Source organism: Mus caroli, unplaced genomic scaffold (assembly GCF_978045245.1).
Source record: "Mus caroli unplaced genomic scaffold, Mus_caroli_1 scaffold_14, whole genome shotgun sequence".
Classification (NCBI taxonomy): Eukaryota; Metazoa; Chordata; class Mammalia; order Rodentia; family Muridae; genus Mus; species Mus caroli.
The window spans coordinates 52,819,927-52,888,060 of record NW_028227269.1 but is presented as its reverse complement, the minus strand read 5'-3'; the positions used below and the strand labels follow the sequence as shown (position 1 = coordinate 52,888,060).

The window sequence follows — 68,134 nt, the reverse complement described above, 5'->3', positions numbered from 1 at the left end:
TGATTGGCCATAGCAATTCCTGCGGTAACCGCTGATGCTGCAGACACTACAATGGCAGTGACAATGGCAGCTGTGATTCCAAAATCTCTCTTCTGTCTAATTAGATTCATTATTGGGAACTTCTCTGGATCTGCCTCAACAGGTACAGGGACCAAGATTGGTAGCTGTACCACTAAGGCTAAGGATTTGGTTCCATTCCAGCATTGCGTCAAAAAACAAGTGATATTTGTACAATCTAACCATTCTGTATCATTTTGAAATTCAGCCAATATAAAGAAAAATGGAGGACTAACACAAACTTCTACTGGAGAGGAAGTCATATTTCTGATAACTCTATTAGTTGTCACATTATCTAAATGAGCAGAGGTATTGGAAAGTGTGGCAGAAACATTCAGTATCTCATGAAAGGTGCCAGTCAGCAGTGCAAAGGCTGACAGACTGGTACTAGCACCTGCCTCATTACTTAAAATCCATTGGTAATATGGCCAAATATTTTCTTTTCCTGTAGCATCTTCCTTATCATTCATTACAGAAAAATCTAAAGGAGGTGACAAAGCAAAACCCTTTGCTATTTCTTTTCGAGGAAAAATTTTTGATTGACAAGGTGAAAAAACTATAGGAAATGTGAGGTCCGGATGACACCAGGGCACGCTGCGTTTGGCAGTAGCATTGCCAACAGGCCATCGTGATCTTTTGGGAATAGTCACCTTTCCCTTTATCATAATAGTGGTGATGTTTATAGGTGAAGTTATATTATTTCCAACATCACCTGAGCCTAATTGCTCTCCTTGGACGACTTGCGTTAAAGCATTAAGTAACACTTCAGAGCTCACTTTATTTTGGATAATGGGGTCTGCCCAATTAGAGATAACCTTTTTCTTTAAAAATATACAGGGTGTAAAAGGTCTATCCACATCATGCACAAAGCATAGTGTATAATTTAAATGAAAACTCGTACTATTATACACCCGTGGCTCTTGAGGAGTTTGTCGTGCACAAGGCGCATCCAGAAAACATTCTGTTGCATAAAACAAAGGCAAGGTGGAAGAATTGGAATGTACCGGTAAAGGTACTGGCCATGATCTTACTATGGCCCACAAAGGTATACTTATCCCGGTCTCAATCATCAGGAGCAGGAATAGCAGGATCATCTTGGGATTCATCTTGCTCTTTTACGGTCCTTGTCAGTCGCGTCGGGACCCAAAGTGGATTTTCTTCACCCTGTGGAAAAACACAAATAGCTCCCCGGGATCTGATTAAGATAGGATCCGGGCCATACCATTTATTATCAAGGACATTTTTCCATTTGACCATTTCATTGGGCGATTGAGGCCATTGTCCGTGCCTTTCGGCTGGTGATCTTCCAGCATCATCCAATTTTAAAAAATTAAGAGTAAATATTGTAAGGGATAGAGCCATCTTTGGCGTCATAGCCTCTATTCCCCCTTTCTGTTTTTGCAAATATTGTTTCAAAGTACGATGAGCTCTCTCAATGATGCCTTGGCCCTGTGGATTATAGGGCAGTCCAGTAATATGTTTCACTTGCATTTGTTTGCAAAATTGGTTAAATTTAGAAGAAGTATATGCAGGACCATTATCTGTCTTTAGCACTAGGGGCTTACCCCATGCAGCCCAAGCCTCTAAGCAGTGAGATATGACATGAACTGCTTTTTCCCCTGACAAGGGAGAGGCATGTAGGACACCAGAACTGGTATCGATGGACACATGTACATATTGTAATTTCCCAAAAACTGGGATATGCGTGACGTCCATTTGCCAAACATCTAGGGGTCGCACTCCGCGAGGATTAACGCCCACGGAAGGTGCATTAATGAATTCTACACACCTACCACACTGGAGGACAATATCTCGAGCTTCTGTTCGTGTGAGCTTAAACTTTTGTCGTAATGTAGAAGCAGGGACATGATAAAGTTGATGAAAATTTTTTGCACTTTCTATAGAATTGTGTGATAGGAAAACCGTATCTCTGGTGGCTGAATCAGCAATTGCATTACCCTTAACCATAGGTCCAGGTAATGATGTATGTGCTCTAATATGTTGAATATAAAAGGGATGCTCACGCATCAAAATACAATTTTGTATTTTCCTCAAAGTTTCAGTTACTGGACTAGCCTGCTTAAAATTTCCAACAGTCTCTAACATTAGTACAGCATTAACCACATAAACAGAATCAGAGATAATATTTATGGGCATAAGAAATCTTTTAAAGACTTCTAAAACTACCAAACATTCTACCAATTGAGGGGCTCCTGGTGTAAATTGCAACCTTACAGCCTTTTCATTAATCACATAACTTCCAATTCCTGTTTTGGATCCATCTGTATAAATATCAATGGCTCCCTTTATAGGAGTGTTAGCCGTTACCTTTGGAAATATAACTGGATGTAATAACAGAAAATGTAATAAAGGATGTTTAGGATAATGATTATCAATTAAACCAGAATAACTGCATCTAAGAATAGCCCATTCATCTATAGTCGCACACAACGTCTGCATTTGTGCAGCAGTATAGGGGACAATTATGCTATCTGGCATTTTTCCAAAGTGAGTAATTGAACTTTTTATACCTTTATGGGCCATATTTGCCACCATGGTGGGATAATGCTCTATAGTCTTATTAGGGGATATGTGTGGATGTATCCATACTAGAGGACCATCTTGCCATAATACAGCAGTTGGCAAGTTTATGGTTCGTAATATGCATAGGCAAAAAGGTTTTTGCTCATTTATACGATTTAGCTGTGCTGTTTGGATTGCTTCTTCTACCTTCCTAAGAACATCAGAAGCCTCAGGTGTTAATTGTCTCAATGAGGTAATATGTGATTCACCTTCTAAAATTTGAAATAGAGGTTTTAATTCCGAAGTAGGGATCCTTAAATAAGGTCGAATCCAATTTATATCTCCTAATAATTTTTGAAAATCATTTAATGTCTTTAGATGATCTTTTCTTATACTAATCTTTTGTGGGGTAACACACTGTAAAGTAATAGTGGCTCCTAAAAATTGACTAACATTAGACTGCTGCACCTTTTCTGTTGCAATAATCAAGCCATTATTTTTTTAAAGTTTCATTAAGAAAGCCATAAGCTCGCTGTATACTTTCTTCTTCAGGTCCACAAATCACAATGTCGTCCATATAATGACAAATTTTTAAGGAGGGGAAACCATCTCTAACTGGTTGTAAAGCTTTTCCTACATATATTTGACATATGGTAGGGCTATTTGCCATTCCTTGGGGTAACACTCGCCATTGATACCTTTTATCAGGCTCCATATGATTAACAGAAGGTAGGGTAAATGCAAATCTAGGTTTATCTTTCTCGTTTAACGGAATGGAAAAGAAACAATCCTTAATATCTACTACTATAATTTTCCAATCCTTAGGTAGAGCTGAAAGTAGGGGGAGTCCTCTTTGTACGGGACCCATAACTTGCATTTGTGCATTAATGGCTCTGAGGTCATGTAACAATCTCCATTTACCTGACTTTTTCTTTACAACAAAAATAGGGGTGTTCCAGGGTGATTGTGTGAGTTCTACATGTCCCAGGTCTAATTGTTCTTGTACTAATTCTTTAGCTGCTTTTAATTTCTCAGAGGATAAAGACCACTGAAGCACCCACACCGTGTCCTCTGTACACCACGGAATGGGCAAAGGCTCCTCAGCGGCCCCTAGAAAAAACCCAGCCCTTTCTTATCTGCTTTTACTGTGGCTTTAACTGGTGAAATTCTACCTTGTAAACTTTTTCCTAGACCTAGTCCAGGTATATATCCCATTCCTTTCATCATTTCCTTGCTTTTCTGAGAATAATCATTTGTCAGTATAAAGTTCATGGCTGACATCACATCTCTTCCCCATAAGTTTACAGGTAAAGGGAGTACATAAGGTTGAAAAAGCCCTGTCCTTCCTTCTTTATCTTTCCATTGTAAGGATTTTGCACTTATAGTTGGGGTAGCCTCATATCCTAATCCTTGTAAGCTATGTGATGATTGATTAACAGGCCAAGAAGCAGGCCACCAATTACTAGATATAATGCTTTTATCTGCTCCTGTATCCATTATACCTTGAAAGGTTTTTCCTTCTATTTGTAAAGATGTGTACTCTCTTTTCAAACCTACTCTTTCCACCCTTTGTACACTACTTTTGCATATCACCTGTTTTCTTATGTTGTTTAGAATAACTCTAAACTTGAATTTCCAATTTTAAGCTAACTTTCTGTTACAAGCAAAAGGCTGCCTGCCCCTTTAAAAGCTCCATTTGCAATCGGCCCTCAACAGGGCTTTTTCAGCTGTACTTGACTCCCAGCCACCATGCAGCTAACTTGTCAATTTTTGCTGTGCAGACTGAGACTGCTTTTTATTATTTTTCAACATGAAACACAGAACAATCATTCAATCATCCAAACATGAATTGACAAACATATAGACAATTTGGTGCACCAAAAACAGACAATAGACACCTCAAAGGGACACAGATATCCTAACCAGAGCTAAGAATCTCTCCATAGGAGTCAGAGAGGAAGCAGGACGTCTCCCGTTTTCCTTCTGTCCCTAGGAGGGCTCTGAAATAGCTTATTTTCATTTTTTCTCTTTCTTCTGGGAATTCTGCACAGTGGCTGCTTCTAATAGTTACTCCTCTTTCCCTGAGAGCTATCATTAAGCCTTTGATGAAGGCTGCCTCTTTAGTCAAAGTCCTCGAGAGGAGGGTAAATTGACTTAATTTTTTGTTCTTCATTTTTTATATTATCCTTTATATCTTTATATTATCCTTTGTATCTTTATATTATCCTTTGTATCTTTATATTTTATATTATCCTTTGTATCTTTATTTTTAGCTTCCTTTCTTTTTCTCTTTTTTTTTTTTTTTCTTAAGTTACTTATTTTTCTACGCGCGTCTTCTTTTTCCTTTCTCTCTGTTTCTGATATGCCTTCCTGGTACTCCTACACCTACTGCGTAAGAAAGCATACCTCTCAGAGACTTACCTTAATTTCTTTATACTTACCGGTACCACTGTTCCTCAGCTGAAGAGTTCTGAATCCTTGCGGTCGAATCCTTCTCAGCAGCCTGTTTTGCAGGAACACTTTATTAACACCGCTCCCCAACTGAAGAGTTCTGAACCCACGCCGGATCCTTCTCAGCAGCCTGTTTTACGGGAACCTTTATTAACTGCTCCTTCCCCGCGATGCAGTTCTGAATCCTCCCTGTAGCAGGGGGTCTTCGCTCGTGCCTGAAGATGTTTCGTCCCGGGTTCTCGGCACCACTTCTTGCGCGCGTCCGACTCGACCAGCAAGAACGACGCTGCAACAGGATCCTTCTGCACGCGTTTATTGGGAGAGCTTGATTGCAGAGGCGAAAGGACCTTTTGCCCAGCCCTGGTGCTGCTTTATATAGGCCTAGGAGAGGCGTGTCTCACACCCGGATTGTGTTGTGTTTGGTTGATACTTACAACCTCATTTGCATTCTTACATCTGATTGGTTACTTTCTCTCTTATCTGATTGGTTACTTTCTCTCTCTTCTGATTGGTTACTTTCTCTCTTATCTGATTGGTTACTTTCTCTCTCTTCTGATTGGTCAATTTCTCTCTCTTCTGATTGGTCAATTTTGGTCAATTCTCAAAACCTCATCTTGGCAAAAGACTTTCCTGCCTATGTATGCGTGGTGGCCAGCAGAAGCCTGTGCCACTTTGCAACGGCACATGTGGCTTCCCACACCTAACAGTCAGGCCATTATTGTACCAGTGAACTTGTCTTGCCTGGCAGCTTAGTATTGTAGCTCACAAGGTACATAACTGGGTGGGACCACTGAAAAACTGTCTCCCTCAGCAGTTTATATCTTTCGGCACAATGAAAGATAGTCAGCAGGCAGGGAAGGGTGGTGCACACCTTTCATTCTGGCACTCTGTGAGTCTGAGGTTAGCCTGGTTGAGATGGATTAACCTGGTGTCCAGAGCAAGTTCTAGGACAACCAAGGCCACACAAAGAAAGCCTGTCTGGAAGGGGGCCGTGGGGAGGAGATAACTAGCAGGAAGGAAACTTCCAGCTCAGATCCAGCTTGGTTTCTGAGCTTACTTCTTACCATCACGTGTCTGAAAGATGAGTCCAGGCTTGGTGTGGTTGGTGCATACCTGTAATCGTAGCACGAAGGAGTCTGAGAGAGGTGAATTACTTTGAGATTGAGGCCAGCCGACACTACATAGTGAGGTCCTGTATATTGGTTAGGTTATTTTTGTTTTTGTTTTCCATTTCCACAAAAACTAGAATCACTTGGGAAGAGGGAACCTTAGCTGAGGAACTGTAACATGAGATTGGTCTATGGTGGACGTGTCCTCCCTACTGTGGGCAGTGCCATTGCTAGGCAAGTGGGGTCTGGGCTGTTTAAGAAAGCAAGTTGAGTAAGCCAGAAAGAGCATGCTCCTAGGCAGTATTCCTCTGTGGTTTCTGCTTCAATCTCCCACCTTGAGTTCCTGGCTTGGCTTCCCTCCGTGATGTTCTGTAACCTACAAGATGAAATAAAATAAAATAAAATGACTAGGCACCTTGTGAAAGCAGATCGCAAGTCTATTGTTGTTTGTAAGGTCTTTGCTCGTAAGGAGCGTAATTTAAGTAATACCTGTCAACCTGGAAAGTTTTAAAACTTAAAGCAGCAGGTTTGAAACTTTTAGACATGTGAGTTGCAGGCTATTTAACTATGTCATTTCACAAGCACACAGTGCATGGGCTTTAGAGGAGTGGAATTCAGCTGGTATTGCTGCAGGTCATAGGAGTGCATCTTTAGGAGACAGATCACATGCTGACCTTAAGCTGTCTTTAGAACCCACTAGATCAAGTGCACTTCTCTTGATTGTGACCTACAATGGTTGTTTCGTAAGTGTAGTCATAGAAATATTGGCAACTGTCTGTGGCCAATTCTTTTGTCTTTACGTTAGGGAGGAAATACTAGTGCGGGTGTGTGTGTGTGTGTGTGTACTCGCGCGCGCGTCCTAGATAGGTGCGTTTTCACGCGTGTGCTCGGAGTAAGGGAAGAGCTGATGAACATATTACTTCTACAGTTTTCAACATCTTCTTGGCTGGGTGTCATTTGGCATCCACATTCTCTTTGACCCCCGCATTCCCTCTTGCACAGGGCACTGTTTATTTGCATGCCCGACTCTTTAGTAGCATTCTCACCCAGCCCTATCATCTCCTGGCCCAGAAGGGATTCATGAGGCAGGAGAGAGATTACATACACTGGTTTCTAGAGGAATCCTTCTGGGCTGGTCTGAAGGATCCGGCCTCTTAAGGGTACGTTCTCGCATGGACACCAGTGGGGACTGAAGCCGGTCTTGCAACCGCCATGCGTGCGCGTGGAGATGCAGAACTAGCACTTCAACCTAGACCGTTTCCCAGGGCTGGGGAGCTCGCTCCGGGCGAGGCGCGGGGCGGGACAGGAGCACGCGAAGTGGCCGCCTGGCCAATAAGCGCAAGCCAGGAGGAGCCGGCGGTGGCCGCTCGGGTGCGCGCGGGGTTGGGCGTACACGGTGACGCGCAGGCTCGCCAGGACCAATGGGCGCAGGGTGGTGGCGGGCGGGCCCCAAGGCCTGGGGCTTTAGGAGGTGAGCGGGCCGCGGGCCCGCCTGACGCTGCTACACCGCGGGAGGCGCATGGCGGGCATGGCGCTGGCGCGAGCATGGAAGCAGATGTCCTGGTTCTACTACCAGTACCTGCTGGTCACTGCGCTCTACATGCTGGAGCCCTGGGAGCGAACCGTGTTCAGTATCCTGTGTGTCCTGGCCTGGCCGGGGCGTGGAGGGGTGCGCGCGCCGGGTTGGAAGGGGGTGGGGGGTGTCTTGGGGCCAAGGAAGGTGGAACCGCGGAGATCAGGGTCTTGTACGCAATTCCCCTGCCCAAGGTGGAGGCATCCTGATTTCTGCCAGCAGTCGGGAGGGCGACGTCTCCCCTGGTGCTTCCTTGCCCCGCTTCGGCCGCGCCTGCTTTGATCCTTCAGTCTTCTTTGAGGCAGGGTTGCTGCAAATCGCTCCGGGCTTGGGCGTCTTTAACCCTTAGCTATTCCTGATTTGGAGCGATAGAACTCTAACCAGTTCACCAGGTTGTGAGTACGTGGTCTTGACACTCCCACACAGTTTTGGAAAACAGTTTGTAAGTTACTGAAAGGCCTTTTGGGCTTCAAAATGGCAGTTTAAAAAGTGTGTTTTATTTATGACTTCTTTGCATCATAGGTACAAGCTGTGCCCAGAAAAGACTTTGCTGGGGTTTCAAACTGTGCTTTATCACCGGTTAAGAATTGTTGAGTGATGACTTTGCTGAGCACTTTGTATGTTATCTTGCCTAATTTTAACAGCTCCAGCGAATAGCTCAAGGTTGTGAAGCCTGATGTTTGTTTTCGCCCAATGTCTATGCCGCTATCCTCTGATTTCCGTGTCGACAAAATACTAGCAATTCATTCTTCTAACGCTCCACTTCTCCTTTCCTTCATATAAAAAGAATATATCACATCACATGTTTATTTCATCCGCTCAGCTTCTTGTGGTTTAGCTTTGTTAGGAACAACTTCACAAACGTGTTCTTAGGACTGAGATAGAGCTTCTTTGCAAGCTTTTTCAAGGGTGCTGGTGTGGAAATAGCATGAGGTTATTTGGAGCTGACTCTTGAAAAATTTTAGCGTCTTGCAAGACTATTTATTACTGTGAGCAATTATTTCCTAACCTAAAGTTTAATAACCAGAATGTGTATTTGGGGCTTCGGATTAAGAAAGCCTGATTTCCCGAATCGTTTATTTGTAGCTTCAGTTTGCTCTTTGGATTTTGTAGGTCAGATAAAATCTATATTTAAATTTATGCCTAATTGGAACTTCTCAATAGTAGCAGGTAATCTTTTGATTAATTCATTGATTAATTCAAAACATGGTGTACCCTGGATGTCCTGGAACTCATTCTGTAGACCAGGCTGGGTAGCAGTTAATCTTGACTGATAATTATCTTACTACAATTAATGTTGACAAAGCCCCATTAAATAGTAATAATGAAAGCCAGGTGTGATGGTTCATGACTGATTACCATGCTCAGAGAGCTGATTCAAGAGGGATGCTGGGAGTTCAAGGCTACCTGAGGTACATAATACATAGCAAGTACCAGGCAAGCCAAGGTTCCATGGCAAAACTCAAAGGAAAAGGCAGGCAGGCAGGCAAAGAAACAGTGTTGGGGTGAAGCGAAACTCTTTAGGTTAGGGTAATGGTAGAACTCAGTGTAGACCTGTAAGCTTTGAAACATTTGTTGGCATGTGGATAAATGCTACAGTGGCAACAGTGTTAAGATTTCTCTGGCTATATTGTAATAGAAATACTGACCGGGGCCAGATGGCAGTGGCTCACATCTCTAAACCCAGCACTCTGGCAGCAGAAGCAGACGGATCTCTGAGTTTGAGGACAGCTTGGTCTACAGAATGAGTTCCAGGACAACCAAGGCTACACAGAGAAACCCTGTTTCCAAAGGGGGCGGGGACCACTTAAGTTTTATTCGGAAAAAGTGCCTTTTTTTCTTCTTCTGTTCAAATAGTTGTGCGCATGGCTAAGTGTGGTGGTGCATGCTTGCCTGTAATTCTAGTACTTGGGGAGGTAGCTTCAGGAGCATCAGCAGTTAAGGGCTAGCTTCAGCTACATGTAGGTTTGAGGGCAGCATTGGCTTCATGAAACCCTGTCCCTCAGAAAACACAGAACCAAACCAAACCACCACCACCAAAGGTGCTGATAGAACTAACTACTCCTGTTTCCTTTTGGAGACAGGGCTTGGTGCTGTGCCAGATGTCTGTTATCTGAATGAAAACATTATCCAGGTTAGTTATTATGCCTTTGTTTGCTGTGTTAGAGGTTCTTTGTGTCCCCGGGAAATGTACAGTTATGAGATTGAGGAAGAGGAGTGTGAGGCGGGGAATGGCAAGACCTAGTAGCCCAGGGAAAGATCTCTGGTTGTCTTAACTCTCTTAGCTTCCTGGGAGATTGTCTCCTCAGCTCCCAGTTCCTAAGCTTTGGTTTGTTTTGCACTATCTTTGTATTGAGAATGTTAGAATACGGGGCTGCTAAGATGGCTCAGGGGTTAAGAGCACTGACTGTTCTCTCCCAGGGGTCCTGAGTTCAATTCCCAGCAACCACATGGTGGCTCACAACCATCTGTAATGGGATCTGGTGCCCTCTTCTGGTGTGTCTGAAGACAACTACAGTGCACTCAGATGTATAAAATAAATAACTAAAAACAAAGAAAGAGAGAGAATGTTAGAATACCTACTAGCTGTACTCCTGTGTAAGATAGGGAAGACGATGCTTAAGGTCCGGGGAAGTCTTAGGTGGAACTGGCCTCTGGTCTGTGTCCCACAGTGCTTCAGCCTGTGATACCAGCCATTTGTTAGTAGCAATGACTGAGGGCCTTGTTAAGCCTTGAGTGCTGTGATATTTATGGCTTGTCTGAGAGAAACTAAGATTCTTCTTCTTTTTTTTTTTTTTCCCTCTTTTTTTGGAGACAGGATTTCAACCACATAGCCCTGCCTGACCCGGGTCTCATAGCATAGCTTCAAAGTCAGAGATCCACCCACCTCTGTTTCCTGAGTGCTGGGATTAAAGAAAGATATGTTACCACACCTGGGCCAAATTTTTTTTTTTTCTGGTTTTTCAATACAGAGTTTCTCTTTATATCTCTGGCTGTCCTAGAACTTTCTCTGTAGACCAAGCTAGCCTTGAACTTGGAAGATTTGACTGCCTCTGCTGGGATTAAAGTAGTGTGCACCACTACTACCTCCTGGATTTTTTTTTTTTTTTTAAGAATAGAGGTGTTCATCTTTAATCATTAAAAGCTGAGTTTCCAAGCTACCAGACAGAGTATTTGTTGGAATGATGTGTTTGAAAGAAAATTTATGATCAATAATTATAAATGGAAGTTTCACTCATAAATTCTAGTCTGAGTATACTATGTGTGTTCTGAACAATTCCCAAATAATAAGGGATTTTTGTGAGAAAACAGTATTTTGGCAGGCCACTGTAAACCTGTACAAACTTATCAAGCAAGCCCTAACAGAAACAATCATTGTCATCTTGGGGGACAACTTGATTAGCATAGCAGCTCAGCATGGCTCGACCCTGCCTCGGGATCATTAGACATGTATGGGTGGTGATCAGTGGAGATACTGGTTGTGGCAGGGATCTAAGGCTGCCCCAGATCCTTCCTAGGATCCAGTGCCCTCAGCATCAGCTGGGAGCTGGACCAGCCTGGAGACGTGTCGCTGGGAGCTGTTCTGCTGTAGATGCTAATTTCTAATTTTCTTAAAATAGAATCCAAGGGACTTCTGCCTTTGCAGCAGCTGAGCTGAGAGATGCTTCCTGCTGAAGGTTGTCGGTCTTTGCCCTCTAGTCTAGCTTCCCTAACAGAGGCGGGGCTGGAGAGATGGTGTGAGAGTTCAGAGCATCTGCTACTCTCACAAGGACAAAGGTTCAGTTTTTAGCACCCATAAGATGGCTCACACCTGTCTGTAACCCAGTTCCAAGGGATCTGAACTGCTTTCCCGGAAAAAAGAGAAAGGAAGGAAGGAAGGAAAGAAGGAAAAAGGGAGGAGAGAGAGAGAGAGAGAGAGAGGTCTCACATGAAAAGACAAACTACAAACAACACAATGTCACAATGTGTATAAGCTGCTGGGTAGGCGGGTGAAGTGCTTGCTGCTAAGTGCTCAGTGGGTAAAAGAGCATCCTGCCAAACCCGATGCCCTGAATCCGATCCCTGAAACCAACATGGTAGAAGGGAGAACGTCCCTTCCTGATAGAAGTTACCCTCTGCACATGCACTAGTGCACACACACAAACTTGGTCTACAGAGGAAGTTCCAGGACAGCCAGGGATTGGATAGGTTTCAAACGCTTTCTGATGTGGTCAGTGTGATCAGAGACGTGAAGTGTGCCATGCAGTATTAAAGCAGAGGGAGCTTTCCCCCTGGAACAGAGATCCCCAGCGTCCCTAGAGAGAGTCTGCTTTCCAATTTTCCAAGTCTTGTGAATGGCGAGGGTGGTGGTGCGGTTTGGGGCAGGCAGTGTTAGTTGTTGGTTTAGCATTCTGATGAATGGCGCTTGTCTTTAAAGCATTTCCTGCCTTTGTTTTAGGATTTTCTTTTTCTTTTTTTTAAGTTGCTGGGGTTAGCTTGTTTACTTATTTATTTCTTCTCTAGATGAATACTTATCAGTTCATGATCAGTTGGGCTCTCTCTTAAAGAAACAGCTAAATACCTAGATTTTACACACCTCTAGATTTTTTTTTTTTTTTTTTTTTTTTTTAAGACAGAGTCTCACTGTCTTGGCTGTCCTGGAACTTGCTGTGTAGACCAGGCTGGCCTTTAACTCACAGAGATCCACCAGTTGCTGTCTCCTGAGTGCTGGGATTAAAGGTGTATTGCCCACATGCCTGGTTGTATTTTGTTTATTCATGAGTATAATACCATGTTACAATTCATGTAACGTCTTGGCTATAAGGAACCTGTTTTTCTTTCTTTTTTTTTTTTTAATATTTTTTTTATTACGTATTTTCCTCAATTACATTTCCAATGCTATCCCAAAAGTCCCCCATACCCTCCCACCTACTCCCCTACCCACCCACTCCCACTTTTTGGCCCTGGCGTTCCCCTGTACTGGGGCATATAAAGTTTGCATGTCCAATGGGCCTCTCTTTCCAGTGATGGCCGACTAGGACATCTTTTGATACATCTACAGCTAGAGTCAAGAGCTCCGGGGTACTGGTTAGTTCATAATGTTGTTGCACCTACAGGGTTTCAGATCTCTTTAGCTCCTTGGATACTTTCTTTAGCTCCTCCATTGGGGGCCCTGTGATCCATCCAATAGCTGACTGTGAGCATCCACTTATGTGTTTGCTAGCTGTTTTTCATTCAGCTTCTGTATAAACATTTATCTTCAGGGCCTGAATACTGCTTGTTGGTCCTGGAGTGATTTATGGGGCAGCTCTATTGTGGTTTCCTACAGCCTGGAGTGGAGGCTCAGCAAGGCCTGGTCCTGCTCACAACTCGCTGGCAGAGCTCAGCTTTGCATTTTTTTTTTTTTTTTTTTTTTTTTTTTTAGTTTTTTGGGTTGTAGCCTAGTCAGAGGAGGCTCTTCTATAAATCTGACTTCTGTATAGCTACAAGAACTTAAATAAGCAACTATACAGGTGTGGTAAGTAGAAAGATTATTTCTATATTACTAGTCTTATTTGTGTGTCAGATATAATCAGATAGATTTACATTATTTTTTTTCCTTTGATTATGTCTCTAGTAGATGACTGGAAGGATAATTCAGGTGTGGTAACTAAACGTCCTCTCCAAATAAATGGGGTCCTAAAATGTTAATGAAGAAAGAGGAATCTTTTTTTTTTTTTTTTGGTAGAATCCCAGAAGGCCAGTGGCACCCCAGGGTTATGGCATAAATCATAGCACTTAGGTAGCAGGGTAGCCGTGGGAAGTGCCAAACAGGTCTGAGCTGGGGTGACAAATGTTCACCCTTTGAACAGATTTAGTGGTGCTGTAAAGCAGACTGGATTTCTCATTCTCCTGTCAGCTCTCAGGTCGGTGATGATGTGCCTACATTTTATAGTAGAGTACAGGTAAGGATGGAAGGGCTATGCAGGGACATCCTGTTTCTGGGACTCACTATTTGTACTTTACAGTGTCAAGGATGCTTTATTGTCCTTTCAAAACTAGATGTGTGTTCATGTGTGCAAGATGCCCCCATGCCGTGGCACTCTTGTGGAGGTCAGAACACCTCATATGTTACGCCCCTGCCTTCTACTTTGTTTGACACAGGCTCTCTTGTTTGCCTCCATGTAAGATAGGCTTACTGGCCTGCAGGCCTCCTGGGAGTCTCCTGTCTGTGTCTCCTGTCTTGATGGAGGAGCTCTGAGATTACAGGCCTGTGCCACTGTGCCTAGCTTTCTGTGAGTCCCGGGGATGTGAAGTTGGAGCTTCATGATTGGTGGGTATTGATCTACCTGCTGCATTGTCTCCCGAGCCTATAAAGCATTTATACTTAGAGAGATTTGGGACAGACTGAGAGATCCATTTAAGTACCAGGTAGGCAATTATAGCCAACTCACTCTAAATGGTACATATTTACCTCTGTTTGTAAGGACCCATTAAGGAGATGAAGTCATCTTTCCCAGCCTCACAACTGTCTCAATAAAACCGGTGTCTGAGAGTGTTGGTAGAAGCTCACACTTTCAGTCATGTGTGCTGATATACTCATAGTGCTAGCACGTGGGAGGCTGAGGCAGAGGGATGGCGAGTTTGAGGTCACTGACTCAAAACAAACGGACAAACAAACAAACAAACCAAAAAAACCAGATCAAACTGAGACCAAACCAACAACCCAAACTAGCACCAAAGGATCTGCCAGTTTAAATGGTGTTAATAGTGGTCCCCGTCCTCAGGGAATGCTTAACTCAGTGCAGCACACTGGAGCCATTGGAACTTGGTGGCTAAAGTTGCTTAGATCTGTCAAGTCACCTATCAAAAGTAGCCCGGTGTAGTTCTTGGTAATCCCAGCATTTGGGAGGTAGAGACAATTGAACTAGGAGTTCAAGGTCATCCTAACCTAAGACTAGCCTGGGTTAAATGATTAGACCCATGCCAGTCTGGGCTAAATAAGACCCTATTTCTAGGTGTTTTTTTGCTTGTTTGTTTGTTTTTTTTTTTTTACTTAATATGTGTGTAATATTGATCCATCTTGGTGATCCCCAAGAAACTACAGATCAAAAGTGCCAACATTTTGCTGGGCACAGTGAAGCAGGCCTTTAATCCCAGCATAAAAACAAACAAAAAGTGATTGATTATTCAGTCTAGCAGAAGCTCTATACTATTATATTTTTACTTAGTGTGTCAATATATACCTAAATCTATTTTAAGTATTCTTTTCAAAGTATTTTCTTTTGATTGAAGACTTAGGGAGGTTTTGAAGTAATTTTGAAATTTAGTTTAGGAACATCTTTTGTAATGCTATTTATTATTCTGGAGATTAGAAGAAATGAGGTCAGGATATACATAAACTTTTTTTTTGTGGAATATAAAGATTAAATTCTATGGAGGTTTAATTTTGTTTATTTTTTTTAATTTTTATTTTATTTTATTTTTTTGGTTTTTGGAGACAGGGTTTCTCTGTGTAGCCCTGGCTGTCCTGGAACTCACTTTGTAGACCAGGCTGGCCTCGAACTCAGAAATCCGCCTGCCTCTACCTCCCGAGTGCTGAGACTAAAGGCGTGCGCCACCATGCCCGGCTTTGTTTAAAATTTTAAAGCAGTTTATGACTATGTAGTTCAATTCAGATGACAGGTCAGCGAGATGGCTCAGGGGGTCAAAAGCACTTTCCATGTTGGTCTGGCAGTCTGAGCTCCATCCCTGGAACCCACAGTAGAAGGGGAAAGCCCTATGCCTGACTGACACGCTCAATCGCTCTTTCTTCCCCCACTTTCCTCTCCCTTGTCCCTGTGTCTGTCTGTCTCTTTCTCTCACAAACACACACACACACACATACAGAGAGAGAGAAAGAGAGAGAGAGAGAGAGAGAGAGAGAGAGAGAGAGAGAGAGAGAGAGAGAGGGGAGAGAGAGAGGAATAACAAAATTTACAAAGAGGCTGAAGAGAAGGCTCAGTGGTTAGGAAAACATGCCCTAGTTTGAATCTCAGCACTCACATTGGGCAGCTCACAACTGGTGCCAAGAGAGCCAGTGTCCTCTTTTGACCATACATAAATACTGATTTTGTCTCACTGTATAGTCTTGGCTGCTCTGGAGTTCCCTATAGACCAGGCTGGCCTTGAACTCACAGAGTTTTGGCCAGCCTCTGTTTCTAGCTACAAAACAAATCTTTGTTATTGTTGTTTTTCAAGTCAGGGTTTCTCTGTGTAGCCCTGGTTGTCCTGGAGCTCACTCTGTGGACCTGAGTGACCTTGAGCTCAGAGTTGCATCATCTTCCTCTGCCTCCCGAGTGCTGGGACTATAGGCACTTGCTACCAGTTCTCAACATTGGTTTTTGGTGACAGGGTCTCTCTGTGAGGTTCGGGAGTCTTAGAACTATGTAGACCAGGCTGGCCTCACACTCAGAGATCCGGCTGCCTCTACCTCCTACATGTTGGAATTAAAGGCATCACACCCAGCAGGTCACAAAAGAAGTCTTTTTTTTTTTTTTTTTTAAAGAACTTATCCTATAAAGGGCAAGTTCGGATGACTTTCAATAGTTCTGCTTACCTTTGCCAGAACTGATGGTTGTTTTTTTCTATTTCTGAGCACTATGACCTGTAGTAGATCCAAATATTCAAGACAAGTAAGGACTAAAATTGCCTGCATCATTTATCTTTGACAAGGAAAGGAGGGGTGAGAGGTGGGACATATTTGTAGGCATTGGAGAAGAACTGGGAAGGTTTAGTTAATTTGAATGCGGGATTCGTTGGATGAGTAGGCAGATGGGTGTACTGCAGAAATTAATGGGCTGAGGATGGAGCTCATTGCAAGTGAACTAGCATGCCCAAGGCCCTGGTTCAATTTCTAGCACTGCAAGTAAAACCAAAAAACCAAACTTAACAAATCAAACCCCAAATTGATATTTGGAAGAGAAGCAGAATCCGCTCTTAGTCATCCTACACAGCAGCGATGGACAGGGGAAAACCCAGGAGATGGTGGTGGAGATGAGAGCCCCAGAGAGACACCTCAGCTCAGACCTGTTGGACGGTTAGTGTAGCGAGGACCACGCCAGCGCCCTGATGAGCTGCTGTGTTTGCTAGGAGGCCACTGGGAGGATCGTAGGGATGTCTGTAGTTAGAGTGATGGGTGGAAGTGAGTTACTAATGACAGGGAGTCAGTAAGTGGGCATTTTGTTTGCTCATTTTAAAGAAATGAGGTAATGAAGAGAAAGGTAGACGTTTAAAGATGAATAAGATCAGATGCCACTGTGGTAGTGCACTGGGAGGCAGAGGCTGACAGATCTCTGTGAGTTCAAGGCCATCCTGGTCTATATGAGTTCCAGGACAGCCAGGGCTACCAGAGAGATGCCCTCCCAAAACAAAACAAAACAAACAAACACACCCTCCCTCCCCAAGATTAAGGAGAGAGTACAATGTACAGTTAGAAGATGGTAAGAGAGTTTTCGATTACATTTGCTCCATGATGTGAATGCATAGGTTTCGAGTCTTGGTTTGACCTCTGGGTTCTAATGACAGCCTTCAGTTTGGCTCTGGGTAAGTCATTATTTTCTCAGCCTCATGAGTAATAACTGCAGCAAACGTCCCATAGAAAAGCTCTTGATTAAGAGATTTGCCAGCTGAACTGTTATACAAATATTAGTTTGTAGTGGGCACATTGTTTATTTACATCCTACCTTCTCATAAAACAAAACAAAGCAAAACAAAACAAAACCCAAGCTATAAGGAATGGCTCAGTGAATAAATGCTTGCTGTACAATCGTGAGGACTTGAGTTTGGATCCCTCGTATCCCTCATAAAAAGCCACGTATGTCGGTGCATGGCGATCTGTGATCCAGTGCTGGCGAGCCAGAGTCAGTGCCTTCTGCCACTCGGAAGTTTAAACTTAAAAACTTTAGATCATACATCCCTTCTTGCTGTTACTTAAATTCGTAGATCTTCTGAAGTTATGAAGTATAATTATATTCTGTGCATGCTCCCCCCTCCCCTCGGTTTTTCTTTTTCCCCTTTATGTGTAGTGGGCATTTTTGTCTTCATGTATGTGTATAGACCATAGAGTCCAGAAGAGGGCATTGGATCCCCTGGGACTGAAGCTATAGACTGTTGTGAGCTTCCATGTGGGCACTGAGAATTGAACCTAGGTCCTCTGGAAAAGCAGCCAGTGCTCTTAACAGCTGAGCCATTTTCCAGCCCCAATGTGCTCTTGTCTCTTAGGTTGAACACTATAGATACTTAATTTTAAGCCATCTGGTGTTTTCACCTCTATCTAATTGTGAGAGCACCAGTGCTGACTTTGCATGGTAGAGGGTAAATGAGTTAACGACCACGTAGGGTGTTGTCATGGTGAGTACCCCATTTCTGCATTATTAGATCTTTATATGTACTTGATAAATACAAAAACACGCTATGCAAATGAATACTTGACCAGACATTGATGGTTGTTGAAAAAAAAAAAACACCTGGAATTTAGTTTTCAAATAGACTAGGAAAAATCAGTTTCCTTAACCATCACGCAGATTCGATGCTGGTTTCCGTGGTGGGGATGGCCCTGTACACTGGCTACGTCTTCATGCCCCAGCACATCATGGCTATTCTGCATTACTTTGAAATTGTACAGTGACGAAGATGTGACCAGGATCCAGAGGTTCCTGGGGAAGATCTACCTTGTGAAGTTGGAATGAGACCTCATCAGATGTAAGATGTGCTACGGATGTCCACATGACCAACCTTATAAATACAAAGACTTTTAAAAAAACTTCATGAGTAGAACAGGAAAAATCATCCTGGCTCATGTGTTGTGTTCTTTCTTTTTGATTTTAACAGAGGCTCTTATATAGTAGCTTTTATCTATTTTAACATTGTAGTCATTTGTACTTTGATATCAGTATTTTCTTAACCTTTGTGACTGTTTCAATATTATCCAGTGAAAGCTTTTCTTAATGTAACTTTGAGTACATCTCAATTGCCTTCTATTTTTAAAACCTAAGGTCATTAGTTGGGCTTTACTGTTCTTGCTATCATATGGCATATACATCTGCCTGGATATATTTCTACTCTTGACCAAAGTTTTGTAAGAAACAATACAGAATTTGGGGACGGGAGGGAGGATACTTTGAGAACTACTTACAAAAGATTTATCTGCAAGCTTGAACTCAGGAGTACGGTTTTAGCTCCCTAGACTCTTAACAGCTTTTGCTCTAAAATTATTAAAGTGTTTCTTAGTAATGAAAAAGTAAAGATCTTGCTAACATTAATACAAGGAACATTTCACCTTTTAGATATTAAATTCTTATGTGGACTTATTTCCAACCAACTTTGACGATTCCTGTGAGTTTGGGTGATTGGTGGCCGGCTTGTTTGATGCTGAGATACACTGTGGAGCTTTTCATAGACGGCTTAGCAGATTCCTCTGAGGCAGTATTGACCCTGTATGCGCTTAAGAGTTAATTTGATGTGGTAACAGGTGTTGTGAAATGCATTTGCACGTTGTGATAAAGACACAATGAGATGAATTGTTCAAACCATAACCAAAAGAAATGTAAACTTGCTTAAAAAATCCTTTCACTCTTTGTATTTTTTTAAAATGGTTTTTATTCCTTAGATGTAAAATGACTACTTATTTTTTTTTGATGTAAACTCATTAAATTCAAAGAAAAAATGTCTCTTTTATGGTTAAATATTGATCAAGTAGTTATTTTGTGGTTGGTTCCTGGGGCTTGGATATGCAGTAATCATTTTAGCATGTTTCTGAACATAAAAGTTATAGTAATTAGAAAAGGTACTGTAGATTTTAAGATGTCTTCTAGCATAAGTTCTTTTTTTGTTGTTTTTTATTTTTTGTTTTTGTTTTTGTTTTAATTTTATTGTATGTATAAGAGCTCTGCTGCACATACATCTGTGGGTCAGAAGAGGGCGCCAGATCCCCTTACAGATGGTTGTGAGCCACCATGTGGTTGCTGGGAATTGAACTCCGGACCTCTGGAAGAGCAGCCAGTACTCTTAACCTCTGAGCCAGCTCTCCAGCTCCTTCTGGCATAAGTTTTGCTTTTTTTTTTTTTTTTTTCTGGTTTTTGAGACAGGGTTTCTTTGTGTTAACAGTCCTGGCTGTCCTGGAACTCTCTTTGTAGACTAGGCTGGCCTTGAACTCAGAGAGACCCACCTGCCTCTCAAGTGCTAAGATTAAAGGCACATGCCACACCATGCTTGGCAAGTTTTGCTAATTTTTAAAAAAATTTATTTATTTATTTATTTATTTAATGTGCATTGATGTTTTTGCTTGAATGTATGTGTGTGAAAGTGTCAAATCTTGGAGTTACAGATAGTTGTGAGCTACCATGTGGTGCTGGGAATTGAACCTGGGTCCTCTAGAAGAGCAGTCAGTGCTCTTAACCTCTGAGCCATTTCTCCAGCCTTCAGTTAACTACTTTGGTTTAAAATAGTTAAAAGTTGGGTGTGTTCAGACACATGAATGCAAACATTTAGCTTAGGATTTGTTCAGTTAATGCTCGTCTTTGCCCATTAAGAACTGCTGACAAGAGGGTGTCTCACGTCCCCCAGCAAGTTAAAGATAGAAGGTGAGAATCATTCCTTTTTAGTCTGGTACCAGTTTGCCTAGCTGACCATCCAATCAGAAATCTTCAATTATCCTCATTCTTTGCTGTTAAATTGTCATTGTGTAGCTGCTGGTTGGCTAAACGCTGGCCTCACACAAGATACAGTTACCCTCACAGGAAATTGAGATGGGTTATAAGGAGTGCAGGCACTGAGAAGCGTTCAGAGAGATACATTTTCACCAACTGGTGCAAGTGTCTGTCTGTCCCTAAATAACAAATGGGGAGGTCTCACTTTCTTTACTTCAGGGTTCATTAGACAGCTCTCCATGCCTGCTTGTCCTTCTATGTAGCTCACAGGGAGAGGAACTGATCGCCTTTAGACTAACATTTTTAGAGATAAATAGGGAAGAGGGAGAAACAGCCAGTGTTTCCCATCAGAGCAAAGGGCAGGTTTGCTCCGAGCTTAGGAGGATAAAAGTTAATCTCCTTTAGAGCCCAGGTCTTCGTGAAAGACAGGAGAGGAGCCCTGAGCTGCACGCAACTCGTTGTAAAGATATAATCTGGTTATTTGTATGGCCCTGTGGGAACTGGGTTGTGGGAACTAGAACAGGAACATCTTAATACTTTGGTAACTGCTATGACAAAGTCTTTTGTCTGCGATACTGGGAGCTCCTGCTTTCTGCCAGCATCAAGCTGATGTCTTAGCTTGCAAATAGGATAAAAATCTGACCTGCTTCTCAGCCCTCCTGATAAGAATGGGATGTTGACAGATGGTCACCTTAAGGAGGAAAGGCAGTGGTGCCACAAGGCAGATTAGGAGATGAGATAACTTTCTAAGATCTAGAAGTAAATGCTGTCCATTTATCGGGGTTAGGGAAATACAGATCCCCCCACTATCCTGCTGGTTGATTAATGATTAGGGACTGTGTGTGTGTTAGTGAAAAGAAGGAAGGAAACAGGATGTCTAAATGATACATTGTAGCTCACGAAACAGGGCACGTGAGAGACGGATTGTAGGACAGGGTGATAGCCGACTTCACAGAAGAATCCTCAAGACAGCAATAGTGTTAGTGGCAAGGAACGGTGTTCAGTGTAGACCTTTGGAAGTTCTGCAGACCCTGGGAGCTCACTCAGATGACCACAAATAGGTGGCCATTTGAAGCTGAAAGAAGGCAAAGCCTGAATTCCCTTCAAGAGCTGTTCTTTCCCTCCAAGCCTTTGTCCTCCCTTCCCAGTTGCTTTGATCTGAGCTTTATTGAGAAAAATGATTAAGAATGAGACCTAAGGTCAGGGTTTTGCAGAAGGAGATTTAAAAATTATTATTATTATTAATTATTATTTTGTTATTGTAGTCACTCTAGACACTAGCTTTCTTTTGGAGGTAGGCACCTGGATTCATCTGATGGCATTCAAGTGGCATTTACTGTGAAGAAGGGAAATCAATATGCTGTTGTTGCCTGGGGATCTTTGGGCCTGTTTTGTGTAGGATTGTAGTTTCCATGTGTCATAGGGTTTTATTGCTGTGAAAATAAAACCATGATTAGAGACTCCAATCAAAGAGAACACTTAACTGAAACTAGCTAACAGTTTTAGAGGTTAAGTCCATTATCACCAAGGCAGGAAGTAGAGTGGCACACCGTAGGCATGGTGCTGGAGAAGGAGCCCAGGGTTCTACATCGTGATCCAAAGGCAGCTAGGATGAGACTGGAATTCCACTCTGGGCAGAGCTTGAACATAGGAGACTTCAAAGCCCACCCCCACAGTGACACACCTCCAAGGCCACACACCCACTCCAACAAGGCCACACCTCCCAACAGTGCTACTCCTAGTGGATCAAGCGTTCAAACACAGGAGTCCACAGGGGCCAAACCTTACATGCATGTGTGATTGGTATGGATGTGTCTAGACTCTGAATGTTTGTAAATGTAGGGGTGATGGAAGGATCTAATGACTGGAAGGATAGATGTAGAGGAGGAAGTGTTAGTGCTTTTGGGTCCCAACCATCTAATGACTCTTTGTTATAATTGGGATTTTTATTGCTTCATCAAAACACCATGACTAAAAGCAAGTTGGGGAGGAAAGGGTTTATTTGGCTTACACTTCCAGATCATAGAGTATCATTGGAAGAAGTCAGGACAGGAACTCAAGCAGAGCTGGAACCTAGAAGCAGGAGGCGATGCAGAGGCCATGGAGGTGTACGGCTTACTGGTTTGCTTCTCATGGCTTGCTCAGCCTGCTTTCTTACAGAATCCAGGACCACTAGCCCAGGGATGGCACCACCCACAATGGGCTGGACCCTTCCCCATTGATCACTAATTGAGAAATGCCTTACAGCTGGATCTCGTGGAGGCATTTCCTCAACGGAGGCTCCTGTAGAGATAGTTACTTTGAACTAGCTGTGTAGAACTCAGGGCGGTTGCTATAGCCCTGGCCGATAGCTCCTTTGCTAAAGCCTGTTAGGTGTTTACTCATCTCTGGGTTAGATCCAGTGGCCTAAAAGTTTAGTTTTTATTTGAGAAAAACTACAGACCGGTAGGTTAATGATACTTTAAAAAAAAAGATTTTTATTTTATTATTATATATATATAAGGACACTGTAGCTGTCTTCAGACACACCAGAAGAGGGCATCAGATCTCATTACAGATGGTTGTGAGCCACCATGTGGTTGCTGGGATTTAAACTCAGGAACTTCGGAAGGGCAGTCAGGGCTCTTAACCACTGAGCCATCTCTCCAGCCCCAATGACACTTCTTTTTGAGATTACAAAATGTAATAGCATAGTCTGTTGAACTATCTGGGTCACTCATGTAGGGTATGCCTTCTGTTGTCACATTGCCAGTCAAGATGCCACTCAAGACTGCTATCAGCATTGCTCAGGTACATCACTCTGGGGCACCTGGCAACAGCCACCACATAGATGTGTCATCGAGCGCCATGTTTATGATGCAATGGTGATTACAAGGCAGACCTGTGAAAATGCCATCGAAGAGGTTACATACCATGAGCTGTCACTCCTGCCCCTCCCATCTTTCTCCTGGCGGAGCGATCACACCAGACTATGCCCTCCTCTCATAGCTCTCCCCAGAGCCTCCCTGGTGTTGAAACCTTTTCAGGTCCCAGACTGACTAGTAGGTTCCAACCATACTCTTGAAGCCCTTGCAACAAGTCTGTGTCATAGTTTTGGCTTTCTGGGTCATTTGCAGCTTGATAATTATATAGTTTTTGGTTTTTTTACCACAAAGGGCCCTCATCAAAGCGCTCACCCCAGTAGGAAGCGCAGAAGTCTGATATTCGTGAACTTTGGAATGAACTCTTTAAAACTTGAGTTTAAGTTTAGGTTGTAGCACACGCCTGTAACTCCAGCACTTGGAAGATGAAGACAGAAGAATCAGAACTCAAGGTCATCCCCAGCCACGTAATTTGAGGCTACTTGAGATATGGGCCTCTTTCAAAAACCAAAAGAATGGCTGGAAAGATGGCTGGGTGCAACACTTGCCAGCAAGTTTTGCAACTTGAGTTCAATTCCTGGAACCCACATGGTGTTAAGGAGAGAACCTACTCCTCACAGGTTGTCCTTTGACCTCCACATGGGCACTATGACATCTCCCCTCCCTCAAAGAATGTGTAAAGGAAAAATCCAGAACAGAACCATAAGAAGCCAAAAGTCAAATGGATTTCTGACTGTAGATCCCTCACCTCTGCCTGGTTCCTCTTATTTTTAATTTTTGCTGAGACAGGGTTTCTCTGTGTAACCCTGGCTGTCCTGGAACTCACTCTGTGGACCAGGCTGGCCTCAAACTCAGAAATCTGCTTGCTTCTGCCTCCCAAAGGCTGGGATCAAGGGCGTGCGCCACCACTGACCGGCCTCTTCCTGGTTCCTATCAGACAGTTTGGTTGCTAACTCAGAGAGAGAGAGAGAGAGAGAGAGAGAGAGAGAGAGAGAGAGAGAGAGAGAGAGAGAGAGAGAGAGAGAGAGAATCATCTCAGCTACTTCCCACCACTGCCCGGCCTCTTCCTTCTTCCTGGTTCCTATCCCTTTGGTTGCTAACTCAGAGAGAGATCATCGTCCTGCTTACTCATCAAGACAGCTGATTGCTATTCTAAAGCTGGGGCTTCCCTTTGGCATTTCCTGGGCACCAAGCTTCTCTGTATACTGATGGTAGTCTGGGCTGGCATGGCATAGGAATTTCACACAAATTCTGGCTCTCTTGCCTGCATCCTTGCTGAATTTGTGCCACCCGAAGATGGACGACCACTTGGTTGAGTCCAATGCTGTGAGAATTAACCATGCAGGCCAAAGTGGGTGGCATAGAATGTCTCTGTAAGTTAAAAAAAAATGTGTTAAGCCAGTCTTAGAAAAACAGATAACATGTTTTCTTTCCTTTTTTTTTTTTTTTTTTAAGATTTTATTATATATAAGGAGTACACTGTAGCTGTCTTCAGACAGAAGAGGGCATTGAATCCCATTACAGATGGTTGTGAGCCACCATGTGGTTGCTGGGAATTGAACTCAGGACCTCTGAAAGACCAGTCAGTGCTCTTAACTACTGAGCCATCTCTCTAGCCCAACATCTTTTCTTTAACTTTCGTGTTTTCAAGCTTACATAGTTATTTGAGAGGACACAAGCAGAAATAAAATTGCCCAGGGGGATAAAGAGGACTTGTTAATGGAAGCAGGATATGAGGGGGAGTATGGTCAATATTATATATGCATGTTTGAAATGTAAAAAAAAAAATCCTTCCTGAATCTGATTTTTATTTAGAAAATTCATTTTATTGTTGCATTTTAAAGGCTGGAGCAGGAGATTTAATTATCTTTAGCCATAGCCTTCTTTCCCAACCTCACCATTTCTTTCCTGCTTTTTCTTTATATTTTTAACTGTTAGAACGATTTTTAAGTATATTTTGATAATATTCTTCCCCATCTCCAAGTCCTTCCAAATCCTATCTCCATCCCCTCTCAACTTGTTTTCAAATAACAAGCAAGAACCCAATACAACAAAACTACCCAAACCAGGAAAACAAAATAAAACACCCAACAGAAAGCAAAACAAGCCCCACCAACTGTAACCAAATAAAAGCACACGCACAAAACGTAGTCCATCATATGCTGGCCAACCACTCCTGAGCAGGAGGCCTGGCGTGGAGTGGATGATAGATCCAGTTGTCACTTCAGTAGAGAAAAATGATTTTGTCTCATCCCCCAAAAAGATGTTCATCTAGCCATCTACCCTATGGCTAGGTTTTCATTCATTCATTCATTCATACACACACACACACACACATGTATATGTATAAAATATAACCAGATAAAAATCATCACATGGAAGTTGGACAGAACAAACCAATAGAAGGGAAAAGCCCGAGAGAGAAGGCACAAGAATCAGAGACCTTGTTCACACACTCAGGAGTCCCATAAAAACACTAAATCGGAAGCCCTAGTATTTATACAGAGGACCTGGTGCAGACCTGTGCAGGTCCTGTGTGTGCTGCTTCAGTCTCTGACTTCATATGAGCTTGGATCATGTTGGTTTAGGGGGCTGCTTTCTTGGTGTCCTCCAACCCCTCTGGCTTCTCTTCAGTGGGATTCCCTGAGCTCTGAGGGAAAGGGTTTGATGGAGACTTCCCATTTAGGGCTGAGGGTTCCCAGGCCTGTCACTTTGCATGTCTGACTGTGGGTCTCTATGTTTGTTTCCATCTGCCACAGAAGGAAGCCTCTTTAATGATGGCTGAACAAGGCACAATCTCTATGTGTATAGCAGAATGTCATTAGGAGTCATTTTTGCTACGTTTCATTGATTAACTATTTCTTCTTCTTCTTCTTCTTCTTCTTCTTCTTCTTCTTCTTCTTCTTCTTCTTCTTCTTCTTCTTCTTCTTCTTCTTCTTCTTTTTCTTCTTCTTCTTCTTCTTCCTACTCCTCCCCCTCCTCTCCCCTCCCTCCTCCCCCTCCCTCCTCCTCCTCCTCTTCCCTTCCCTCCTTCCCCTCCTCTTCCCTCCCTCCTCCCCTCCTCTTCCCTCTCTCCTTCCCCTCCCCTCCTCTTCCCTCTCTCCTTCCCCTCCCCTCCTCCTCCTCTTCTCCCCTCCCTCCTCCCCTCCCTCCTCCTCCTCTTCCCCTCCCTCCTTCCCCTCCTCTTCCCTCCCTCCTCCCCTCCTCTTCCCTCTCTCCTCCCCCTCCCCTCCTCCTCCTCCTCTCCCCCTCCCTCCTCCCCCTCCTCTCCCCTCCCTCCTCCCCTTCCCCTCCTCCTCTTCTTCTTCCCCTCCCTCCTCCCCCCTCCTCTCCCTGGTGCCCTCCCCTCCCCTCCTCCTCTCCTCCTCTTCCTCCTCCTTCTTCTTCAGATTAGTGCTATTTGGTTTGACCTTAGGTTCTTGGGATATCTACTGCCTGCTTCTTGGTCACCCAGGCTGTGTCAGGTATGGTTTCATCTCATGGAGTAGGCCTTGAATCAGTTATTGATTGATTACTCCCACGAGCTTGTGCCATCGTTGCCCTAGCGTTTCTTATAGGCAGGACATCATTGTAGATCAAAGGGTTTGTAGCTGGGTTGGTGTTTACATTTCTCTTTTTGGTAGCCTGCACCTGATTCTTGATTGAGATCCCTGCTTCTGAGTTGAGATGAGAAAGGGTAATTTGAACTGGTGTGATGGAGGAAACTGATTTTGTGGTGATGAATAGAAGAACATCTGAAGTGCTGGGTTCGTAAGGCACTGTAACAACCTTGTGTCATTTAGAGCACACCTGGGTCCTTCTTCAGGAAGGACAGTGAGGACCCAGGTGCATTTCTTCTTGAAGGTCACAAAGCCATCAGTAGTAAAACTACTGAGTATGGCCTCTTTCCATATGGCTATGACCGTGATTTTGGTATTCATTTCCTTTACCTTCGCAGGATTCTACTGGGTAAAGCAGATGATAGCCCAGCTTCTGTCTTTGCCACAGAAAGCACTTGTTTTAATACCGCTTACTGGATTCTACACACAGAAACTGGCTTTGTTGCTGTTGCTCAGTCATTCTATGGGGTGAATGAGTTTGTCTAGTGGCAAAGACACTTAGATCAATTTGGGACAGTCTTCTCAAAAACAGGGATTAGACTCTGTATCCAAACCAAGCAGGAGGTTCTGAGGCTTATCAGTTTGCTAAGTGTCCCTGTTGGAGAGAGAGACTGTCAACCTCTGCCCTAAGCTTTTCTTTCCTGAATAGAAGTCAACAGTTAGTCTTTCCTGACAACACACCAATTACAAAAGGCCTTCAGATGGTTAAGGAAATAACATTAATAGATCATGTGGTGCTCTGATGACCACAGAGATTTCTACAAAAGGAAGCGATTCTTAGCTGCTACACAATCTCCCTAGGAAGATGGATTCATTATTTATACATCCGTTGCCAGTAATTATCTGTATAAAAGTAGCCATCCAACTAGAAAGGGCAGTGCCAATTTAGCTGAGGTTACACACAACCTGACCTTGAATCTGGAAGGAGTTCGGGTAAGCCTCAACTTACTGGCTGGGGGTGTTAATGGGTGACAGATTGCCTTCAACTTCCTCCTCAGTGACGCCTGTGACTCCTGTGCCTGAATTAATATCTCTAGCCAAGTGGAGAGGTCAGAAACTTAAAAAAAAAAAAAAAAGTCACCGTGATGTATGGGATAAAGTTGGGTAGGGCCATGGCTGTGGTCATTACTCCCTTGTCAGCTCCTCTTGTTCTCCCCTTACAATCTGATGGGTGTTAGGTCTCAAACCTGGGACATATCAAAGCAGATGCTGGCCACCAGGTTCTCCCAGCATCCCTCAGTCCTTACCTGTTGCAGAGTCCTCCTGGCTAGCATACCTTGCCCCCTACCCTAAACTTCTCCAGCCCAGGGGTTGGTCTGCTCTTCCCCTAGGTGCCCTTCTTTATATAATCCAGCCAGTTTGGTTACCTGGTCTTTTTTTTTCTTTTTTTAAAATCTATTCTTCACCCTCCTCGCCTTTTGGTTTGGCTCTCCTCTCCCCCTTCCCACTCTCCTCAGATGGCCTAGTGCAGTCTGGTCCTGTTCCCTCTGCACCAGCTCCGTTGTCCCTGCCCCTGGCTATGCTCTCCCTTTTATCTCCAATAAACTTTCTCCTCTGCCATACCTAGGAGGGGTCATGTCTTTCCTTTTTATTTTATTTTTTCATTCAGTGGATGGTAGCTTTAATTCGATGCCATGGAGACATTAATTTGTAGGAGTGCTCCCTGTTTTCTTGATGGTGCTGTTTTTTTTTTTTACTGAGACAAAGAAAGAGAACTTGGATATGGGCACAACCAGGTGGTCCTCGTGGGCCAGGTTATAACTCCTATGACTTCCATGTGATCTCTACAGGCTACTTGGAGCAGCTTGGTGTGCTGGATAATAAGGTGCGGCAGGGAGTGCCTGGATATGTCATGGGACATCATCAAAGACAAACTTAAAAACTAATCATTTTAAAGGTTCTGTATGAATTGCCTTTTTTTCCTTTTTCCAATTTTTATAAGGTGTTTTCTTCATTTACATTTCAAATGGTATCCCGAAAGTCCCCTATTACCCCCCCACCCCCCCCTGCCAATGAATTGCCTTTTCATTGGCTGCTAAATCCACTGAGACTGGGTGTGATCTCTGGACTCTTTCAAGGGTCCTATTATTATTAATTATTATTATTATTAAACTTGATATAAGCTAGAGTTATCTGGCAAGCCTGTGGAGCATTTTCTTGATTAATGATTTCTGTAGATAGGCCCAGCCCATGGGGGGCAGTGCTATACCTGAGAAGGTGGTCCTGAGTTGTATAAGAAAGCAGACTGAGCAAACCACGAGAAGAAGCCAGGATTAATATTCTGCTGTTCTTCATTATGGTAAGGTCTCTAGCTCTCTCTAGGCAGTATTATTTGGCTTTGGTTTTACTTTTTGATGTATATGTAACTAAAAGTAGGATATCTGAGGTGCAGGCCTTATAAGCAGTCTCAGAGTGCTGGAGTGTTCCTTCTTGGGTGTTTTTGTTTTTTTGTTTTGTTTGTTTGTTTTTGGTTTTTTGAGACAGGGTTTCTCTGTGTAGCCCTGGCTGTCCTGGAACTCACTCTGTAGACCAGGCTGGCCTTGAACTCAGAAATCTGCCTGCCTCTGCCTCCTGAATGCTGGGATTAAAGGCGTGCCACCAAGCAAAAAAATTAATTTTAAGTTATCATATAAAATATCAAGCTTCACTATGACGTTTTCACATATTCATCACTCGCTATATTTGGGTCAGTTTGACTCTCTTCTCCATGCGTTTTGTTTCTGCTGTTTTTCTTCATATTCCTAAATACCTTCTACTTTCCTGTCATGACTACACACACACACACACACACACACACACACACAAACACACACTCAAATTTAGATTCTGTGTATGAATAAAACCAAGCAATAGTTTTCTTAGTCTAACAATTTGCTTAGTATGACAATATGAATCTCTAGTTCTATTTCCCTGCAGATGACCTCATTTCTTTCTTCTTTATGGGTGAGTGAAACTCCATTGTGTAGCACATTCTCTTTGTTCATTCATCTGTTGGTGGGCATTCGGTTGTTTTTTTTTTTTTTTTTTTTTATTGACTATTCTGAATAGTACAGAAACGAGCAAAACAAACTGGATCTCTGGTGTGCTAACTCAGCCTGCTTTGGTTCTATACTGAGGAGTGGTGTAGCTGGGCCACGTGGACATTCCACATTTAGATCTTTACTTTTGGGACGTACACTGCGTTGTTCTGAAGGTCTTCATTCTTCTCCTCGCTCTCAGCTTCTTTGCCTTCTCCTTCCTTTGACAGAGTCTTGCTACAGAGGCCGCAGGTGGCCTGGTGTTCCTAAGGTTCAGTGATTTCCTGCCTTATTCGCCTCTGATTAATGTTTTGATGATCGCACCCCCCCCCCCCATTAGATTTTTAAAACCACCATCGATGGTCTTGGCTGGTCTGAAACAAGCTTTGTAGACTGGGCTGGCCGTGAGCTCACAGAGATCTGTCCACCTCGGGGATAAAATCCCAAGTGCTGGGATCAAAGGTGTGGGCCACTATGATAGTCAAACAGGGAGTGTTTTGTGATTACGTTTACGTTTTTCTCTTTGCCTGTTTGTATACTGAAGCCTACTACTGCCTATGAATTTAATTCATTCTGTTTTACTCTTGTGTAGCCTGTTCCATTTTATGAATCTATATAACAATTCTCATATCTTCTACTATGTTAATTTGTAACTCATAATCAATACCTGAGTTATTGCTTGCTTTTAAGTATGAAAACCAGTTGTGCATAGTGATGCAGACCTTTAATCCCACACCCAGAGGCAGATGGATCTCTATAAGTTCAAGGCCTGGTCTATAGAGTAATCCCTAGGCCAGACAAGGTTACATAGTGAGACCCTGTTTCAAAAGAGAGGGTGGGGCTGTGTAGCCTAGCAGTGGTCATGTGCATACTGGGAAGGCTGGGGACCAGGAGATGCTCATCAGTCCAGTCTGGGGTTGGAGGCCTGGAAGATGCTGAAGACCATCTGTCTGTTAAATTATAGAGAGGGAAAGGAGAAAGGAGGGTAGATTCCAAAGAAAGGCCCTTAGGTCAGTGCCCTTCAGGTGACACAGCAAGTCCTACAGCTGGGATCCAAAGCAAGAGAGGATTCTGGAGCCGGGCAGTGGTGGTACATGCCCTTAAACCCAGCACTTGAGAGGCAGAGGCAGGTGGATTTCTGAGTTCGAGGCCAGCATGGTCTACAGAGTGAGTTCCAGAAAAGCCAGGGCTACACAGAGAAACCCTGTCTCAAAAAAAAAAAAAAAAAAAAAGCAAAAAAGAGGACATAGCAAGGTGTTGACTTCTAGAAGTTTCTGATGGGAGGCTCTTGAACCATGAGGAAGCAGGCTTAGTTAATATGTGCCCTGTGCTATGGGACAGAAGCCGGGGGGAACAAGGCATATACGACTTACGTAGTGGGTCACAGAGAAGCTGGACACCAGAAGGATTTTTGGTTGACATGTGAGTGTAATACTAGGTAGCAGGGGGACTGAGCACATCCCTGAGTGCTTAGGATACAAAGGACATGGGTGCTCTAACAATGATGGTATTTGAACCATAGACTTTGAATTAATGTGAATGAGGACTTCTGGGAGTTTCAAAACTGATTGCAAAGTCTGATTGACTGATCAAAAGTGCTGTGACAGGAGGAGGGTGGAGTGCTGCAGGCCCAGACTCTAATTATACTTCATTTTGTCCTGCCTATATAGCCATTTCTTGCCCTCCTTAGTGTCCAACTTAACATCCTGTGATCAACAGATAGAAATCTTTTGTAATTTATTAACCTAGCAGACTAGTAGCTTCCAGGAGCAGAAGGGTTAAAAATGTCATCAGAAGGCTGGAGAGATGGCTCAGCGGTTAAGAGCACTGACTGTTCTTCCAGAGGTCCTGAGTTCAATTCTCAGCAACCACATGCTGGCTCACAACCATCTGTAATGGGATCCAATGCCATCCTCTGGTGTGTCTGAAAACAGCTACAGTGTATTCATATAAATAAAATAAATCTTAAAAAAAAAAAGACATCAGAAAGCATCTGAGGCCTACAGGAGAGATTTCCCCATTTTTCTGTAGCTGCTTCTCTGATGTTTCCAGCATTGTACTCCATTTTTAAAATGTATTTACTTAAAATTTTTTTTTTCTTTGAGACAGGGTTTCTCTGTGTAGCCCTGGCTGTCCTGGAACTCACTCTGTAGACCAGGCTAGCCTCAAACTCAGAAATTCGCCTGCCTCTGCCTCCCAAATGCTGGGATTAAAGGCGTGCACCACCACTGTCCAGCTTAAAATTTGTTCTTAATTTAACTTAATATATGTGTATGTGACTGCATGTGAGTTACATACACTTGAATGCAGGTGACAGTGGAAGCCAGAGGTATGAGATCCCCTAGTGCTGGAATGACACTCAGTTGTGAGCTGCCTGATGCTGGGAACTGAACTTGAGTCCTCTGGAAGCATAGTAAGTGCCCTTAACTGTTGAGCCTTCTACCAGTGTATTTAAAAATTCAACATGACTCATGACTGTCTTTGTTACTGCAAAACTTGGTGAAACTGTTTCCTCATTGGAACATGGGACACATGGATGTGTGCTACTGTCCCCAAGCGTAGAGTCACAGATCCTGGAGCCAGGGTTTTAGGTGGATCTCAACTGCCTGATTGTGAATGCTGGGATCTGAACCTGGGTCCTCTGCATGAATGGGATGTGCGCTCAGCTACTGAGCCATTTCTTCAGCCCCTTTGCACACACACCCTTTTTTTTTTTTTTTGGAGATAGGATCTCTTAATAAACTGGCACTCACCAATTCTGCTAGCCTGGCTGGCCAGACAGCCCAGGGATCTTGCCTCCTCAGCACTTGAATGATAGGTACATGATGCCAAGTCTGGTTTCCCCAGTACAGGGTACTGGGGACTAAGTTCAGACCCTCAAGCACTTTACTGACTGAGCCATCTACCCATTTCTAAATGTTTGAGAAACAGCCACATTAAATCCCAGTGGCTATAACATTTTTCAGTCTATCAACAGTGCATGAGAGTTCTAATTTAATCATATCCGCAGTCAGGAGATATCTCAGTTTAGTCTTGATTTGCATTCCTTAATGATTAGTGGGATTGAATGTCTTCTTGGTTATTGCCTTTAGATCTTTCTTTCTTTTTTTCTTTCTGGAAAATTTATTGCCACTCTCCAACGGCGCATTATTTTTTCTTTTCAACGTCTTGCTCTGCAGCTTCCTTCGCCCTTTTTGCTTGGATGCCAAAGATGGCATTGGCACGGGCAATTCGGAGACTGGCAAAAGCCTTAAAGTTCTTCTCGTCTGCGATAACGCTGGCCTTTTCCTTTTTGTACACATTCCGGATGGGCATCACGGGTCCTGTCAGCTGGGTGGCCAGCTTAAGTTCTTCAGCAGAACGATTATCTCCCTTCTTCGGAGCAGAAGGCTTCCTGGGGAACAGGATGAGCTCGGAGCCGTACTCCTTCAGGCGCTGCACGTTGGCCTGCAGTGACTTGTTTCGCCTCCTCGGGTCCACAGAGATGCCGATGGTGCGAGCCATTTTCTTGTGGATGCCAGCCACCCTGAGCTCCTCCAGGCTGAAGCCCCTGCCAGCCCGGACCTTGGTGTGGTATCTCACTGTAGGGCACCTCACGATGGGCCTGATGGGGCCGGACGCGGGACGAGGGGCGATGTGACGCGCTTTCGCCTACCGGGCCTTGCGCCTGCGGATCTTGCGCGCCAGCTGGTTGAACCAAGTGTCCACTCGCTGCTGCTAATCCTTGTGGAAGTGGGGCTTCAGGATCATGCCATTCCGGCTGGGCGCCATGGCTGCCTCCTATACCAGAGAACGGCCGAGCAGAAAGGACCGGGCACTGCAAAGCAGCCTTTAGATCTTTCTGTTATTGTTGTTGTTGTTTTTACAAGAATTTTTTTTTTTTTTTTGACTTGGCTGTCCTGGAACTTTCTCAACAGACCAGACTGGCCTTGAACTTAGAGATCTGCCTGTCTCACAAGTACCGGGAATAAAGGTGTTTGCCACCATGACCTGCCACCCTTTAAAACTTTTGATTAACTCTTTGTGAATTTTACATCATGCACCTCAATCCCACTCATCTCCCATCCCTTCCACTCTGCCTCCCCCCCAAAAACCCCAAACAAACAAACAAACAAACAAACAAATCTCAGAGTGGAAGCTGCAGTGTGTCACAGTGAGTGGTACCCTGTATCCTTCAGCTGCAACAGTGTTACTTGTAAAGGTTCATTGCCATGAGTCATTGGTCTGCTTTGAGGCGTCTGGCTTCTGTGATTCTTATCACAGGGATTCTCCAGAACCAAAGCTGTAAATCTCCAGGACAGGCTATCCAAGAGGAGTGCCAAGGCTACAGGGGTGGGGCACCATACTCAGGTTATCGATAATATCTGTGCGCGGTTTCCACCTCAGAATTTAGTTACAAAGAAGAAACAAAGTATCCCACATCAAAACAAAACAAAACAAACTCCCCACCCCAAACAGAAACAACCATTCCTTGGCTGTTCTCCACAGAAGTTGTCAACCTCACAGCATCTGCACACTTGGACTCATTTTCCATTGGTTTAGGGCATGGATTTTCTTGGAGTGTAGCAAGAAGAAGAGGAGACACGAGAGAACTTTTCTTCTACAAGGATTTTTCTGCTTTTTTGGACAAGTACTTGCTGCTGTAAAGAGTTAACTGCCACACGCATGTACATATGGATGGCTCAAGCTGGCCTTATTGGGTCATCCAAAAAAAACAAAACAAAACAAAAAACCAGAAAAGAAAAAAGGAAAAAGACATGAAGTTGGGTTGGAGAGTGTTGGGGGTGATGGGATGATGGGGTAGGGAAATGAGGATAGACATGCTCACATTTCTTTACCTACCTATATGAAATTATCAAGAATAAAGAAAATTTAAATCTCTCAGAAAAATCTACCTCTATGCATCAGGCTGGGGTGAACTCATTTCTTTTCCACAAGTAGAAAAAGCTTAGTGCTGTAGGTTATTGTGTCAGACGGTGTTATCCATCAGAAAGTTCACGGTGGCTTGGGATCTGATGTATTTCCTGCCAGCTGTCTTTGCCTGGTGCTTTATGGCACTCTTGTTCAGATAGGAAGAATCAGTGCTGGAGGATTTATGGTGCCTAGCCCAGTTTTCCATCACTGCACCTTGACTTTGGCCTTAGAAGCTGTAGCCCATATAAAGCAATTGATGGCTACCCTCTGGAGGCAAATGACCTCCTTTAACTCCAGGGCAATAGCTAATAAGGTCTGGATAATTGTGACTCCCCCCACTGTCAGCTATGACTTCCTGCACCTCTCTGAAGTTGCCTGGGATTGATAGATTCGACTTGTCTGAGAGCAAGTCACTCCTAGTGACTTTCCCCTTTTATCCGTAGCCTCGCTAGGGCCCCTAGAATAGGAGTAATGAAGTCATTTTTCTTCCAGTGTGGTCCTCTATAATGAAATATGGTGTAAATTCATCTTCTCTTGAGCATGCCATTTTTCCCTTGTCAGATCTACAGTCTTTCCTTGACTGAACCAATTTGTTATCTTCAAAAGCCTTGGCCTTGTATTTCCCTTTGATTCTAGAAGCTCTGGGTTGGGCCAAAAGGAGTTTTCAGCTGTAAATTTAGTAGAGGGTCAACTGTTTTCTCAACCAAGACATTGGGTCTCCCCTTTAATGAATTTGAGAGAAAAAGAAATGTATCTTATTGGTAACCCTCTGCCATGCTTCAGAGTGTCGGTTGTCAAGCACAGCTGACTAAACCCCTCAGGCTCTGCTAGGAGAAACTAGAACTGGCTTTTCTATACATCCCACAAGTGAGCGATGCCTTAGTCATCATCAGAAACAAAGACGGGATGGTTTGGTTTTCCCCATTTAACTAAATCGTCACTCAGGAATTTGTGGAGTCCCGAGTCAATGCCTTCGCGCTCCGGCTTGTCTGAAGCGAGCGCTTCTTTTCTTACTTTTCCAGGGCTTTATAGACTCTGCTGCATATTGATCCTGGGTCAGATGTGTAAAAAGTCTCAGTAGGCCATTTCTTCTCTCTGCTGCTTTTCTCTCTGTCAAAGACAAAGGAACAAATCAACGAGCTGCTCGAACCTCTCAAACCATGAGCTCATGCATGTCGTAAAAATAATAGAAAGCTGACTAATATGGCATCACGCTATGGACTAATAAACAGGCTTGGAAAATGCAACACACTGGTTTAAGTTACAGAGCTAGTTTGTCTGACTCCAGGCCCACATACTTTCTATTACACACCTACTTTGCACCATGCCAACCTTTGCCTTGCTGAGGGGTCTTCTGCCTTTCTGTCATTGACAAACAACCCTAGTGAGGAGGATCTAGAAGAATACATGGCTTTTTAAATCAACCTTAGATGTGTTGGGCAACTTTTTTTTTTTTTTTTGAGACAAGGTTTCACTGTGTTACCCTAGCTGGCTTGCAAGTGTTATATAGATCAGGCTGGCCTCAGGCTTGACAACGATCCTCCTGCCTCTGCCTCCGGAGTGCTAGGATTAAAGGTGTGTGCCACCATTCCCAGAAATTTATACATGTTTTAAATATAATGTTGCAAATATGTATTAAAAAAATCTCTGGACATGAAGAGCATGTGTGTGTGACCCATATACCCAGGGGCCTAAGGACTCGGAGGTAAAGCCCAGCGTGTAACCCTTGTCTATATGCACAAGGTCCCAGGCTCACTTCCCAGCATGGAAAACAGCTTTTAAAGTAATCTTGCCTTTTTTTCCTCTTACTTTATACTGTTTAAGTAATTTGCTATTTGCCATTAGTTGTTAAAGATTATAAATATATGAATAAATACCATTTTTAAAGAATTAAAATATAATTTTAGTCTCGATGTGCAAGCTGTGTGTAGTGGGCTAAGGGAGAAAGCCAGTGGGTCTGTCATTTCTAGTTTAAATGTGGTTCATCTATTCAGTGGAGAAATGGAGAGAAAGGAACTAATATGTATTTAAGGTTAGGGTGATGCTCAAGGCACTCAGAACATATGTGATGTCTCCCTGTTAATTAATGGGCACTGTGTGAGATATTGCAGATTTAGGGGCACAGGGCATTAGTTCCTGGGCTTGTGTTATTTTTCTTCCTGTGGGCTGCTACCACAAGAGGGTCAGTTGACCACAGTGTATGTAGGGTGGTTAACCATGTTGCTTTTCCTGGGTTTATGAATGGAAAAATCATTTGCTTCATTTTTATCTTCTTGGTCGGGGCTAGTATCCAGTTCAAAGTTAGTCAATGTCTTATTAGACGGCTCGATACCAAGGATATCACTAAATCACTATGATGATGACCGTACCAGAACAAGCAATTTCTTTGTTTAAAGATAATTAAACTGCATAGAAATTGGGTGGTTTTTTTTTTTTTTTTTTTTTTTTTTTTTTTGCCAGTGAGGGATTAGGAGCTGAAAAGCCATATAGAGTCTGAAGCTGCCACAGTCCCTCAAAGCTCAAGCAAGCTCAAGTCAAGAGGAGCTTTCAAGCTTCATAGCTGGGCTATATTGGCCAATGTTTAATACATGTTCCTTAAATGGGCCATATAAGCATCCCTCCCACACACTTTTGCACATTAACAGATGTAAATCCTGAGGGAAGACATTGGTCTGCTGTTAACTCCGTGCTTCCAGGGGCTTTCTCAGACAATGGGGAGAGACCCTAACCCTTTAACACATTTTACAACCCTAAACTAACAGCACAGAAGGAACAGGGCCTTTCTCCTGGGAGCCTGGAACGAAACTTCTTTGCTTCTCGGTGATGAGAATATCCTGGCACCACGCTTCTGCAAGCCACGCTGCCATGACGGTTTCTTCTTCCTCTACAGTGCTGTTCGCATCTCCACATCCACTAATTAAAGTGCACTGAGTGAGTGGTTTTCCTCCTGTAACTGAGTCTGACTAATATAACAGGAGGCTAGACCTGACTTCCCGGTTGTTCCTCAGAACCCTGACAGATGACAAATGTCGCCACTTTCTCGTTAAATGTTGGAACAACGATGTAACACTTGCTAAGAGATTAGGGAACTGGCACTGCCAGTAGTGGCTCTTGATTTGTTCCAGGTGAGGGTGAAGAGGGATAGGAAAAAGGATGCAACCTTCAGTGGAGTGAGGGTTGTTTCTGTGTGTCGCTGGGAAGACCATTTGTTCAAGGCTTCAAGGAGGGGGAGCCTTCAGTGTTCCACAACTGTGAGGACTGGGCCTGAGGAGAGGTGACAACTCAGGAAAGAAGAAGGACTTAGGTTATCTTAGAAGGATCTGAAGGGTAAGTAAGGCAGATCCAATATGGCAGGGCTGAGGGGACAGCAACAGTAGCTGTTGGAGGAGACCCCACCCATGCTGGAGTCTATCACAGTCCTCATGGAGAGAGGAGAAAGATCAAACAACTGTGCATCTGCTGTCCACTTGACCAATATAACAAGAGTAACATGCTTCATATCCTATCCCCACACCCACCCCCCTTCTCCTCTCCCTCAACCCAGAGAGGTGTTGGTGAGAGCTGAGGGGTAGGGGGAAGAGTCATAGAACACATTGGCCATATCTAATTCTTTATCCCTAGCCAGTTTCTCAACTGGAGAGAGTTCCCAACTTGGGGTCCGGGGACATTTCCACTGAGTCAGGGTTTGGAGGTAGGTTGTTGAACAGCACCAGGATTTATGCCTAAACATTTTCCTTGGCTGGAGAGTGGGTGAGCCAAAGAGCCAGGATGAGTATGCACATCCTGGTCTTCACACAGTGGTTTTACAGGAAATGTCATGCTTTGAGTTTATTGAATTCTGTACCTGACACAGTGGGACTAGGATAAGGCCCCAGAGTCACTGTAAATGTTTACAGTGCTTCCTGAGTGCTACACATGGAGTAATTCTAACCTAGATAATCACGGACATAAAATATTCAAATATAACATTTAATCAGTGTCTTAGTTAGGGTTTCTATTGCTGTGAAGAGACACCATGACCAAGGCAACTCTTATAAAGGAAAATGTTTCATTGTGGCTGGCTTACAGTTTTGGAGGTTCAGTCTATTATCATTATGGTGGGACATGGCACACATGGTGCAAGCAGACATGATGCTGGACAAGCTGAGATCCACATCTTGATCCATAGGCAGCAGAAGGAAACTGCTACAGTGAGTGTGCATCTTGAACATATATGACTTCAGAGCCCACCTCCACAGTGATGCACTTCCTCCAACAAGGCCACACCCACCCCAACAAGGCCACACCTACCCCAACAAGGCCACATCAACTCCAATAAGGCCACACCTACTACAACAAGACCACACATCCTAATAGTGCCACTTCTTATGGGCCAAGCATTCAAACACCTGAGTCTGTGGGGGCCAGACCTATTCACACCACCACATCAGTAAACATTTAATAAAACCAACTGGGTTCTGGGCTATGAGGACAGTTAAACGCTGCTCTTTCAAGAACATGCTAGCTGTGGTTGTTGGAAAGCTGAGGCAGGAGGGTTACAAATTTGCAGACTTCAAGAATAGCCTGTCTCATAAAACAAACACAGGAGCAAGCACAAAACAAGCTTCCCCCTTTCTTTTTACTTTAGGGCCTTGTACATACTAAAAGGTCAGTTATCTATTTCTGAGCTACATCCCCAGTCCTACCTTGGGGCAGCAGTAGGACCACAGCAACTTTGAGGCCAGCCTGATCTACACAGTGAGTTCCAAGCCAGTGGAGACTACCAGGAAAGAGTCCATTTCAAAAGACCCAACGCTAAAACAGAGCCTCCCCCCAATAACACCCCGCCAACAATTCAGAACTGCACATGAAAGCTTAGCTCTTGCTGTACTGGACCATGTTCTACTGATGACCTCAGTTTGCCAGAAAACAGGACGTACTGCTCTTGTGGATAAAACTAAGATATATCCAATGAATCCATCGAATCTCTTCTCACCAGTCAAGAAAAGCATGTATAGGGTTGTTGATTTAAAATAAGGGGTAAAAGAAATGTATTTTAAGATTTCCTGAGGAGGTGTGTCTTTTAAAAGAGAAGCAGTCATCTTGCAGAGCCCTGCCAACTGTTCTCTCGCAAGCAAGCTGGGTTCAGTGTGAAAGCAGCAGGGATTTATCTGTTTAATGATTCAGGTGATCCAGAGGAAGCTCGGCACCCCATAAGGGAAACTTTTTATAAATCTTCATAAGAAAGATGTAGGAGTAACCTGATGTGGTCACACATACCTGTAATCTGAGAAGTTGGAGGCTGAAGCAGAGGTATCGGGAGTCTAAGGCCAGCCAGCCTGTTGTATGTGGTGAGGCCATGTTTCAAAGTGGGCAGGGGACAAAAGCAAGTCAGCAAGCAAGAAAGCAAAAAACGACTGAAAAGACAAAAGCAAGGATTTTTTTAAAAAATCTGTGTTCGAGCTAAAGCTTTGTAAGATCTTGGACTTGGTTTAAATGTTGTGTTACATGAATAGTACATGATATGATTTTAAAACCACAAGTAATTAAATTAAAAACCAGAGGCTAGGGGATAGCTGGCCAAAGGCAAGCATCAAACCTGAGTTTGATTCTCAGCACCCGTGTAAAAATCCAGGTATGCTGACATGTGTTTGTAATCTAAGTTCTGGGAAGGCAGAGACAAAAGGACCCTGTAGGTCATTGGCCACTTGGTTTAGCTAACTGGTTATAGACTCCAGATTCAGTGAATCTCAAAAAAAAAAAAAAAAAAAAAAAGGATGTGTGTTAGAGTTTTATTGCTGTGAAGAGAGACCACGGCTATGACAACTCTTATAAAGGACAACATTTAATTGGGGCTTACAGTTTTAGAGTTACAGTTTTCAGTTTAGCTCATTATCAGCATGACAGGAATCATGGCAGCCTACAAGCAGACTTGGTGCTGGCAAAGGAGCTGAGAGTTCTACATCTGGATTAGCAGGCAGCAAGAAGTGAGCTGGTTTGAGCTTCTGAGACCTCAAAGCCCACCCCCAAGTGACATATCTCCTCCAAGAAGGCCACACTTACTCCAACAAGGCCACAGGTCCTAATAGTGCCATGTGAAGACATGAGTCTATGGGGACCATTCCTATCCAAACCACCACAGTATAGGTGGTGAGATGGCTTAGCAGATTTGAATGAAAATCATCTCCCATAGGCTCAGGTATTTGAAGACTTGGTCCCCAGTGGGTGGCACTGTTTGGAGAGGCTATGGCATCTTCAGCAGGTGGAACTCTGCTGCGGAAGTGTGACACCAGAGGCAGGTTTCAGAGTTTAAAGTCTCACCCTATTTCCAGTTGGCTCTCTCTCTCTCTCTCTCTCTCTCTCTCTCTCTCTCTCTCTCTCTCTCTCTCTCTCTCTGTGATGGAGATATGATCTGGTTGTCATTTGCCATACCTCTTCATTATTTCAGACCCTCGCTTTGGAACCTTAAGCCAAAATCAACCCTGTCTTCCATTAGTCACATTTGGTCATTGTATCTAATCATGGCAACAGGGAAGTAACTAATATAGAAAGTAAAGGGATTTAGCCTTAGGACCCGAATTCATGTGTGCTTTGCATGCACTCAATAATAAACAAACAAACAAACAAACAAACAAACAAACAATAAACAGTATATAGATAGATAGATAAATAAATAAATAAATAAATAAATAAAGTGGAGAATAACTGTGAAGGATACATAATATTGATCTCAGGCCTACCCACAGACACACACACCAACCGACCGACCGACAGACAGACACATACACATGCTTACCACACATGCAGACATGAACATGTAATGCATACACACACACACACATACAATCTAAGACGAGAACAATTGGAATACTGGTTAGTTATATTCTGAGAAAGGAGAGTAGGTTCTAGTGATAAAACCATAGCGTGAGAAATATGCTTAGTTAGGGTTTTTATAGCTGCAATAAAAAAAAAAAACACCACGACAAAAAGCCACTTGGAGAGGAAAGGGTTGATTTCAGCTTACAGCTACATGACACTGTCATCACTGAGGGAAGCCAGGGCAGGAACTTAAACAGGACAGGAACCTGAGGCAGAATAGACCCACAGACCATGGAGGAGTGCTGCTTACTGGCTGGCTCCTTGGGACCTGTTTCACACACTTGCACATACCACCAGCTCAGGGGTAGCCCTGTCTACAGTGAGCAGGGCTCTTTTGCATCAATTGTCAGACAAGAAAATGCACCCCAGGCTTGCCCACAGACCAATTTGTTAGGGGCATTTTCTCAATTGAATTTCTTTCTAATGCTAGGTTATGTCAAGAGGGCATTAAAATCTAGCCAGCATGGCAACAGGCCATGGTCTTAACACAGGAACTCATATTCTCTTGGCTATTAACTTACTAAAGACTATCAGGTCATGGATATAGAAGAAAATCTATGGAAAACTGACATGTGTACTCAAATTGGAGTACTGTATGACCACAGCCAAAAACAAGGGATAAGAACATAGTTTTAAATATTAAACATAATGCTATGCCATGTAATTGCATGTGGGGCTTTATCGTAATGGAGCTGATTCGTGAGGCCGACGTAGGCAAAGGGTGGATGTTAGCTCTTCAGACAGTGATGTGCAGATCTCTCCCCGAAAAAGTCGTTTTCCTCAAAACCCTGTTCCTCCAGGACTGTGGAAAATGTCAATTGTTTCTACAGTCTCCACTTCAAGAAGTTTTTATTCATAATCCCCAGGAATTCGCCCCCAACAGACTACAATAAAACTTAAAATTAATGGTGATGACATTTTGGATCTAAATTACTGCCTTCGTACTTTAAATAATTGCCTGCTGTTCCCATGCAAGGGACTTATGAGTTTTTTGCTTCATTTCTTTCTTTCCTTCTCCCATTTCATTCCTTATCTGTCATCTCCACTACATAACTAGCTCCTTGTCTCTTACAACGGAATACTGGGTGACTCCCTTACTCTGTTCTCCTTGCCCTTCCCACTCCCCTCATAGTGCTCCGAGATCTGCCCCTGATTAAGCCCTGCCTCAAAGCCTACTGAGCCTCCGGCATGCCAGGCAAGTACTACCCACTCAGCTACATTCCCAAGCAGGCACTGGCTCTGGATGACAGACTGAAAGGAAAGGAAACCACTGAAGAAGACCTTGAAAACCTTGACAAGGGGCTCTGGTTTCCTGGCCTGTTGTCTCCTGCACTCTTGTCCTTCATGGCTGTGAGAGAATGAATAGGGAGAGACACCTCAGGTTACAGGAAGTGTCCTCTGACCTTACCAGTTAAGTGAGGGCACCAAGAACAGAGGAAGTATCCTTCAGGCAGCAGGTTTCCTTCAGGGACTTCCTCAGTGCTGCCTAGAATCAAGTCTTCAGTGTTGCCACAGCAAGCCCTTCCTTTGAGGCCCATTGAATACTAGTCATGGTGTTTGCTCAAGAATGTGTTTTAGAGAAAGTGGCTTTTAAGGCTGGGCTTGATGGTGGGTGTGTGCCTTTAATCATACACAGCTCTTGGGAGGCAGAGGTAGGAACAGCCAGAACTACATTGAAAGAACACCCCCCACTCCACACCCCTCAAAAGAGAGAGAGAAATGGCTAGTAGGCACCATGGTATACAAGTCTGAAATCTCAGCACTCTGGAAGCTGAGGCAGGAGGCTCTTGAGTTCAAGGTCAGCCAGGATGGCATAGCAAGAGCCTCAGAAGCAGCTATAAGCCCTAGCTTTATACTGTACCAAGACTGTATATACAATGAGAGTCAGCAAAGGGCTTTTACTTAACTCAGAAATCAATGATATTTTATTAAGAAACCAATCCTGTTAATATTTTTAATTTTTTTGAAAACTGATTTTGCAAGTTTTACATCATGCACCCCAGTTCTGCTCCTTTCTTTCTCTCTCCTCATATCTGTCCTTTGCCCTTGCCACCACCTTCCCCCTGAAATAAAACACACACACACACACACACACACACACACACACACACACAGCAACACCAACAAAAATATCTCATCCTGTAGGCTGCAGTGTGTCTCACAATATGTTTGTCCATACATCTTCACTTGCAAATGTTCATTGCAATGAGTCATTGGTCTGCGTTGAGGCCTCTGGCTCCTGTGACACCATCAGCACTGGGTCCTCACTGGGACTCCTCCTGGTTGTCCTGTTGTTGCCCTGTGTCATGGGGACCCTGCAGTTTTCGTGCACCCCAGCCATTTGCAGATGATATGGATATTGGGGTGAGACAATTCAGAGCCCTGGACCTGGGCCCGGCAGCTAGCCGAGTGGGCAGCCTACTGGCTTCCCCTTATCTGCACCACCAGGGCAAGCTTTCCTGATCCACCTAGGCCACCCAATGCCACCACTGGCAGCTCTTCTGCCCTCATTCCCTGGGGACCAGCTCATTTGCACCCACGACTCCAGAATCAGCTCCACTGTGTTACCCAGTCAAAATTGGGGGCCCACTCCCCCAAGTTCTATGGTCTTCCAGGGGCAGGGCCAGCTCTCCCGTTCTCACACCCTCAGGGCTGGCTCATCAGTGCCTTCGCCATCAGAGCCAGCTCTACTGCGTTGCCGAGGTGAGGTACAGAGCCTACTCTCCTGAGTGCTACAGTCATTGGAGGGCAGGGCTAGCTCTCTGGCTCTCATGCCCCCAGGGCCAGCTCTCCTGGCTACTGCAAGTGGTGAGTGGGGGAGAGGGAGGACACTGTCCCTGCACCCACACCACCTCTCACCCTCAGGGGCTGGCTCATCCAGGCCTCTGCCACCAGGGTCAACTCTGCTGTGCTGTCCAGGCTAGGTGCAGGAGCCATTTTTGTGAGTACTGCAGCTGATGAGGGGTAGGGATAGCTCTCCTGTGCTCATGACCCTGTGGGTAGCTTTCCTAACTGCCAGAAGTGTCAAGAGGGTGGGGGGACACCCCTGTGCCCATGCCACCCACGGCAGACAAGTGGAAAGGTCAGCTCTTCCATACTCACACCCTCGCCGGCCCACCCACACCGCTATCACCAAGGCTGATTCCATTATTCTGCCTGGGTGAGGTGCAGGACCCGCTGTCCCCAGTGCTGCCACTGGTGAGAGATGGGGCCAGTTATGCACAACCCCTGGACATCCACGTGGTCCCCAGCTGCTGCCCCAATCAGGTACATCCTTGTGTTCTCTAGTGGTAATACGAACCACGGACACCAACCTCTGCCTCTTTGTAGCCATAGACTCAGACACGGCCGTCAGCAGCAGTTCAGGCTGGGACCTCTTCATGGACCAAGGCGGCAGAGCCTGTCACTCAAAAGAGGCTACTCAACAGTCTCCATCCTTGAGTCTCCAGTTCCGTCTCCAGTTCCGTCTCTTTTCATAATGCTCAGGCTGCTCCACTTCTTTCTCTCTCCCATCTGACTCTTGCTGCAGGCTAGCCACATGAGGGGATGGGTAACGTCCACCATCTTTGTTGCACGGTGTGGTGGCAAGTGGGTGTGTATGGCCGGCCTGTGCCATGTACTGGAGGGCAGGTCTGTGGTTGGCATGGTGGTCCACAGGTCTTTCTGTCTGTCTTCCTCCTCCTATGCTGTGCTGCCTGGATGGATCTGATTTGATTTGTATGAATGCTAGGCATAAGACAGCTTTGGCTACCATGCCAGGCATCAAGCTAGGCTGTGCCATTTGCTCTGGCCCAGACTGATATAAGAACCACCACTGCCAAGGTCTTTGCTCATTGCCCGGGATGGGTGGGTAGGGGTTTGTTATATTTTATATTTCATTTTAAAGTACTTTCTTCCTTCCCTTTTTTTTTTTTTAAAGATTTCATTTATTTTATATAAATGAGTAAGTACACATAGCTGTCTTCAGACACACAGAAGAGGGCATCAGATCCCATTACAGATGGTTGTGAGTTACCATGTGGTTGCTGGGATTTGAACTCAGGACCTCTAGAAGAACAGTAAGTGCTCTTAACCGTTGAGCCATCTGTACTGGCTAGTTTTGTGTCAACTTGACACAGCTGGAGTTATCACAGAGAAAGGAGCTTCAGTTGAGGAAATGCCTCCATGAGATCCAACTGTAAGGCATTTCCTCAATTAGTGATCAAGCGGGAAAGGCCCCTTGTAGGTAGGACCATCTCTGGGCTGGTAGTCTTGGGTTCTATAAGAGAGCAGGCTGAGCAAGCCAGGAGAAGTAGGGCAGTAAAGAACATCCCTCCATGGCCTCTGCATCAGCTCCTGCTTCCTGACCTGCTTGAGTTCCAGTCCTGACTTCCTTGGTGATAAAAACAGCAGTATGGAATTGTAACCTGAATAAACCCTTTCCTCCCCAGCTTGCTTCTTGGTCATGATGTTTGTGCAGGAATAGAAACCCTGACTAAGACACCATCTCTCCAGCTTAAAGTACTTTCTGAGACTACCGATATGGAAGGTTTGTATTGGCAATGGCAGTCACAGCCTTTGGATGGCAAGCCTCTGGATGCAGGCTCCTCATTGGGTAGTGATTCTGCACAGAGTCCTCAGCCTTGTGAACCCTAAGTGGTTTTCAGGTTCTCTTGTCTTGGGCTTTCTCAAACTTTTAAAAAATGTTTTAAAAATGAGAATTGTTATTTTTAATTATGTGTATGTGTCTGCCTGCTAGAGTGTGAAAATGCTTGGTTCAAGGTGACACCAAGGACCAGGATTTTATTTTTATTTTATTTTATCTTATTATTTTATTTTATTTTTTTGGTTAAATTTAATGCCTGCCCCAAATTCCACTGATAAAATGAGACCCAACATTGTTGTATTTGCTTATTTTGGCCCTTCACTGTTGCTTTATTGAAAATAGTTAAAAGTTTCATTGTGTGAAATTTCTACCAAGAAAGGACTCATGACTTCAGAGTACAGTTGTGACTTTAGAGGAGAATCCCAGTTATTTGCTTGGACTATTTTGAGATTAACTTAGAGAAAGCTAGCGTGTCTTGTCTTTCTTCTGCATTTCCAGGGGTGTCAGCAAGATGGCTCAGCATAAGAGGAAAACCAACCAACCAACCAACCAAACAACAACAAACAACCCCCCCCCCAAAGCAAACAAAACAACAAAAAGAGGTGGTTCAGTAGGCAAAAGCAGTTACCATGCAAACCTGGTGACTTGGACTCATGCTTTCCGTGTTGGAGCCTTCTGGGAAGAGTGAATCAGTAGACGTGATTCAATCAAGTACTTATATGGGTGGATATTTATTAGGGTTAATTAACTTACAGGAGTGACCTTTGCTCCTTAAATGATCTTGAGCCACAAACAGGAAAGGGGGAGCCTCCGGGCCATGAACTGTAGATAAGGAACTTGAACTCTTCCTAGGTCTTGAGGGCACCAGCAGTGGGGAGCACAGGAGGGGTGGCTTCTGGTGCTGCTGTGAGCTAGGATCTGTCCCCAGGGTTGGGCACTGCCCCAGCCTGCTGACTGGGGGACAAGGTTCCTGCTCTTGCCCTTGCATTCTCTAGCTGAAATCAGTGCTAGGAATCTCCCTTCTCCGTGTAACCTGAGAAACGCAGAGGGCGAGCAAGATACTCGGCTGGTTATTAATTTAGAACGTTTAGCAATAGAACTCTGGTGTTTCCCCATGATTCCATCTTCAGCCTCCTATAAAGGAACAATGTCTTCTCTATAATTATTTGCTCAACCTTGTTCCCCAAGGACCTGCTTGGTCCGCATATGACCTCATCCACACAGATCCCATTTTTATCAAAGAATGCAGATGTTCTCTCAGAAAAGCTCGCAATGTGCCGGATGTGGTGGCTCATGCCTTAATCCTAAATTTTGGGCAGGTAGATCTCTTGCATTCAAGGCCAGCTTGGTCTACAGAGTGAGTTCCAGGACAGCCAGGGCTATACAGAGAAACCCTGTCTTGAAACAAAACAAAACAAAACAAAACAAAACAAAACAAAACAAAACAAAACAAAACAAAACAACCGCCTCCCCCCCAAAAAAAACCAAACCAAAAAACCCCCAAACAAAACAAAAGCTTATAATATATAGTGAAAAACATAACACCAACAGCCCACATAAGCACACAGAAGTTGCCTCTTTTAGAGGATTAGACTGTTTTCCCAAAGAATAAAAGCAGACCCTATGTAATTGCAGAAGAAGGGTCCTATGGAGTTATCAGGTAGCTCTGGCTAAGGTGCAGATGGGTCTCCTTGTTTTCTTTTTTTTTTTTATCAAATTGTTAAAGAGGCCTCTGCAAATGCATTCAAGGCCACTCATCTGCAGGGATGACACTGGGTTGGACATAGTCTGATCCTGTCCATCCAAAAGCTACCTTTTGAGGTTCAACATACCACAGGTAACTTGGCTTAGTAAAAGAGAATCTCAAACCAGTGGCTGTGCCAGCCTAGTACCAGTTCGCTGGCACCGCAGTGTAGCATAACGAAGAGTTTTGGCAAAATAATAGATTCTAGTACTGGCGGGACCCTTTACTGTCTATAGCACAGACGGCCTGACAGAAACACTTCAGGACAAGAATGAGGGGTTGATATTGACAGGAGTCCTGACAGAAGGAGATGAAGAAATGGGATTCATTGAATTTGAGGAGACCTAAGGGAAGAATTATTTTCCATACTTGACACAACACTGGTTTTAATCCTGAAAATTAGGAAAAGTTTTGAGCTAAATACCTGTAATTACTACCTTGTTAAGGAGCTTATACTGCTGGAGGCAAAAGACTTTGTGTGTGCATTTTTAAAGAAGGAAGTTTTGTTCAGGTCCTAACCCTGAAGATACTTTTCTTGGAAAAATGGGTTTGGCACCTTTAGAGGAAGCGCTTGGGTCCTTTTGTCTTGCTCTGTCACGTGTTCCTCTGCACAGAAAGCTTATCTGTGGTACATGAAATAATACATTTATATAGCTGATGCTACTGAAATACTTTCTTGTAATCAAATTGGCTCCTCTTAGTTGACCAAATAGGTGACTTGAGTATGCAAAATTAAAATGTGAGTTTTTTTTTTTCTTTTTTCTGATGGCTACTATTGTGTTAAAAAAGCTTTGTAAATTTGAACTAGTGAGAATTCCAATCTGGGTAGCGTGGTTAAGTAACTTCCAGCATTTGGTGTTTATTAAACTACTGCAGGCAATCACAAGTAAGAGAAAAAAAGGAAAGAAAAGATTTGATCAGTCTTTTTGTTTTTTTGTTTTTTTGAAACAGGGTTTCTCCACGTAGCCCTGGAATTCCCTCTGTAGACCAGGCTGGCCTTGAACTCACAGAGATTCACCTGCCTCTGCTTGGGTTTAAAGGCATGTGCCACCACTGCCTGGCTCTAGTGTACTGACTTTTGTTGTGCAGATATTGCTACTGTTTATTACTTTAGACCTGTAGGTCTTGACACACACTTTGCTTGAGCCTCATTTTAGAGAGATTTCATTCCATTGTTTGAAAGTGTGCTTTGTGTGCAGGGTTTTGTATTTATTTATTTATTTATTTATTTATTTATTTATTTATTTATTTATTGGTTTTTCGAGACAGGGTTTCTCTGTGTAGCCCTGGCTGTTCTAGAACTCACTCTGTAGACCAGGCTGGCCTCGAATTCAGAAATCCGCTTGCCTTTGCCCCCCTAGTGCTGGGATTAAAGGCATGCGCCACCACTGCCCGGCTTATTTTTTTGTTATTTTTTTAAAGCACCGATTCTCCTCTTTTGTTCCTAGACTGTGCAGACATGAAAACCATTAGATTAATACTTTTTCCTGTTTAAAGAAGATTGCTAGTTTGAACTGAAACAACACCTGTTAATTAGCCTTATTCTCATTTATATCAGTTATTGTGTTACAATTATAACTTTTTTGTTAAGAAATAGAGTATTCCGTTTATATTTGAGTTTTTGATCAACCACTAATTTAATTTTTGTATTGCATCCAGAATGTTGGCTTTGTTACTGAATAATTTGCCCATATTTGTACATTTTTTGACATTAAACCTGAAATTCAGAAAAGATGTCAATGAGAAGCAAAATGAGAAATAATAAATAGTATCTACCTAAAAAAAAAAAGTTTCTCTTGCTGACATAGGTCCTGAATGGACACCCATGCTCTCCAGATGTTTTGAACCTGCGTGGGTAGAATGGATCTGCTTTGGCTGAGGTTCTGCTTCTGTATGTACAGCGTAGGAACTTCTGAAGACTGTTGTTACCAGACTCTTGGGGCAAGCCGCTTCGGTTCTCTGAGTCTAAAGGAGTTCATTGGTGACAATTACATACTCCTTCTAGTGTGTTGGAAGCAAGGAGAGATGTCAGCTAGCATCTGTAGGCAGGGGCTGAAGGGTGCTCTGAGACAGCTGGGTACCCATATAACAGCTGCAGCAGGGCCTGGAGTAGCACCCTGAGACAAAACCTTTTAGAAAGTGAGAGTGCTCTTAAACTTCTCCCTTTATGCTTAGGGTTCACATTTTTATTCCACCTGCAGATGGGTGGTTCTGTTCCAGGTGTCCAATGGAAGGACACCTGAGTCTTTCCAGCAACTCATGATTTAAAGCAGATGTCTTTGGAGCACTTGAGTAAGAGTTTGCACGCATGCATCAAATGAAAAAAAACCTGTGCCTGAATTTAGTTATAATTGCACTCTTAGGTTTTCATGAGCACGACATTGCATTGAGTCTGTTGTTACTACAACTCTGCAACTCTGATTAATAGCAGAAAAGAGAGCCATAAACCACACGGAGGACACTTTATGGTAGTATTTTTCTGAGTGCCTGCCCGCAAACACCAAACACACAAGATACTCTGAGATGAAAGGCTCCATGGTTGAGAAGGGGTGGGGACAGTAGCGCTATGTCAGTGCCTGTCCCAACTCCAGTGAGAACTCCAGCAGTAAGAAAACTCAGAACCCTGGATTTTCTACACTTATTTGAACAGGAGATGCCTATTCAAACCCAGGGAGCAAAGGCTGAGAAATGCACATTTGGGTGTGTTGTTAGGGTCAGAAGGGTTCAAGCTGTGAGTAGATTTTCTTGGAAATTTCTCAAGAGAGAACTCGAGCGGAGGGAAATTATTTGCTGTGTGAGTGGTTTTTAATCGGTGTTTTAACATTTCTTTAATTCTCAACTTTTTTTTTGCTGTGTGAGTGGTTTTTAATCGGTGTTTTAACATTTCTTCAATTCTCAACTTTTTTTTTTTTTTTTTGGAGATAGATCTTTCTTTGTAGCCCAGGCTGTAATCCAACCCTGACTATTTGGATCACGGACGTATGCCACTATGCCCTGCTTGTAGACTTATTTTATTTCTTAAAAAAGTATTTCAAATATATTGAAAAGTTCTCACAAAGAACTATTATACCCCTCTTCCTGGCTTTAACAATTGTATAATATTTTGCTTTCTCGATGCCTTTGCTCAGTTGTGTCTCAATGCCTAGCTTGCTTGCTTGCTTTCTTTCTCTCTTTCTTTCTTTCTCTCTCTCTCTCTCTTTCTTTCTTTCTTTCTTTTTTCTTTTTTTCTTTTTTCTTTTTTTTTTTTTGAGACAGGGTTTCTCTGTGTAACCCTGGCTGTCCTGGAACTCACTTTGTAGACCAGGCTGTCCTCGAACTCAGAAATCCGCCTGCCTCTGCCTCCGGAGTGCTGGGATTAAAGGCGGGCGCCACTACACCTGGCTAATGCCTAGCTTTCTTTCGGTGCTGTCGGGTCCATTGAAAGCAAGTGAGGTACACATTATGTGACACAGTACTTCTCAGTGTTCGGTGCCAACCACTAAAGAACACAGACATTTGTCTACAGAATACAACGTACTATTCAATCAATACCTTAGGATAGTAACTAATGTTAGTGACTTTTCTGACTTCGGTGACCAAATACCTGATAAGAAGGTCCTATAAGGAAGAAAGATTTATTTGTGGCCCCCCTGCCCCCCCCACCTCCCCACCCCCGTGTCAGGGATAGAGGTTACATGGCAGCAGGCCTGATGTTGCTCACATCTGGACAGCTCAGGAAGTGGAGCAGGGAATGGCTGAGTTCAGCTGCTTTTTGTATTCAATGCTGGACCCTAGCCCATGGGGATGGGCGATGCCCACATTCACGATGGGACTCTCCTCCAAAGTTCATTCTGTCTGTAAAAACCGCTCACCTCTTTGGGTGTGTTTCCTTGCTGTTCTAGGTGTTTCTTAGAGACCAGCTCTCACACCATCTGCAATTAAGTTGATATTTAAATCTCCCCGGTTGTCCTACAGCAAGACTTTGTAGTTGCTGTTGTTTATCTTATCAGAATGGCTCTCCTCATCTCTTCCACTCCCTCCCTCGGCCACACTGACTTTGTTTTCCCTCATGTGTTTTTTCTTCTTTCCTTACGAATCCTTTTGTGGACTTGGTGGAAGTGCGAGGCAACATCTGACAGGTCTAAATTGCGGTGGATGTGTGCAGACCATTCCGGTTTCGGATCGAGTCCTCTCCACCTGGTTGTAAATGGCAGATCTCATGGAGTAGAGCAGCTTGGCATGGAGCTTGCGAAGCACATAAGTGTTGAAGACACTGTTCCTTAAGCTTAAGAAACTGTCCCTGATGACCTCCCCAGCTTTTTTTTTTTTTTTTTTTTTTTTTTTTTAGCTATCCTGAAACTTGCTTTGTAGACCAGACTGGCCAGTTTCTGCCTCCCTAGTGCTGGGATTAAAGACGTGCACCATTACTGCCCTGCAATAATGAATTTCTTAATGGCTCTGTCCATGGGCACACAGTGGGCGAAGTCTGTGCAGAAAATTGGCTACACACGGCTGAGGCCTTTTTGGTGAGACCTTTCTTCTCTTTTGATCACCTGAGAGCCAAAAGAGTGACACTGACTATTTGGAGACCTCACGGTGACCTCTCCATGTTCTAGAAGCTTTTTTTTTTTTTTAAAAGATTTGTTTATTTATTTTATGTATATGAGTACACTGTACCTGTCTTCAAACACACCAGAAAAGGGCATCAGATCCCATCTACAGATGGTTGTAAGATATCATGTGGTTGCTGGGAATTGAACTCAGGACCTGTGGAAGAGCCGTCAGTGCTCTTAACCACTGAAGCCATCTCTCCAGCCCTAGAAGTTTCTCTCTTTACTTGATGTTAATTTCTTTTCTAGCTCATAAACTCTTAACCCCAAAGCACAGTAGATTCTCCAGTCTCATTGGATCGGCTTTACAAAGGAAGGGTAGTAACTGGATCATTCTATTACTGATGGAAGTTACTTAAATACAACTTAAGAAACGGGAAGGAAGGGCTAGGGAGATGATTGCTCTGAGTTCAATTCCCAGCAACCACATGGTGGCTCACAACCATCTGTAATGGGATCTGATGCCCTCTTCTGGTGTGTCTGAAGAGAGTGACAGACAGTATATGCACATAGAATAAATCAATGAATCTTAAAAAAAAAAAAAGGAAAGGAAGATTCGAATACTGGAGTTTTATCTTAATCTATTTAAGTCAGAATCATTTGGGTGAAGGCCATGCAGTCATAGTTTCGAAGGTGATTGACATGAAGTCAGCATTAAGAACTATTGCCCTGGGCCAGGCATGATGGCATAAGCCTTTAATCCCAGCACTCAGAAGGCAGAGGCAGGTGGATCTCTGTGAGTTCCAGGCCAGTCTGGTCTACACTATACAGTCAGTTCCAGGACAGTCAAGGGCTTCATAGTGAGACTCTGCCTCAAAATAAACAAGCAAAACAAAACCCTACAACAACAATAAAAGCAGCAACAATGACAACAGCAGCAACAGCAGCAGCCACAACAACAACCCCACTGCTCTATCTCCTGTAGATCCTTGAGATTCAAAGTTAGATCTAGGTTCACATGCTGCTTATAATATTGTCAACACAAAAGGCAGCTATCACTTAAAGGGAACAAGAGCCTCCGTCTTTGCCACGTCCTGCTGTGCAGGCGGTTACATGACTCAGAACCATAGAACAAGGAACAGTAATAAATCAGTGCCTACATTTTGAGGAGTACAGGTAGGTGTGCATTACTGCAGAGTAGCAACACTGTATGTTTCAGGCAAAATAGGATGGCAGTCATGGCTTTGGGGCTGGTGGAGGACTTTGTGAGTCTGCTGAGAAGACATTTTGAGAGTTTTTCCCTAAGTCAAAAGGCTTTCAGGTCAGTTACTTGAGTGATAAATCCATGGCGACTGAGGGTGCTGAAGCTAACACAAGGCAATTTCAGTTCTTGGGGTGCAGCTCAAGAACTGATCAGTCAGTCGGCAGACACTTCAGGGCTTTTGCAGAGAACTTGAGTTTGCCATCTCTCTCTTCCCCCCTTTTTCTTTTCCTTCCTGAGATTGCCTTGCTAGGTAGCCCAGGCTAGTTGCAAATTAGCCTCAGCCGTAACACTGGCATTATGCTCATGGTCACTACCCGTAGCTTGTCTATATTCTCTCTCTCTCTCTCTCTCTCTCTCTCTCTCTCTCTCTCTCTCTCTCTCTCTCTCTCTCTGTCTCTCTCTGTGTCTCTCTCTCTGTCTCTCTCTGTGTTTCTCTCTCTCTGCGTACATGTGTGGGGTGCATGTATCTGTTTACACATATGTGTGAAGGCCAGAGATTGATACAGAGTATCTCCCTCAATGGCATTCTGCCTGATTTTTTTTTTTGAGAGAAAGTCTCTCACTGAACCTGAAGTGCAGCCATTTGGCTATGCTGGCTGGCCAGTGAGCCCAGAGAGCCTCCCGTCTGTGCTTCCCTCCATGCTGCTGGAATTACAGGTGTGTCACCATCCTGGCTTTTTCCAGATGAGTTCTGAGGATTGAACTCAAGCTTGCATGGTAGGCAGCTTTACCATTGGGTAGTTGGGCCATCTACGGTGCCCCTTCACCATCTTAATTGTGCTTAATTGACTTCCATCAGCTGGGAGTCTGGGGAAACACTGATGCTCGGGCCCCACTTCATAGTTGGCAGCGAGACTCTGAGATCTCCTCGGGGATTCAGCATCATCAGGCAGACTTTGCCCTAGGTTCTGGCGCTTGCTCAATATGAATCCTACAAAGAAGCACAATGATGCTTTGTTCCACTGTGGTTTTTCTTTCCATCTGTGGTGTACACATGTGTGTGGGTGGTTACACATGCCCACACATAGAGCTTGCAGGAGTCAGAAGAGAATCCTGGGTATCTCCTATCACTTCCTATTCTCTTGAGACAGAGACTCTAACTGAACCTAAAGATTGCTGTTTTGGCTAGGCTGCCTGGCCAGCTAGCACCCAGAATTTTCTCATCTCCTCTATCCAAGCTAGCATTACAGACGTGAGTGACTAGCTTTTATGTGGATGCTGGAGATTTGAACTCAGGACCTCATGCCTGTACCCACTAACCCAGGGTCCATGTTCTTCTATGTTAAGTCAGATTCTCTGCAACTAGAGTCACAGATGGTTGTGAGCCACCATGTGGATGCTGGAATTGAACTCAGGTCCCCTGCGAGGTCAGTATGTGCTCTTAACGGCCGGGCCATTGCTTCAGCTTCAGCTGTGTCTATTTCTACTTTTTAGATTCATTTTTGAGATTTTTATTTACTTTTGTTTCGCGTACTTGCATATATCTTTGCATCACATTCTAAGTGCTCATGGGGACCAGAGGAGGGTATGGGGTCCTCTGGAACTAGAGGCTCAGAGGGTTGTTAGCTATCACGTGGATGCTGAGAACCAAACCCAGGTCCTCTGGAAGAGCAGCAGTGGCGAGCCATCTCTCTAGCCCTCCTCTATTTCTGTTTCTAACAGAGGACTATGTCATAGCTAAGACAAAATGTATGGGTCTGTGATGTGTGCCAAGTGATGACATCAGGGTGAAGAACAGAGGGAAATCACCCAGGAAGTGGGCGGGGAAGACCAGAGGGAGTGGGTACAGGGGATGGAGGGTAAGAACATGTTTTCTGGGGCTGGAGAGGTGATTTAGAGCACAAGGCTCACATGTAGTCATATACATACGGTGAGGCAAAACCTACACATACAATGAACACATGCAGACTGGTGTGGCCCACATTTGGGAAGAGCATCCCCAAGCAGGAGAAGGCAGGTCAGGGAATGGCTTTCATTGTTTAGTGTGTGAGGGCCAAGTCACCTTTACTCACCATGAGATATGAGACAGTTGGCAGTTGTTATGAGGCAATGTAAGAATTTCGTCAGCATTCTTCCTCAATCCCTCTCTCATCTTGAGGAGGAGGAGGAGACATTAGCAACATAGAGGCAAACACAGAATATCAACAAACATTGAATGATGCTACCAGCCAGCAGGATAAACAGAAATGTTGGCTTCTGGGCACACTTTATTGTTTTTAGACTTGATCTGGAGACTGGGGGGAGTGCCAGAAAGGTGAGTGAAGACCAGTGGGGTGGATCAGGGTGGGCAAAGAGGAGAGATCAGAGAGAGTGGGACCCCAGGCACCCAGTGAATTGGATGGGAAGACCTTTTCATTATCGTCTTGACATTGCTTCTCCATAAACATCTACTAGCAAGTTCCCCTTAACTGGCACATGCTCTCCTACAGACAGAGTGAAGTGTTGATCCCCAGACAGCAGGAAAAGCACCATGGCCCTCTGGGGACCGAAATATGGTTGGTGAGCTCCATGTGGAATGAGTCTTGCCCAGGGCAAGAGTGGGTAGCGTCATCTTCTGAAGTCAGTCAGGTTTCAAACCCCAGCTTTGCTTTCAGAGTTGTGAAATGTTGGATCAATAATGTTAACTTCTCGTCGGGCATGGTGGTGCACGCCTTTAATCCCAGCACTTAGGAGGCAGAGGCAGGTGTATTTCTGAGTTCAAGGCCAGCCTGGTCTACAGAGTGAGTTCCAGGACAGCCAGGGCTATACAGAGAAACCCTGTTTCGAAAAAAAAAAAAACCCAAACCAAACCAAAAAAAAAAAAAAAAAAAAGTAACTTCTCTGAGCCTTTACTTTTTAAACTATAAAACGGACCTGGTGACCCCCCAGACCTCCCAGGGGCTTTTGGGCATCTAATGAGACAGTACAGCTAACGGTATTCAATAAATGGTTCTCATGGTTGAAAAGAATGTTGGGCTGCCTTTATGTGTGGGTACAAGAGCAGGCACTATCAAACTTGGCTGTCCACTAGAATCACTTGGAGTCTCTCTCCTGTATCTCAGACCATTCATTCCACATTAGAAACTAGATCAGAAAAATTGGGTTGCAGCCCTGGGGTGGGGCTCAGGCCAGGATATAGTTTCAATGTTTTATGTGACTAACTCATTAATAATTCCGTCATCACTAACTCAGTGCAGGTATGTGTGGTCTCAATTCAGAGGCTGTGCCAGAGGGACACGTATGATGTAATGTGCAGTTCTCCCCTTGCAGAGTTAATCGGACAACGAGGTTCATGTTCTGAGGTGCTAGTCATAAAACAAACAAACAAACAAACAAACAAACAAACAAGACCCCCCAAAACCCCCCAAAACAAAAATCCAATGTGGTAATTCTTTTTATTTCTTTTTCTCCTTCCTTCCTTCCTTCCTTCCTTCCTTCCTTCCTTCCTTCCTTCCTTCCTTCCTTCCTTCCTTCCTCCCTCCCTCCCTCCCTCCCTCCCTCCCTCCCTCCCTCCCTCTCTCTCTCTCTCTCTCTCTCTCTCTCTTTCTCTTTCTCTCTTTCTTTTTTGAGACAGGGTTTCTCTGTATAGCCCTGGCTGTCCTGGAACTCACTTTGTAGACCTCGAACTCAGAAATCTGCCTGCCTCTGCCTCCCAAGTGCTGGGATTAAAGGTGTGCACCACCACTGCCTGTCTAGTGTGGTAAGTCAGACAAGGTGTTGGGAAATAAGGTCATGAGTAGAGTGATAGGTGGTGAGGGAATTTGGTGGAGACTCGGGTCTGAGAGCCCAGTGGGTTTCCCAGGTTTGCCAGGACAGATTGGATATTCCCAATTTATCCAAAGACTTAAGAGAAGGGAACCACGGGACTGGAGAAATGGCTCGGCGGTTAAGAGCACTGGCTCTTCCAGAGGTCCTGAGTTCAATTCCCAGCAACCACATGGTGGCTCACAACCATCTATAATGAGATCTGGTGCCCTCTTCTGGTGTGTCTGAAGACAGCTACAGTATACTCATACAAAAAAGTAAAATAAATAAATAAATCTTTAAAAGAGAGAGAGAGGGGAGAGAGGAGAGGGAAGAGGGGAGAGGGAACCACAAAGGGCAATCAAGTGTCCCCAAAACATGGCAAAATGACTCTTACTGTGGTGGAAAGGCCAGAGAAAGCAGGCAGACAAAACTATGTGCAAGTACTAATGAGAAAACTAGGTATCAGGAAGAGGGGAAAGGATACAAGGTGGAAAGGCTTTGACAGGGATTTGTCACCTCAGGAAAGCAGGTACTTTATCCTGTGTATTTATTACTGATGCAGCTACAACTCATCAGGCTAGCATCCTTGCTCCTCCTGTGGATAGCAGGAAGTGCTCAAAATGGACTGCTCTACCACGTGTGAGCCGCATCTGTGTCACTGACTCAGGGATCTCGAGGGTGAACTGGGTGTCTCCTATTTCCTCAGCTCAGCTCTTGGCTTTCCCACAGGGTGGTGGTGGGAGGCCGTGGGTGATAATGCATTAGTTGCCAGGGCCATGGCAGGGATGCAGGAAATTGGGAAGGAAAGAGATGAATGCCAAATGGACCTGATGAGCCTGCATGTACCACCCTCTGTGCCCATGGGGATGCCACGTAAAAAGATAATCTATAATCAGGAGTGGCTTGGTAAGTGGGAGAGAGAACGAGAGTATCTAGTTCAGTGAGTCCAGTCTGCAATCAGATAAGACTCCTTACCTGCTCGACTCCCTGGGTCTTTGTTCTCCGCCCCAGGCCTATCTTGAGTTGCCACAGCTAACTTTTATTCTAGTTGTGTTTCTGTTCCTTTGCATTCAAGTGAGTGTATTTAACTGTAGACCCAGTCTTGTTTTAAAGCCTGAATCATTCTGACCCTTTCTCTGACTTGACTTCTCTTTCTCAGAAGGAAGCATTGTTTCTTTTTTTTCTCTTTTTCTTTCTTCTTTTCTTCTTCTTCTTCTTCTTCTTCTTCTTCTTCTTCTTCTTCTTCTTCTTCTTCTTCTTCTTCTTCTTCTTCTCCTTCTCCTTCTCCTTCTCCTTCTCCTTCTCCTTCTCCTTCTCCTTCTCCTTCTTCTTCTTCTTCTTCTGAGAGAGAGAGAGAGAGAGAGAGAGAGAGAGAGAGAGAGAGAGAGAGAGAGAGAGAGAGAGAGAATGAGTCTCCTCATGTAGCCTTGGCTGGCCTCGCACTCACTTTGTAGACATGGCTGATCTTGAATATTAAAAGATCCACTTGCTTCTGCCTCCCAGCTGCTGGGATTAAGGGTGTGTGACACCTCACCCTGCCAAGGACATATTCTTAAATCCCTAAATTTATTAACAATGCCACACACATATCCAGTGTTATCATTTGTATCCAATGAGGTAATATATTATTTTATTGAAATCATGAATGCTCAGAGAGACTAATATTTGCAGTTTATACCTTGCTTAACTCCTGAACATATTTGAGATAATTAATAACACAGGGTTGCAGCGTAAACATATAAACTGACATGGCATGGGGCTGACTAATCAGAATGCATTGGCATCAGAAATAATCATTATTGCACTGTTACAGGGGTGGGGCTGAGTCAAGAGGCAGGCATTTAAGTTTCTAGGTTCTTGTGCCTCCCTTTTCAATGGGTTGTATCCACATGGATAGTTCCAGGAAAGAAAACAGTTCACTGAGAGAGGAGTGTAGAGGTATTGCCTGATCTCACTGTGGCCTGGCTCAAAGAAAGCAAGGAAAGCATAGGGTGGCGTGAGATCCTCAGGCAGTAGCCTGTTATGGGACGTTAACTGGTACTCACCTCTCCCAGGTTCCTATCATGGCTGTCCACATGTTCCCTTAGATAAATGAAGCTCAGATGGAATAAGGGCTGCCAGTCTTTCTGCCTTTGTTGCTATTCATATGCCAATCTCTGGAATCTTCTCCTGAATCCATATTTTCCTGCCTCAGTACCAGTTCCTACCAGATGAATGACAGCACCCTCCTAGATGCTAGGACATTTATAATATAGTGTTATTGTGGCTAACTCAGAGAGACATATATTAACACAAGTTTTGTGAGAATGTTTATGGGTATGACGGTACCTTCTGTGCATGCTTGTGTAGTGTGTGTATGTGTGTGTGTGTGTGTGTGTGTGTGTGTTCCAAAGACAGAAGGGGGCAAATGGCTGACTGTAGTGTCTATTAACACACCAAAGTACATGCTGGCCTCCAGGCTCCCTCAGCCCAGTCTCACAGATTAGCCTGGCATTCTGACTCAGCTCAGCTCTTTGTGCCTCTTCCCCAACCTAAATTTCTGCTCATGGGCTTCCATCCAAACAGCTACACATTCTCCTTATAACCCTGCTAGTTTTTAGCTATGTGTGTTCTCTCTCTCTCCCTTCTAAGTTTTTTTTCCCCCTGAGACAGGGTTTGTCTGTATAGCCCTGGCTGTCCTGGAACTAGCTCTGTAGACCAGGCTAGCCTCAAACTCAGAGATCTACCAGCCTCTGGCTCCCATGCACTGGTATTAAAGGCGTGTGCTACACCTGGTCATCTTGCCACATTATCTTTTAAGTCAGCCTCCCTCATTGGTTCTTAGTGATTGTCTAAACTAGCTGGCCAGTGAGCTATGAGCTGTTTGTGTATGTTCTTCCACTGTGAGGGTTGCAGACACAGGTGAATGTGCCTGGATGTGTAGGTGGGATGCTATCAACTTGCTACAAGCTAACATCAGTTGAAAGGAGGTAGCCTCAACTGACACATTGCCTCCATAAAATAGAGTTGTAGGCAGGCCTGTAGGGAATTGTCTTAGTGACCAATGGAGGGAGATTCATTCTATTGTGAGTGGGCCAACCCCTGGGCTGGTGGTCCTGTGCTCTATAAGGAAGCAGGCTGAGCAAGCCATGAGGAGCAAGCCAGTAAGCAGCACCCTTCCATGGCCTCTGCATCAGCTCCTGCCTCCAGGTTCCTGCCCTGACTTCCTGAACAGTGATGTGGGAGTATAAGCCAAACAAACCCTTTCCTCAAGCTGTTTTTGGTCATGGTGTTTTCATTGCAGCAATAGTAACCCTAACTAGGACAGGTGGGTTCTGGTCCAGATCTTTATGCTTGTTCAGCAAGCTCTCTATAGAACGAGCTATCACCCAAACTCAATCTTCTCTTTTCTTTACTTCCTTTTCTCTATATTATCACAACCTCAGGTGCTTGTGTGCATATTCCGATGGCTTGCAAAATAATCATAGTTCATTAAACTGAAGCAGTCATTGATTACAACTTGGGTCTTTATTTTATGCTTCACTGAGAAGGAAAAAAATGTTTTCAATTAATTTATGACATACTGGTGATTACAAGACAAATCCAACTTCTCATTTGTTAAAATGGAAAAAAAAAACCCATGTACTATAGATTATATGTAATATGATGATACACAGTCCTATTGGCGTCTACATTTCTGTAACTTTAGATTTTTAAATCAATTTCCTGGCTCAAAAAATTATTACCATGACCAGAGTTTTGAAAACAACTCAGAGGTACAAGTCAGACATGATCGTGTTCATCTGTATAACTGAAAATGCTTATTTCAGAAACAGTGATGGCTAGATGGTTGCCAGAGTCTGGGGGTGGGTGTAGGGGAGGTTGGTGAGCAGGTCCCAAGTGAATTAGATAGGACCAAGAGGTTGTGCTGTGCTACAGTATGGTAGGAGACTGTAGACAACAATAATGTACTATCTTGGTCATAAAGCAAGAAAAAAGGAGGTTGGATATTTTGCTTTGAGGGAATAATTAGTGGTTGAAGACACAGATATCAAAACAGTACATAATATACCCATACATGAAAACATCACACGATAGCCCATTAATATGTATGATTTTTTATGTCATTATGTGTTATATAAGTGTATTAGTTAGGGTTTTACTGCTGTGAACAGACACCATGACCAAGGCAAGTCTTATAAAAAACAACATTTAATTGGGGCTGGCTTACAGGTTCAGAGGTTCAGTCCATTATCATCAAGGTGGGAGCATGGCAGTATCCAGGCAGGCATGGCACAGGAGGAGCTGAGAGTTCTGTCTTCATCCAAAGGCTGCTAGTGGAAGACTGACTTCCAGGCAACTAGGGTGAGGATCTTATACCCACACCCACAGTGACATACCCATCCCAACCAGGTCACACCTATTCCAACAAGGCCACACCTTCAGGTGGTGCCACTCCCTGGTCCAAGGATATACAAACCATTACATATAAGTAAACTTAAAAAGTTCTTATCATGGATGGGCAGAAAGAATGACACAGGACTGTGTCTAGAAATGCCTGACTTTTCTGGAAAATTACTGTATGCCGAATTATTCTCTTGAAGGAAATTTCCAATATAAAATGACATGCCTGCTTAAATCCTTTCTTGCCAGGACTCGGTCTCTGGGGTAGAGTGTAAGTTGTTCCTTTTGGGAAGAAGTAGAGGAAGTGACCAAGAGTTGGGGCCAGGACAAGGAGTTGAAGCTTGCACCGAGACAGGCTTGATAGTGCCCAGTGATTGAATACTTGGACCAACACATTTTACTTCAGTGCACTTTCTTATTCTTCACGTGCTCTCAGCAATGGATTGATCCTGCCCTCTTCAGAAATACTGGGAAATTATGAGATGAAGTAATGGCTGAATAAGGAATCCAGTGCAGTTAGCCACCTTGGCCCTTTAGCCAGGCCTAATTCACTTCTGACTCATCCAAATGACTTTGAAATAAAAAAAAAAAAAAACTTGTAAAATACACATAATGAAAAATGTAACACCCTTAATTATTTGTAAGTGTGCAGCTCAGTTCACATTGTTGTATGGCAAATCTCCAAAACTCTCCATCTTTCATAAAGGAAACTCTATACCTACAAAGCCCGCTCTCTCCGCCCCTGAGAACCACCACTCCATGTACTGGACTATGTATGCTAGGTAGCCATGAGTAGAATCATATGGGTGTCATTTGTGATTGGTTTCTTTCGCTTAGGGTAATGACTTAAAAGTTCACAGAAGCATGTAACAGGGGAGCTTTTAATTTTGCAACTATTTTTTCTTCTATTTCCTGCTACTTTATTTGATTGTTTTTTTTTTTTTGTTTTTTTTTTGTTTTTTTTTTTGGTTTCTTGAGACAGGGTTTCTCTGTATAGCCCTGGCTGTCCTGGAACTCACTTTGTAGACCAGGCTGGCCTCGAACTCAGAACTTTGCCTGCCTCTGCCTCCCAAGTGCTGGGATCAAAGGCGTGCGCCACCACGCCCGGCTTTTTTGGATGTTTCTATTCCCTTTTCCTATAAATGCTTATTTATTTATTTATTTATTTATTTATTTAATGTATATGAGTACACTGTAGTTGTACAGATGGTTGTGGGGAATTGGGTGGTTGTTGGGAGTTGAATTTTAGAACCTCTGCATACGCTGGTCAACACCGCTCTGCTCGCTATTGTTGGCTCCTCTTGCTCCAGTCGGTCAACTCTGCTCGCTCAGTCCCTGCTCGCTCCGGCCCAAAGTTTTATTTATTATTATATATAGGTGTACTGTAGCTGACTTCAAACGCACCAGAAGAGGGCGTCAGATCTCCTTACAGGTGGTTGTGAGCCACCATGTGGTTGCTGGGATTTGAACTCAGAACCTTCAGAAGAGCAATCAGTGCTCCTACCTGCTGAGCCACCTTGCCAGTCCCAAATGCTTTATTCTTTATCTTTGGTGTTTATTCTCTTTTTCGTTTTCTTTTTCATGATTAGGAGTAAACATTGTGTTTATAGCTAATAACAATGTATCATATTCTTTGTTTAGAAATGTATTATGCCAGGCTTGGTGGCCCACACCTTTGAGCCCAGCACTCGGGAGGCAGAGGCAGGCGGATTTCTGAGTTTGAGGCCAGCCTGGTCTACAAAGTGAGTTCCAGGACAGCCAGGGCTACACAGAGAAACCCTGTCTTGAAAAAACCAAAAAACCAAAAACAAAAACAAAAAAACCCTCCACCCCCCCCCCAGAAATGTATTATACTTTTATTTATGTATATATGTGTATTAATCTGTGTGTGTATGTATGTGTGTGCATGTGTGTTTGGGTATGTTTGTAAGTACCCATAGAGGCTAGAAGAGAGTATCAGATCTCCTGGAGTTGATACAAACACTTGGGAGCCACCTATTTGGGTGGTGGGAACTGAACTCAGGTCCTCTGCAAGAGCAAGAAGAACTCTTAGCCCTTTGCAATCCTCCTGCCTCAGTACACAGAATGATAAGATTTCAGGCAAAACCCACCACACATATTTCAGTAAATTTGTAAAGTGTGCTCTGATCAAATATAGCCTTTCTTTATCCATCGCACCTCCTTCCAACTCTGAGTGTACTATTCTATATTTAGATTGAATATTTAAAAAATTCTGTATATGAGAGAACTTGTGATATTTGTCTCTCTCTTCCTTCTTTCCTCCCTCCCTCCCTCCCTCCCTCCCTCCCTCCCTCCCTCCCTCCCTCCCTCCCTCTTTCTTTCTTTCTTTCTTTCTTTCTTTCTTTCTTTCTTTCTTTCTTTCTTTCTTTCTTTCTTTCCTTCGTTTTGTTTTTGAGACAGGGTTTCTCTGTGTAGCCCTGGCTGTCCTGGAACTCACTTTGTAGATCAGGCTGGACTTGAACTCATAAATTTGCCTTCCCTGCCTTCCAAGTGCTGGGATTATTGGCGTGAGCCATCACTACCCAGTTTTGTCCCTCTTTCTTGCTTACTGCATTTAGTATGTCTTTTAGCTATATTCATTTTGCTTTAACTGTTAGAACTTCATTCTTCTTTAAGCCAAAGAATAATATCCCACACCTCAGTGATTGTGTATCTTAGCTCTTGTGAGCAGTGTTGCATGAACATGAGTGTTCAGGATTTCTTTGGTATGTTGATTTAATTTCTTTTGGACATACAGTCAGCAGTGGAGTGCCTGGGATCATGTGGTAGTTCTACTTTCCTTTCCTCCCTCCCTCCCTTCCCTCCTCTCTTCTTCCCTCTCTCCTTCCCTTCCTCATTCTCGCTTTATCCTCAACTCCCCCCCCCATTTTTTCCTTTTCCCCTTCTTCTCTCCCTTTCATTCTTGCAAGGCAGTGTCTTGCTATGTTGTTCAAGATGGCCCCAAACTCATGAACCCCATTGCCTTAGGTTCCCAGAGGTTGGAATCACAGGCATGTAGCATGTCTTGGAAGTCCATGATACAAACATGAACCAGGAAGGACTGGATTGAGACTTCCAGCAATGCAGAGGGGTGTACCTCTTGGCTCTGCTGCTCTGTGTTGACTCATCCTGCTACCCCTTGAATATGGTTTAATCCAAAGGTTTGTGTGCTAGCAGCTTGGTCTTTAGTAAGATGGCATTGGGAGGCAATGAAGCCTTTAAGAGAGGGGTGTGCCTGCAGAAAGACTGAAAACAGAGCCTGTTTCCTGGAGAGAACCTCAGTGTCCATGCGGACAGTGCCTCGGAGTTCATAGGATCATCATCGCCAAGCCGGAACCCTTTCGCAGCAAGTAGGGTAACCTCAACGGGATAGAATTCTGACATTCTTGGGGGTTTCTAGTTGTTAACAAGAGACATGTTTGTCTTAGTTAGGGTTTTACTGCTGTGAACAGACACCATGACCAAGGCAACTCTTATAAGGACAACATTTAACTGGGGCTGCTTACAGATTCAGAGGTTCAGTCCATTGTCATCATGGTGGGAACATGGCAGCATCCAGGCAGGCATGGTGCAGGAGGAGCTGAGAGTTCAACATCTTCACCTGAAGGCTGCTAGCAAAATACTGACTTCTAGGCAGCTAGGATGAGGGTCTTTAAGCCCACACCCACAGTGACACACCTACTCCAACAAGGCTCCACCTCCAAATAGTGCAACTCCCTGGGCCGAGCATATACAAACCATCACAATGTTTTAGTTGCTCTCACATCTTAGAGACTAAGGAATTGGCCAGGAAGTTCTGTTTTGTCTGTCCCTTCATACCCGCTCTCGCTTCCTTTTTCTTTGTGCAGTTATTTAAGCAGGAGACAGGTCTTTGTAGAACAAAGTTGCTTGATGAGAAATGTCTGCTCCAGTGGCAGCATTATCTATAGTATATTGGCAGGCTCTTAAGAGGAAAATAGCTCCCAGAAAAGGAATTTAAATTGATTTTGTTCTCAAAAGATTGCTTGTAGGAGTAATAAGACTTTTAATTAATTCTAATTTAATTGTGAGTCTTACACCTAAATTTATGGGATGAATGCTCGCCCCTTTTTTGTTGTTATTGTTTTTTGTTTTTTTGTTTTTTTAGAAAGGATTTTCTGTGTAGCTCTGGCTGTCATGGAACTCACTCTGTATTCCAGGCTGGCCTCGAACTCACGGAGCTCCACCTGCTCCTGCCTCCCAGGTGCTAGGATTAAAGGTGTGCTTCTACAACCTAGCTTGAAGGTCCAAAATATATAATTAAAATATTTGCCTGTCTGCCTGCCTGCCTGCCTGCCTTCCTTTCTCTCTCTCTCTCTCTCTCTGAGACAGAGTTTCATCATGTCCAGCCTCTGACTAGCCTAGAATTTGTTATATAGAACAGGCTGGCATTGAATTCACAGAGATCTGCCTGCTTCTGTCTCCTGAGTGTTGGGATTAAGGGTGTGCAACACCACACCAGCTCTTTTTATTTATTTATTTATTTTTGCTTTTTTTTTTTTTTTTTGAGACAGGGTTTCTCTGTATAGCCCTGGCTGTTCTGGATCTCACTTTGTAGACCAGGCTGGCCTTGAACTCAGAAATCTGCCTGCCTCTGACTCCCGAGTGCGTGACTAAAGGTGTGCGCCACCACGCCCGGCTGTTTTTGCTATTTTTATTTGTTAATTTCTGGGTTTTATAATGAGTAAAATGTATTTTATTCTTTATATTCTCTTACTACTAACTCCTCCTTTGTCCCCCAGTCCCCTTCTCAATTCCTGATTTCATATATATGTATATATACATATATATTCAATATATAAATAAGCACAGTTGACTTTTAAGTAAGAAACACACGAGGCAGAGGCAGGTGGATCTCTGAGTTCGAGGCCAGCCTGGTCTACAGAGTGAGTTCCAGGACAGTCAGGGCTACACAGAGAAACCCTGTCTTGAAAAACCAAAAATAAATAAATAAATAAATAAAGAAAGAAAGAAAGAAAGAAAGAAAGAAAAAGAAACACACTTTAAAAATATTCCTGTAGCTGGGTGGTGGTGACACATGCTATTAATCCCAACACTCAGGAGGCAGAAGCAGGTGGGTCTGTGAGTTTGAGGTCAGCCTGGTCTACAGAATGAGTTCCAGGACAGTCAGGGCTACACAGAGAAACCCTGTCTTGAAAACCAACCAACCAACCAACCAACCTTTGTTAAAGGTACATGTGAAATTCACTCACTGTATACTTTCCATAATTGCAGTTACTTAAGGTGATTAATCTTGGGGCTGGAAGAATAGCTCACTAGGCAAAGTGCCTACTATTCAAGCCTGAGGTCTTGAGTTTGGATTCAAAGCCAGGTGTGGTACAGTGAGCTGCCTTTAACCCCAGTGCTGGTGTGTGTGTGTGTGTGTGTGTGTGTGTGTGAGAGACAGGCAGATTTCGGGGGTCCCTTGGCCAGCTAGTTTAGATCAAACAATGAATGAGCACATTATACACATAGATATATACATAGCCATCCATCCATCCATCCATCCATCCATCCATCCATCCATCCATCCATCTATCCATCTATACACATACATACATCACAGGCATGCATATACATGCACATATAGATTATTAAGCATGTACAGTCTGGCCATGATTTTTCCTGCTTTTGTCTGTGTAGTGTATACCGGGCTAAATGATCTACTTGGAAATAAACATTTCCATTCAGACTTTACCTTTGAATTAATTAAGCAGCAGTCTCCTGATGTTCTTTCCTTCAGTTGCCTTTCCCCATGTAACCACATATGGTTTTTTGGTAGTGTGCCATAGTAGCCACACTTCCACTCACCTCCTGCTCTTTCTTTTGAGATACGTATTTGCCTCTGTTGCAACAGGGTCTTGCTGTGTAGCCCAAGGCTGGCTTCAAACGTGATTATGTTGCCTCAGTCTTGTGAGTCTCTTGAGTGCTGGGGTCTCAGGCGTGTACCATCATGCCTGGCTCCTTTGCTGTCCCTGTGGTTTGTCACTCTTTGCAGTTATTTGTGGTGTGCCTTTGAGGGCCCTCCAATGAATGGATGAATGTACACTGAAGCTTTCTGACAGCTCGAGTGGTCTTTAGGACTAGGCCCTCTATCCTGGTGTCGTGTAGCCTGTCTTTCCCTCTGGGCCCTCACTCAGGGTTGGTTTGAGCTCAGTTCAGTTATCATTTAGCCATGTAGCCATGTTCTCATCTCCTATTGTCCTTCCATGCCCTTTCCCATCTCTTCAGTTTCCTTCTGTGGTCACGTCGTCTTCCCTCTCGACCCCTGGTCTC

General features: G+C 43.9%; 1 protein-coding gene and 1 pseudogene across 1 annotated transcript; one reads left to right on the top strand and one right to left on the bottom strand.

The window, feature by feature from the left end:
• The first annotated feature begins 7,551 nt into the window (after positions 1-7,551).
• On the top strand, positions 7,552-19,289 carry Sptssa (serine palmitoyltransferase small subunit A). The gene is made up of 2 exons (XM_021179209.3): positions 7,552-7,771; positions 18,237-19,289. Exons 1-2 carry the CDS (start codon positions 7,660-7,662, stop codon positions 18,338-18,340), a joined length of 216 nt encoding a protein of 71 aa, XP_021034868.1. The 5' UTR covers positions 7,552-7,659; the 3' UTR covers positions 18,341-19,289.
• A 13,695-nt stretch (positions 19,290-32,984) lies between these two features.
• On the bottom strand, positions 32,985-33,620 carry LOC110307250 (large ribosomal subunit protein eL13 pseudogene; annotated as a pseudogene).
• Between the last annotated feature and the right edge of the window lie 34,514 nt (positions 33,621-68,134).

What these genes read in the sequence shown, in the direction of transcription:
- Sptssa (XM_021179209.3), top strand. Translation starts at nt 7,660, where the DNA reads ATGGCGGGCATGGCGCTGGCGCGAGCATGGAAGCAGATGTCCTGGTTC. An exon ending in CTGGGAGCGAACCGTGTTCA is followed by an intron (nt 7,772 to 18,236) that starts GTATCCTGTGTG and finishes ACCATCACGCAG; the next exon opens with ATTCGATGCTGGTTTCCGTG.